Raw genomic sequence first — 71,475 nt, forward strand, 5'->3', positions numbered from 1 at the left:
CTTTGCCTCACACAGCAGCCTGGGATACATTTCATCCGGGCCTGGGGATTTATCCATTTTTAGGCCAGCTAAAACCGCCAATACCTCCTCCCTCTCGATGTTAATATGTTCGAGCATATCACAGTCCCCCTGCCCTATTTCTATGTCTACATCGTCCTTCTCCATAGTGAAAACAGATGCAAAAAATTCATTTAGAACCCTTCCTACATCTTCCGGCTCCACACACAGATTGCCACTTTTGTCCCTAATGGGCCCTATTTATTCCCTAGTTATCCTCTTACCCTTAATATACTTATAAAACATCTTAGGATTTTCCTTTATTTTGCTCGCCAGTGTTATTTCATGGCCCCTCCTTGATCTCCTAATTTCTGTTTTAAGTATCCCCCTGCACTTTTTGTACTCCTCTAGGGCTTCCTCCGTCTTTAGCCTTTTGTATCTGCCAAAAGCCCTCCTTTTTTTCCTAATCCATTCTTGTATATCCCCTGACATCCAAGGTTCCCTGTGGTTTTTGGAACCACCCTTGACCTTTACGGGAACATGTTGCCTAGCTCGGCCTCCCGCTCCTGTGGCAATCGTTGGCTCAGCTCGGCCTCCCGCTCCCGCAACTTCGGCCGCAACGGCCGGCTGCAGTGCCGGGTGCCAGGAGAACGCGATGACGTCATCGTGCCATTCACGTGACTGCCCAAGAGCGGGAAAACACGATGACGTCATCATGCAATCCACGGGACTGCCGAGTCAGTCCTTGTGGAGTCCCCACTGGGGAAAGACCTGTTCCCCAACTCTCCTGCATCGTTCTACGTTGTTTGCTGTATTTCATCTGATTCAACATTAAAATCCTGTTTGTTGTTCTTCCGAGTCAAGCACCGTTATTTGTTAGGAATACACCTATTCCTACATTGGTGACCCAACGACGTGAGTACGGGAATTCATCAAAACCTTCATTGGTGACCCCGTCTCCGTGAACGTTTTTCACGGACGACGCGCACAGCCTGAACCCCGTCTCTGTGAACGGTTTCACAGAAGCAGAGCCCGACGAACAACAACCGACGAACAACAACCGACGAACACCAATTCCTACATTGGCGACCCCGTCTTTGCGAACGTATTTGCAAAGGAAGCGCAGCCTGGAGGTGATCCCGTTTTTCACAAACGAAACGCAGCCGGACCCCGATTTTTGTGAACGATTTTCACAAAAGAAGCACGCCATGGAAGCACCAGCCATTTTTCTGTCGCTACCGCAATTCAGGGAGCATCAACCGCCCTCGTGCTTTCTTCAGGTAGAAGCCCCGTTCGTCAAGAACATCGATGTGGCGCAGACCAACGAGGTCTCCGTATTCAAAATTTCTACCGCCACACGGATCGTCCGCCTCCACGACATCTCCCAACGCAACAGCACGTATGCATTCCTCCAAGCGCGGGTTCCGCAGGTTTTCGGGCCCACAAGATCAGAGCGCGCCCCTGCGGAGATGCCACGAGGACTCACTCCTCACGAACCACGAGGATGCACTCCTCATGAACCAAGAGGACCCATCCCTCGCGAACCATGAGGACCCATCTCTCACAAACCATGAGGACCCATCCCTCGTGAAACACGAAGACTCATTCCCCGCCGATGATGCACCAGTCCGTCAGCCTGCTGGTTATGTTATCTACCATGCTTTTCGGCGCGAAAGCGAAGTGTTGCCGCCCTCCAGGCAGCTTTCCCCCTAAATCAACAATAATTAGAAGCATTGCCGCCCTCCCGGCAGTTTTCCCCCTAAACCAACAACTAGAAGCATTGCCGCCCTCTCTACAGTGTTGCCCTCAACAAACGCAAACATCTACTGATGCTGCAAACATCGAAGACGGGTCCAACGGGCATCCCGCGGCCGCGATCGGCCATGCGAAAGTTGCTGTCATCACCGATCACTGATCAACGCAGCAACGGTTCACTCACTTCTGTGTTACCGTAGTAGCACTACGGCACGCACCGTTCCGTGTGTTCCCGACTGCCGGAGAGTTCACCGACCTGCCAGGACCCACGTTATTTCCTCCTGGATCGCCCGTTCGGCGTTCCTGCAGATTTCATCAGACTGAGGACCTTCTTCCAACAATGACAGAGCCATGGTCCACGTTTGCCCAACTTGCCAGTCACTATGACGTGGCCAGCTGTTTCGCCCCGGCGCCCACTTTGAACCATGGGCTGCAGAGGTCACACGTCTCCACGGTCCTTCGCATGGCTGAATACGTTTTATTCACCATGACGCCATGGTCCTTCGCAAGGCTGGATACGTTTTATCCGCCACGACACACGCAAGGATCCGCTCACGACCAGCACCTTTAGACCTCGCCCGCCAAGTCGAGACAGCACGACCGTCGAGACCATCGGACACCCATCGTCATTACGGCAGACCAAGCACGATCGCCCACCAGACCGCCAGCCACCCAGCAGTCTCCGTCTCGAGACTGCAGGAGTTGTTTGGACAGGCTCGTCAGACTACCTCACCTTTTGTCGTTCGTTAAAGCGAATTCCGGGGGGGCGCATATAGCGGTATCACCGAGTGTCCCTTACTCATTATACATAATTCCCTTTAACTTTAACTATGTTTATATACAGTTTGCATGTATGGGGCGTTGCCCCTTTAAGAACGCGACCTAACGCAATGATGTCATGTCACGCATCACGTGACTCACCCAAATGCGGGCTAACGCGATGATGTCACCGCGCATCAAGTGACTCACCGAAACGCGAGCCGGCCCAGCTCGGCCTCCCGCTCCCGCGGCAATCGCCGGCTCAGCTCGGCCACCCGCTCCCGCGACTTCGGCCGCAATGGCCGGCTGCAGTGCCGGGAGAACGCGAGGACGTCATCGCGCCATTCACGTGACTGCCCAAGCGCGGGAAAATGCGGTGATTTCATCACGCAATCCACAGGACTGCCGAGTCAGTCCTTGTGGCGTTCCCACTGGGGAAAGACCTGTTCCACGACTCTCCTGCATCGTTCTACGTTGTTTGCTGTATTTCATCTGATTCAACATTAAAATCCTGTTTGTTGTTTTTCCGAGTCAAGCTCCGTTATTTGTTAGGAATACGCCTATTCCTACATTACAGTAATTTACTCCCTGCTGTTTGCTGGGGTGTGGGAGAGTCCCACTTTGATCGCACTCATTTCTGAGCAGATTAACTGGATGGGATCACTCAGCATGCTCACTTTGGAGTTGGGAATGACGGTTCTTGTCCTCTCGTTTGACAAGCAAGTGCCCTCCTGTTACTTTGTTGATCAAAAGTTGCTGAGTGGGTTTTTGTGAATTGTGTATTCTCTGACAATAGGGCCTTTCATTCACATTTTTGGGTTTTGATTTTGTTACAAGACTCGACCTGCAGTCAATCCCAGCAATACACGTTTCGCAATCATAATCGCACAGTTCGCTGCATTTATTTCAGCCTCCTATCTCACAGGGCAGATTCATGTTATGACACAAAAACCAGCAAAGCTGGAAATATTCAGGTGGTCAGGTAGCCTGTGTGGCAGATCAGGAATCGGGCGATGCTGTGTTGAATGCAGAGGGGGGAGAAAGGGCTAAAACACAGGAATGGGGAGGGACACTGCTGAGGGTCGAGTAGAGCATGGTGGGGAACCTTGCCCTGAGGAAAAAGGCATTTCACCGTAGACCTACCACTGATCTGCACCTCTACCCTTCCCCAGGACAGTCTGCGGGGCCTCCACTTCTGCCTTGTCAGTGGCCTAATCATTCCCCATCCACCCTCCTCCTCCACCCAGCTGAACTCAACACTTTTTCCTTTAACTCCACTCACTTCCTCCAGAGAAAAGGTGTTGCTATGGGAACCTGCAAGGATCCAAATTATGCCTATCCTTTTGCAGGATCTGTCAAACACTCAACCCGAGAGAGCAGATTAAACTAACTTTCAGCCGAGTTGTGACATGACTTCAGACTGATTGAATTTTTTTAAAAATTCGTTTATGGGATGTGGGCATCGCTGGCAAGGCCAGCATTTATTGCCCATCTCTAGTTGCCCTTGAGAAGGTGGTGGCGACCCACCTTCTTGAACCGCTGCAGTCCGTGTGGTGAAGGTGCTCCCACAGTGCTGTTCGGGAGGGAGTTCCAGAATTTTGACGTAGTGACGATGAAGGAACGGCGATATATTTCCAAATCAGGATGTTGTGTGACTTGGAGGGGAACTTGGAGATGGTGGTGTTCCCATGCGCCTGCTGCCCTTGTCCTTCTAGGTGGCAGAAGTCACGGGTTTGAAAGATGCTGCTGAAGAAGCCTTGGCGAGTTGCTGCAGTGCATCTTGTAGATGGTACACACTGCAGCCACGGTACGCCGGTGGTGGATGGGTTGCCAATCAAGTGGGCTGCTTTGTCCTGGATGGTGTCGAGCTTCTTGAGTGTTGTTGGAGCTGCACTCATCCAGGCAAGTGGAGAGTATTCCATCACACTCTTTACTTGTGCCTTGTAGATGGTGGATAGGCTCTGGGGAGTCAGGAGGTGAGACACTTTACTTGTGCCTTGTAGATGGTGGATAGGCTCTGGGGAGTCAGGAGGTGAGACACTTTACTTGTGCCTTGTAGATGGTGGATAGGCTCTGGGGAGTCAGGAGGTGAGACACTTTACTTGTGCCTTGTAGATGGTGGATAGGCTCAGGGGAGTCAGGAGGTGAGACACTCGCCACAGAATACCTAGCCTCTGACCTGCTCTTTTTGCCACAGTATTTATGTGGCTGGTCCAGTTAAGTTTCTGGTCAATGGTGACCCCCAGGATGTTGATGGAGGGGGATTCGGCGATGGTAATGCCGTTGAATGTCAAGGGGCGGTGGTTAGACTCTCGTTTGTTGGAGATAGTCATTGCCTGGCACTTAAAGGTTTGATTGTTTCTCCTACTTGTATAATCCTGGTTTTACAATCTGCTTTCAACACCCACAATTAATCCTCTTTTACTGCTGCATTTGAATAATCTGGTGTTGCATCTGATGCATTTTTCCAAATGAAGTCTGAATGGAATAATCAATGGTCAACAACTTCCTTCCAAATGTGGCCGGAGCAGCGCTCGCACCCTGTAAACATCCTTCCAGCTTCTACCTCAATGATGCCACTCTTGACTGCTCCCCTTCTACTTCTCTTTGTCTCCTCCTGATTTTACTTCCCTCCAGTGTTCCCAGTCACATTTCTATATCTCATGTGCCTTGTTTCACCTCTAGATCCCTCAAGTTCTACTTTCTAATTTCATTGGTCCCCTTCCACTCCCCTCAGCCACTCTCCCACAATGGCATATTTCACTGGTAGCTTCCAGTTACCTTCTCTGCCAGTACTGCTCGCTCCCGCTGGAGTCCCCTCACCCTTCTTTGCCGGATGACTGACCGGAATGTTGATGCCCCTTGGTGTTTTGGGATTCTTTTACAGGATAGCAGAAGTCATCCTGAGCAGGAACTCCCCCAAGAGTTATAGGATGAATAGATGTGGGGTACTAGGGTGGACAGATGTGGCAGCCGGAGCAGTGTGTAGCACTCTCGGCACTGGGTCAGTAGGCTGTGGGTTCAAGCCCACAGGGAAGTGCTGCACTGTCAGAGGTGCTGCCTTTCTGGGAAGCCTCTGCCTCTCAGCTGAATGTAAAAGATCCCATGACACTATTGGAAGAGCAGGGGAGTTCTCCCTCATAATATGGCCAATATTTAATCAGGTCATTATCACATTGCTGTTTGTGGGAGCTTGCTCTGTGAAAATTGGCTGCCACGTTTCCTACATTACAACAGTAACTACACTTCAAAAATAGTTCATTGGCTGTCAAGCACTTTGGGGCATCCTGAGGTCATGAAAGGCGCTAATGAAATGCAAGTGTTTCTTCCTCCAAAGGTACAATATTTTAATCTGCATCAGGCATCTGAGGCCTCCACTGGTGTACAGGTATTGCAATTTCTACACAATGGAAATTTCTGGAATTCTTTTTACCAACCCAACCCCTCTCGTATTCAGAGGTGATGTTCCTTGTTCATTAAGATGCAAAATGCCAAGGTTGAACAACAGAAGATTACAATCCCGAAAGGAGCCCTGTTTTAAACCGATCACGCAGTCTTCTGTGAAAATTCAAACTTCGCAGCACATCATTGACGAGTCTCTAGCTGACGGAGCTCCAGGTTCTCCTTCGCCCGTAACTCCTCGCAGTGCTTTGTTTTGTTAGCTTCCTTAGTGTATGCCCAGTTGGCTGACAGGCAGAGTAGGAAGTGGATCTATAAAGAGAGGTTTGGAGATGGTGGAGGAAGGACACACAGACACCCCCACCCAGACACAGACACCACATACCCACACCCAACACATGTAACGAGACTTCAAGCCCACATTCGCCTCTGCCCCAGGGCTGAAGTCACTGCTGCACTCTCTGTGGGTTTGGGATACTGAGTTCTGTGGGTGACTTTCTGTGCTCAGCAAGATGAGGGGGTATGGTAAACTTATCAAATTTGACATCAAGGAGAGGCCAGGTGCAGAGTGAATCTCCCTCCACTCAACATGATCTGCACCATAGGGGACCACTGGCACCAGAGCAAGGGCTGGGAGAGACCAGTCAGGACACAGTTTGTGCCGTCACTTAGTTCCACTATAAACTGGGACCAGGATGCCCAGCCTCGCTCTTTGAAGACCCTCATCGTTGTTTGAAAGAAACAATTTTTGTCCAGTCATCGAGTCGGGACTCAAACCCAGCACTGGGAACAGAGAGCACAGAGCCGTAACCCACTGAGCCATCCCATTCCCAACCAGCTGTACCCAAACATTCAACTCACAGTAAGGTTAGTAACAAGAATCCTGAGCAATTGTGTTTTCCACTGATCTATAGAGGCAGTGCCTTATACTGGAGATGGGTGTGGAAGTGCCTAATTGATTCACTGCACAAGACCATGAATACAGGCTGCCCAGACCAACACTGAGCAAAGTCTGGAAATGCCTCCATCACTTGTGATCAGATACAACGTGGGATGTGACAGAGGTGGGAAACATGGCTCAATACCAGCTACACTGTCCCATCAAACACTCCCAGGAAAGGTACAGCACAGGTTAGATACAGAGTAAAGAACCCTCTACACTGTCCCATCAAACACTCCCAGGGCAGGTACAGCACGGGTTAGATACAGAGTAAAGCTCCCTCTACACTGTCGCATCAAACACTCCCAGGGCAGGTACAGCACGGGTTAGATACAGAGTAAAGCTCCCTCTACACTTTCCCATCAAACACTCCCAGGGCAGCTACAGCACGGGCTAGATACAGAGTAAAGCTCCCTCTATACTGTCCCATCATACTAGATTTCACCCTCTCCAGACCAGGCTGTACCATCTCTTCCCCTATTCCTCATCGCCAGATGAATCTGCCCTGGCCCCCAGAGTTGGTGATTAGTGGAGGTTGACCATTGACTGCCTGCACTGTGGATGTTATCATTACAGGACAGGAACAGGAACCCACATCATCGATCAGCTCACAGACGGCAGCATTTTATTTTCACAAGTCTTTAACGTCACACGTGAAGCAGCTGTAAGCCGAGAAGGCACAATGCTGTACACACTACATGGTAGAAAAACTGAATCCAAACTACTTGCAAAAGGTTGCGTTTAAAAATTATTTCAAGCCCTGAGATTCTACAGACACATTTTTCTCCGTATCCAAAATGGGTTAGAATACACAAGCCTTTTTAATACCAAAACAAATAGTTAAAAAGTTTCCCTTGCGTTATAGTAATATGTCCTTTACGCTAAGTTACTGTCTGTTGCGGTTTACATGATGTTTACCCGATGAGCTCAGGGTCCGTGTGAGGCGAGGAGCAGCTGTTACTGAGGATTCGGAGGGTGTGAGGAACCACAGAAGAGTCCGTGAAGTTTCCCGGATTAAAGTTGTGCAAAAGAGGCGGAGGAAAGGAGAGAGAGAGAGAGAGAGAGAGAGAGAGAGAGAGAGAGCGCGCGAGAGAGAGGTGGGCGCAGTCTGTGCTTCAAGTTAGAATTTCGTGCAGCAGTCATCCCGACTCATAAACTTCAGAACAGCATAGTTATAGGTGGAGGACATCATGTAGGTTAGCTGTGAATGTGAGGGGAGAGGAGGGGGGAAAAGAGGTGAAGAAAAAACAACACATTAAACCATTACAGTCTGTGAAAGCCAAATGTGAATAATACAAAGACTATGATCAGCCACAATAACTAGGCCCATTCACCAGTGATGCAGCCACATTAACAGAGCCCATTCACCAGTGATGCAGCCACATTAACCAGTAATGCAGCCACATTAACCGGGCCCATTCACCAGTAATGCAGTCACATTAACAGAGCCCATTCACCAGTGATGCAGCCACATTAACCAGTAATGCAGCCACATTAACCGGGCCCATTCACCAGTAATGCAGCCACATTAACCGAGCCCATTCACCAGTAATGCAGTCACATTAACCGAGCCCATTCACCAGTAATGCAGCCACATTAACCAAGCCCATTCACCAGTAATGCAGTCACATTAACTGGGCCCATTCACCAGTCGTGCAGCCACATTCACCAGGCCCATTCACCAGTCGTGCAGCCACATTCACCGAGCCCATTCACCAGTCATGCAGCCACATTCACCAGGCCCATTCACCAGTCATGCAGCCACATTCACCAGGTCCATTCACCAGCAGTGCAGCCATATTAACCGAGCCCATTCACCAGTAATGCAGCCACATTAACTGAGCCCATTCACCAGTAATGTACCCTCTCCCAGCTCAGAACAGGATATCCAGCTTTGGTGCTGAGCTCTGAGCCCAGGCAGGTGTGCCCGCATCTACATATGCATGTATGTGCACCTGCCTGTGTATATATGTATACGTGTGTGTTACTGTTGTATTTTGTGCTCTATCCCTAACTGCTGTGGGAGCTGAAAGCTCCTCTCAAATTTATATTCGCATTCATCCTTTTCACACACACAGTAATACACACTCACTGCCCCCCATAAATCTCATTCTTATTTACTTACCAAAGCAATGACTGTGGCTGCAGCTCCAGCAAATGTCGCAATGAACAAATGGTAGGTCAGCTCGAACTGTACCCAAAACATAGAATTACAGGTGAAAGGAATTCAACCTTAAACACACCACCAATTAAACAGAAGGGTCACACCGCAAGTCAGCCGAATATCTAAAGGCTTCCCCTCCCTTCAGGGCTCTGAGGCCTTGGGACTGCTGTGTGTCCCGGCGAGGGATGTTTTTCTGCTCTTCAAGTTGGCATTCTTTGGGATCGACATGTATTGGTCGTCTCCTAGCACTTGAGCCCATTGGAAATTGAGGACTTGGGAGGATATCGAGTAGCATGAGGTCAATTGGTAATGATAGGGAAGATACAGAGTAAAGCTCCCTCTACACTGTCCCATCAAACACTCCCAGGGCAGGTACAGCATGGGTTAGATAAAGAGTAACACTCCCTCTACACTGTCCCATCAAACAATCCCAGGGCAGGTACAGCACAAGTTAGATACAGAGTAAAGCTCCCTCTACACTGTCCCATCAAACACTCCCAGGGCAGGCTCAGCACGGGTTAGATACAGAGTAAAGCTCACTCTGCATTGCCACATCAAACAATCCCAGGGCGGGTACAGCACAAGTTAGATACAGAGTAAAGCTCCCTTTACACTGTCCCATCAAACACTCCCAGGGCAGGTATAGCACGGGTTAGATACAGAGCGAAGATGACCCACTCATACACCAGCAGGATATTCTCACTGCCTCTGAGTTATGAGCCATTCCAAAAAGTGGACTCACAATACAATACAATACAAATCGCTTTATTGGCATGATAAGGTACATCTTATGTTGCCAAAGCATCAAAATACATTTATGGTTGAACACTTAAACGCGGTTCCATTCATACAGTGTATAAACAGGTATATCCCTGAGTTTATAAATATACATTCGCCTTGTTTATATATACTCTTGTCTTAGTTTACTGGTTGTCCCTCTGTTCATGGCAAGCTGTAACATAGTGTGCCGCCAGTGTTACACAGCTTCTCTCCTCCCCCAGTAGGAATGGGAGTTTTTGGTTGTCAGTCAGATTTCTGAATTCAGGGCATATTTGTGAGAATTTTTGGTAGAAATTCTCTCTGATGCCCTGATATTTTCCACAGGCTGTGAGGAAGTGCATCTCTGTCTCAACTACTCCCTGACTGCAGTGAGAGCATATCCTGTCTTCTCTTGGCAGCCTGGTCTGCCTGTGTCTGCCTTTTTCGATCGCTAGGCTATGTTCGCTAAGTCTGTACCTTGTCAAGGTTCTTCTCAGTTTGTTATCCTTTACCATGGTCAGGTAATCAGCTATGTTGTATTGTCTGTTTAGGGCCAAGTAGCAATTGAGTTTGCTTTGGGTTTTTGTTGTTTCTGCCCAATATGACAGATATTTTTCCTTTTGCTTAGCGACGATTGTGTTGGGTCGAATTCTTTGTGTTACCCTGTCACTGTCCTGGGACTGGTTATTGTTAGTATTGTTATTAGTTACTTTATTGAGTCCCAGGACTAGTTGACTGAGGGTATTCTTCTTTATGGTCAGCTCTTGGCATTTCAGGGCGTCGTAGTGATAGCATTGGGGGTTGCTCATTTGTAGGTGATTCCAAAATTTGGTGGCTCTTTTTTGGATAGTGATTATTAATGGGTATTGGCCTAGTTCCGCCCTGCATGCGTTGTTTACTGTTTTCCTTTGAGTCCGGAGGATACTTTTACAGAATTCCGCATGTAGGATCTCAATTGGGTGTTTGTCCCATTTTGCAAAATCTTGTTGTGTTAGTGGTCCCCAGACCTCACTGCCATAGAGTGCAATTGGTTCAATTACTGATTTGAAAATTTTGAGCCAAATGCTAATTGGGATTTCTATTTGAATTGATTTTTTGATGGCATAGAAAGCCCTTCTTGCTTTCTCTTTCAGTTCATTCACAGCCAGTTTGAAGTTTCCCGTAGAACTGATTTTTAAGCCCAAGTATGTGTAGTGAGTGGTTTGTTCAATTTTGGTTGTTCCTACTGTGAAATTTATTGTGGGTCCATGTTGTTTGGATCTTTGCTGGAACACAAGGACTTTGGTTTTTTGGGGATTTATTGTCAGGGCCCAAGTCTGGCAGTACGACTCCAGCAGGTCCAGGTTCTGCTGTAGACCCTCCTTAGTTGGTGACAGCAGAACCAGGTCGTCGGCATAGAGGAGGAATTTAACCTCGTGAGTGAGTGGGAGGGGTTAGTTCCCCTGCCGCAGGCTTGTGGTGCCAGCTTGCTGGATGAATGAGTGAAGACTGCGAGATGGTGTGGAGCAATCTGTTTAGAAGTACCACCTACCTCCGACGTGTTGCAAACAGCCGCTAAACTCAGGCCGCAGACCTTCCCTGGACTGGCATTCCACGGTAGGATCCCTGAAACAGCAGCAGGACAAGGAAGTGGGAAGAGCGTCAGCACAGTTACATTATATACAAGTTAATCGGTGTTGTATTTAGGTGTCAATACAAGCTGGTCGTTGAATTTCTTTCACACTTTTGAAGATTGGCTTTAGCACAAACCAGTTCACCACCAGAACCCAACTGGGCTCACCAACCAGAAAGTCACATGAACACAGGAACAGGACGAGGTCATTTAGTCCCTCGAGCCTGCTCCACCATTCAATCAGATCATGGCTGATCTGTACCTCAATTCCATTTACTCGCTTTTGTTCCATAATCCCTTGATATCCTTACCCAACAAATATCTATCAATCTCAGTCTTCAACGTTTCAATTGATCTCCAGACTTTTGGAGGAAGAGTGTCCCATAAGAAATAGGAGCAGGAGGAGATCCCTAAGTCTGCTTTACCATTCAATAAGATCATGGCTGATCTTCTACATCAACTTCACTTTCCTGCACTATCCTCATATCCCTCGATTCCCTTAGTGTCCAAAAATCTCTCTCAGCCTTGAATATACTCAACGACTGAGCCTCCACAGCCCTCTGGGGTAGAGAATTCCAAAGATTCACCACCCTCTGAGTGAAGAAATTCCTCCTCATCTCAGTCCTAAATGGCCGTCCCCTTATCCTGAGACTGACCCCTGGTTCTAGACTCCCCAGCCAGGGGAAACAGCCTCGCAGCATCTACCCAGTCATGCCCTCCAAGAATTTTATATGTTTCAACAAGATCACCTCTCATTCTTCCAAACTCCAGAGAAAATAGGCCTAGTCCACTCAATCTCTCCTCGTAGGACAGCCGTCCCATCTCAGGAATCAATCTAGTGAACCTTTGTTGCACAAATAAGACAAATATATCCTTCTTTAGATAAGGAGAACAGAACTGTGCACAATACTCCAGTTGTGGTCTCACCAAAGCCCTATATAAATGCAGCAAGACTTATTTACTCTTATACTCCATATCCCACTGGCTAATGAAAGGCCACTATACTGTCTCCTACTCAAACACATTCCTTCCCAGAACCACGATGTTACGCAACCCCTCACCTCCCCCAAACATTCCTCCTCCTACAATTATCAGGTTTTTAAAACCAAAGCTGTTCATCAACTGGCCACGACATAGAAACATAGAAGATAGGAGCAGGAGTAGGCCATTCGGCCCTTCGAGCCTGCTCCGCCATTCAATGAGATCATGGCTGATCATCCAAATTCAGTACCCTGTCCCTGCCTTCTCCCCATATCCCTTGATCCCTTTAGCCTCAAGAAATATATCCAACTCTTTCTTGAATATATTTAATGAACTGGCCTCCACCGCCCTCTGTGGCAGAGAATTCCACAGGTTCACCACTCTCTGGGTGAAGAAATTCCTCCTCATTTCAGTCCGAAATGGCTTACCCCTTATCCTTAGACTATGACCCCTGGTTCTGGACTCCCCGGCCATCAGAAACATCCTTTCTGCATCTAGTCTGTCCAGACCGGACAGAATTTTATAGGTTTCGATGAGATCCCCTCTCAATCTTCTAAACTCCAGTGAGTATAAACCCAATTGACACAATCTCTCCTCGTACGTCATTCCTGCCATCCCAGGTATCAGCCTGGTGAATCTTCGCTGCACTCCCTCCATGGCAAGAACGTCCTTCCTCAGGTAAGGTGACCAAAACTGCACACAATACTCAAGGTGCGGTCTCACCAAGGCCCTGTACAACTGCAGCAAGACATCCTTGTTCTTGTACTCGAATCCTCTCGCTACGAAGGCCAACATACCATTTGCCTTCATAACCGCCTGCTGCACCTGCATGCTTACCTTCAGCGACTGGTGCACAAGAACACCCAGGTCTCTTTGCACTTCCCCTTCTCCCAATCTATTGCCATTCAAATAATAATCTGCCTTCCTGTTTTTGGCCACCAAAGTGGATAACCTCACATTTATCCACATTATAGTGCATTTGCCATGTTTCTGCCCAATCACCCAACCTGTCCAAATCGTACTGGAGTTTCATGACATCCTGCTCACAGCATACCCTCCCACCCAGCTTTGTGTCATCTGCAAATTTGGAGATATTACATCCAATTCCCTCGTCCAGATCATTAATATATATTGTGAACAGCTGGGGTCCAAGGACCGATCCTTGCGGTACCCCACTAGTCACTGCCTGCCACTCGGAAAACGACCCGTTTATTCCAACTCTTTGCTTTCTGTCCGCCAACCAGTTCTCTATCCAAATCAATACCTTGCCCCCAATCCCATGTGCCTTAATTTTGCACGCTAACCTCTTATGTGGGACCTTATCGAAAGCCTTCTGAAAGTCCAAATACACCACATTCACTGGTTCTCCCTTATCTATTTTACCAGTTACATCCTCAAAAAATTCCAGTAGATTAGTCAAGCATGATTTACCTTTTGTAAATCCATGTTGACTTTGTCCGATCCTGTCACTGCTTTCCAAGTGCTCTGCTATTACATCTTTTATAATGGACTCTAGCATTTTCCCCACTACCGATGTCAGGCTTACCGGTTTATAATTCCCCGCTTTTTCTCTGCCACCTTTTTTGAACAGTGGGGTAACATTAGCTACCCTCCAATCCATGGGTACTGTTCCAGAGTCTATTTAGTTCTGGAAGATGACCAGCAATGGATCTACTACTTCCAGGGCCACTTCCTTAAGTACCCTGGGATGTAGATTATCAGGCCCTGGGGATTTATCAGCCTTCAGTCCCATCAATTTTCCTAACACCATTTCCCTACAAATACTGATTTCTTTCAGTTCCACCCTTTCATCAGACCCTATGTTCTGCGGTATTTCTGGGAGGTTATTTGTGTCCTCCTTTGTGAAGACAGAACCAAAATATGTATTTAGTTGGTCTGCCATTTCTTTGCTCCCCATTATAAATTCACCCGATTCTGACTGCAAGGGACCTACGCTTGACTTCACCAATCTTTTTCTCTTTACATATCTATAAAAGCTTGTACAGTCAGTTTTTATGTTCCCTGAAAGCTTACTCTCATATTCTATTTTCCCTTTCTTAATTAATCCCTTTGTCCTCCTTTGTTGAATCCTAAACTGCTCCCAATCCTCAGGATTATTGCTTTTTCTGGCCAATTTGTATGTCCTCTCCTTGGATCTTATGCTATCCCTAATTTCCCTTGTTAGCCACGGTTGAGTCACCTTTTTTGTTTTATTTTTATGCCAAACTGGGATGAACAACTTCTGTAGTTCATCCATTCGGTCTTTGAATGTTTGCCATTGCCTATCCACCGTCAACCCTTGGAGTGCCATTCCCCAATCAATCCTACCCAACTCACTCCTCAGACCATCGTAGTTTCCTCTATTTAAATTGAGGACCCTAGTTTCTGAGTCAACTACTTCATTCTCCATCTTAAATGAAGAATTCTATCATATTATGATCGCTCCGACCCAAGGGGCCGCGTACAACAAGACTGCTAATTAATCCTTTCTCGTTACATAATACCCAGTCTAAGATGGCCTGATCTCTGGTTGGTTCCTCGACATATTGGTCCAGGAAACCATCCCTTAAACACTCCAGGAATTCCTCCTCCACAGTATTGTTACTAATTTGGTTAGCCCTACTTCTGGATTGACCTGGTCATCTGTCCTACTGTGTTTGACACTGCTGATGCCCAACACCGTCCCTGGTACATCCCCTTAGTGATAACTTTGATTATAGGATGCAAGATCTTCCCCTTGGGGGTGACCTGCGCTGCGAGACCTTCACCTTTCCCGAGGGTGTCCTGTACTGTGGGACCCTGGCCCCTTTCCCCTGGGGGTGTCCTGTACTGTGGGACCCTGGCCCCTTTCCCCTGGGGATGTCCTGTACTGTGGGACCCTGGCCCCTTTCCCCTGGGGATGTCCTGTACTGTGGGACCCTGGCCCCTTTCCACTGGGGGTTGTCCTGTACTGTGGGACCCTGGCACCTTTCCCCTGGGGGTGTCCTGTACTGTGGGACCCTGGCCCCTTTCCCCTGAGGGTGTCCTGTATTGTGGGACCCTGGCCCCTTTCCCCTGGGGGTGTCCTGTACCGTGGGACCCTGGCCCTTTTCCCCTGGGGGTGTCCTGTACTGTGGGACCCTGGCCCCTTTCCCCTGGGGGTGTCCTGTACTGTGGGACCCTGGCCCCTTTCCCCTGGGGATGTCCTGTACTGTGGGACCCTGGCCCCTTTCCCCTGGGGGTGTCCTGTACTGTGGGACCCTGGCCCCTTTCCCCTGGGGATGTCCTGTACTGTGGGACCCTGGCCCCTTTCCCCTGGGGGTGTCCTGTACTGTGGGACGCTGGCCCCTTTCCCCTGGGGGTGTCCAGTACTGTGGGGCCCTGGCCCCTTTCCCGAGGGTGTCCTGTACTGTGGGGCCCTGGCCCCTTTCCCGAGGGTGCCCTGTACTGTGGGGCCCTGGCCTCTTTCCCCTGGGGGTGTCCTGTACTGTGGGACCCTGGCCCCTTTCCCCTGGGGGTGTCCTGTACTGTGGGGCCCTGGCCCCTTTCCCGAGGGTGTCCTGTACTGTGGGACCCTGGCCCCTTTCACCTGGGGGTGTCCTGTATTGTGGGACCCTGGCCCCTTTCACCTGGGGGTGTCCTGTATTGTGGGACCCTGGCCCCTTTCCCCTGGGGGTGTCCTGTACTGTGGGACCCTGCCCCTTTCCCCTGGGGATGTCCTGTACTGTGGGACCCTGGCCCCTTTCCCCCCCGAGGGTGTCCTGTACTGTGGGGCCCTGGCCCCTTTCCCCCCGAGGGTGTCCTGTATTGTGGGACCCTGGCCCCTTTCCCGAGCGTGTCCTGTACTGTGGGGCCCTGGCCCCTTTCCCCCGAGGGTGTCCTGTACTGTGGGACCCTGGCCCCTTTCCCCTGGGGGTGTCCTGTACTGTGGGACACTGGCCCCTTTCCCCTGAGGGTGTCCTGTACTGTGGGACCCTGGCCCCTTTCCCCTGGGGATGTCCTGTACTGTGGGACCCTGGCCCCTTTCCCCTGGGGGTGTCCTGTACTGTGGGACCCTGGCCCCTTTCCCCTGGGGGTGTCCTGTACTGTGGGACCCTGGCCCCTTTCCCCTGGGGGTGTCCTGTACTGTGGGACACTGGCCCCTTTCCCCTGGGGATGTCCTGTACTGTGGGACCCTGGCCCCTTTCCCCTGCCGGAGTCCTGTACTGTGGGACCCTGGCCCCTTTCCCCTGGGGGTGTCCTGTACTGTGGGACCATGGCCCCTTTCCCCTGGGGGTGTCCTGTACTGTGGGACCCTGGCCCCTTTCCCCTGGGGGTGTCCTGTACTGTGGGACCCTGGCCCCTTTCCCCCGAGGGTGCCCGGTACTGTGGGACCCTGGCCCCTTTCCCCCCCAAGGGTGTCCTGTACTGTGGGACCCTGGCCCCTTTCCCCCGGGGGTGTCCTGTACTGTGGGACCCTGGCCCCTTTCCCCCGAGGGTGTCCTGTACTGTGGGACCCTGGCCCCTTTCCCCTGGGGGTGTCCTGTATTGTGGGACCCTGGCCCCTTTCCCCCGGGGGTGTCCTGTACTGTGGGACCCTGGCCCCTTTCCCCGAGGGTGTCCTGTACTGTGAGACACTGGCCCCTTTCCCCCGAGGGTGTCCTGTACTGTGGGACCCTGGCCCCTTTCCCCTGGGGGTGTCCTGTACTGTGGGACCCTGGCTCCATTCCCCTGAGGGTGTCCTGTACTGTGGGACCCTGGCCCCTTTCCCCTGAGGGTGTCCTGTACTGTGGGACCCTGGCCCCTTTCCCCTGAGGGTGTCCTGTACTGTGGGACCCTGGCCCCTTTCCCCTGGGGGTGTCCTGTACTGTGGGACCCTGGCCCCTTTCCCCCGAGGGTGTCCTGTATTGTGGGACCCTGGCCCCTTTCCCCGAGGGTGTCCTGTATTGTGGGACCCTGGCCTCTTTCCCCTGGCGTGTCTTGTACTGTGGGTCTTGGCACAGCCTCTGGAAGTGTCCTGTACTGTGGGGCTACCAGTGTCAAGGTGTACATGGAAAAAAAATCAGATTATTTCAAAAACTGTATTTAACTTTTAAAAGTGGCCCAAATCCATACCGTACTGTCTGGCATCCACACAAATATCATCGAAGCCCGTGCCATTTTCTGTCACATATTTGACCATTTGGCATGTGGACCACATGGTGTAGTAAATGTAGACTGGCAACGCAGAGAAGGCGAAGACTCCCATCCAGGTCACGCCCAGGGCGTAGGTCAGGAAGATGAACTGCAAGTAGAGGAGAAGTCAGTGGGAAATGCAGCCAAGCTCAGCCCAGCACGTCATGTGTATGGGGGAAGAGAAACCGTGCTGGAAAAACCTCAACCCAGCCAGGAAATCTCTCAATAACCCAACGGTGCAGAACGGAAATGGACATTGAACTGGCGTCATGATCTAAAATGGGTCACAATCCACTTTAAATAGGTCAACTATTAGATGTAATCTTCACCCCTCCAGGACTCACCGTCAAACACTAGGATGAAGCCATTTACAATCTGCTCCAAGGTGCTCCAGTCCAACTTTCCAGTTTTCTCTTCATACTGCACAGGGAGCTTTATCAAGGAAGCTTTCTAAACAACACCCCACAGAACATGTAGGACAAAAGCTCCATCAGGTACATTATACTTAGGAATTGTTGGATGAAAAAAGACCAAGGTCCATCTCATGCATCTCCTACCATCCTGGGAGTCACATGATACAACGATAATGGAGTGTTGACCAATCACAGCATCAATCTCTATCAGTGAGTCTACAACAGACCCAGACATGAGGCGAGAGAAAGCCCAGTGGTGGAGAGCTTTGGGAACCCCAGGTCCAAAGTCGCCTCTTCCTCCCGAGCTCGCTACACTCACCATGTCATGTCTCAAATTACTCCAACTGGATCCCAAAATGTTATTTTCTGAAAGAAATCTATCTAATTTACATTTGAATGAATCAACACTAACTGCTTCCACCATCTCCCTAGGGAGCCTGTTCCACAGATTGACCACTCGCTCACTGAAATACGGTTACCAGATTAGTTTTGAATTTACTCCACTTCAAGCGCAGACCATGTCCTTTCGTTCTACTGTTCTGGACAAGGTGAAACAGCTCGTCGCGTTCGACATTAGCTAGTCCCTTTAGAATCCTAAACACAGCGATCACATCACCTCTCAACATTCTCTTCTCCAGTGGGAACATGCCCATTATAGGGCTATTTCAAAACATTTTTACAATTCATGGCCAGGTCTGATGGGAGGAAACTTTTGATCCAGCGCATGGACCTCAGATGCTTGGGCCAGGCAGCAACATCCATAGGGTATGCAGATAGTCAGAGGATGATGTAGCCAGAGGCTGGGCTCAGGTCCAAGGTTGCCCTGCACAGGGAAGGTTTCAATCAAAGAAGATTTAACTTTAAAACAATACCTCAGTTTCAATGTTCAGTTGGTAGGGGAAGCAGTGCCTGAAATTTCCAAACCAGGTCCCAGGGCCCATCCTTGATCTATGCTAAGGTCGTCTTCTTCTTCGGCAGTCCCTCGGAACCGAGGGTGACTTGCTTCCACATTAAAAATGAGTTCTCAGGTGACTGATGAGTCCAATGCGGGGCCTACAGTCTCTGTCACAGGTGGGGCAGACGGTGGTTGAAGGAGCGGGTGGGTGGGTGGGGTGCTTGGGTTGACGTGCGCTCCTTGCGCTGCCTGCGCTTGGCTTCCGCTTGCTCCCGAAGAGACGCGAGGTGTTCTGCGCCTTCCTGGATGCTTCTCCTCCACTTTGTGCGGTCTTGGGCCAGGGATTCCCAGGTGAAAGTTGGGATGTTACACTTTTTCCAAGGAGGTTTTGAGGGTGTCCTTGAAGCGTTTCCTCTGCCCACCTGGGGCTCTCTTGCCGTGCCGGAGCTCCGAATAGAACGCTTGTTTTGGGAGTCTCGTATCGGGCATGCGGACAGTGTGACCCGTCCATCGGAGCTGATTGAGCGTGGTCAAAGCTTCGATACTGGGGATGTTGGCCTGAGCAAGAACACGGACGTTGGTGCGCCTATCCTGCCAGTGGATTTGCAGGATCTTGCGGAGGCAGCGTTGGTGGTACCTCTCCAGTGCTTTGAGGTGCCTGCTGTACATGGTCCATATCTCTGAGGCATACAGCAGGGCAGGTATCACTGCTGCTCTGTAGACCATGAGCTTAGTGCCGGGTTTGAGGTCCTGGTCTTCAAACACTCTCTTCCTCAGGCGACCGAAGGCTGCACTGGCACACTGAAGGCAGTGTTGGACTTCGTCGTCGACGTCTGCCCTTGTTGACGGTAGGCTCCAGAGGTATGGAAAGTGGTCCACATTGTCCAAGGCCTTGTCGTGGATTTTGATAATCGGGGGGCAGCACTGTGTGGCGGGGGCAGGTTGGTAGAGGACCTTTGTCTTACGGATGTTTAGTGTAAGGCCTATGCTCTCGTATGCTTCGGTGAAGGTATTTACGATGGTTTGGAGTTCGACCTCCGTGTGAGCGCAGGCGCAAGCATCGTCGGGACCCCAAGCTGTTCCTAACTTTAGACACATAATACAAACTGGCCAAGTTGGCACAGAATACAGTCCGCACTGCTTACAGCGGGCGTGTTGGTGTCAGTGCGATTTGCCTGTGATAGCTAGTAGAACCCGACGGCCGAGATCTTGGAGGTGGCCAGCAACCTGGTGCATGCCAAGAGATTTAGTAGTAGATAGTAGGTAGATCTCAGCTGGGTCACTGCATTGGCCTCAGTGCCTGATGAACCTTGCTGGCTGTTTTTTTGACTAGGTGACATCCCAAGTGGATAGTGGCAAAAAACATATGATGTGATGTGCTAGATTTCCAAATGGCGTTTGCTAAAGGTCCTCATGAAAGGCTGCTAGCTGAATCCAGGAGCAGTGGGAGTTCAAGGCAAACTCTGGGCGCAGACAAAGAATTGTCCGGGTGGGGGAGGGGGAAGGAGGAGAGGAGTGCCCCAGTATTTGGTGATGGGACCCCAAGCTGTTCCTAACTTTAGACACATAATACAAACTAGCCAAGTTGGCACAGAATACAGTCGCACCGCTTACAGCGGGCGTGTTGGTAGCTTGTAGAACCCGACGGCCGAGATCTTGGAGGTGGCCAGCAACCTGGTGCGTGCCAAGAGATTTAGCTGCACTGAAGCACAGAGGGAATCTTCATTCTCCATCTCCCCATACCATTACTTAATGCCCCGCGTACCCAGACTCTACAGTCTCGACAAGCCCTGGGACCGTTCAAGAGATGATCAGGCTGTGACGGGGGCAGACAGAGGTGACTGGAGGAGGGCGAGTTGAAAAAGTCAAGTCCGCTCTCTCATCTTCGCCACTGGTAACAGAAAAGTTTGTAATGTGTTCATTTTAAAATGGAGCCAGTATGTGTCGTGTTATAGGATGGTGTGAATGATGCCCCCTGCTTGTCTACCAATACCCGCTCTCTAGGCCCCCCTGAGCAAGAGTGTTCGGCACCCACCAAACAGTGTCCCACCAAGAGCCAAGGCAACAGGGGGGAGAAAAATACCAAAAAATGACAAGAATGGAACTCGGCAACTTCCACACCGTGTCACTACATCCGCCCATGTTTTGGGAGGGCGACAAAGAGGATGGAGCATCAGGCCATAGAGAGTGGTATGTATCTGAGCCCAGCACCTTTACCCCTGGAGTACGATCCCACAATCCAACAACCCATTCACATTGCAAAATCCCCAATCCCAACAATTTATTTACGATTCAAACTTCCAATTCCGATGATTCCTTTACGTTGCAAGATCCACCTCCCTCCAACAATACCCGATGAGGGTTCACAGTTGAGCTGTGAACAGAGGTCAGAGTCTGGACGGTTTTACATGGTGCGAGCTTGGATCGACTTACCGTTGCGCTCACACATCTCCCACACACGGTGGTCCGGAATTCCCCGAAGAGGGCCTTGATGGCACTGGTTGTGTAGAACCCCTCCGCCAGCAGCAGCACCCCATACAAGAAGAAGAAGGAGGCAGTCCCATAGATAATGTACTGGAACACCTGGATTCTGGAGCAGCAGAGAGAACAGGCAATTTAAAAGGTTTAACAACTTCAACTCTCACTCACACACAAGAGGGCAGATCACACAACTAGAGCGAGACAACTTGAAACATTCAAACATTCTTTGCAAGGGGATTCTCCTCCTAAACTCTAGGGCAGGTACAACACGGGTTAGATACAGAGTAAAGTTTCCTCTACACTGTCCCATCAAACACTCCCAGGGCAGGTACAGCATGGGTTAGATACAGAGTAAAGCTCCCTCTACACTGTCCCATCAATCACTCCCAGGGCAGGTACAGCACGGGTTAGATACAGAGTAAAGCTCCCTCTACACTGTCCCATCAATCACTCCCAGGGCAGGTACAGCATGGGTTAGATACAGAGTAAAACTCCCTCTACACTGTCCCATCAATCACTCCCAGGGCAGGTACAGCACGAGTTAGATACAGAGTAAAGTTTCCTCTATACTGTCCCATCAAACACTCCCAGGGCAGGTACAGCACGGGTTAGATACAGAGTAAAGTTTCCTCTATACTGTCCCATCAATCACTCCCAGGGCAGGTACAGCACGGGTTAGATACAGAGTAAAGTTTCCTCTACACTGTCCCATCAATCACTCCCAGGGCAGGTACAGCACGAGTTAGATACAGAGTAAAGTTTCCTCTATACTGCCCCATCAATCACTCCCAGGGCAGGTACAGCACGGGTTAGATACAGAGTAAAGTTTCCTCTACACTGTCCCATCAAACACTCCCAGGGCAGGTACAACACGGGTTAGATACAGAGTAAAGTTTCCTCTATACTGTCCCATCAATCACTCCCAGGGCAGGTACAGCACGGGTTAGATACAGAGTAAAGCTCCCTCTACACTGTCCCATCAACACTCCCAGGGCAGGTACAGCATGGGTTAGATACAGAGTAAAACTCCCTCTACACTGTCCCATCAAACACTCCCAGGGCAGGTACAGCACGGGTTAGATACAGAGTAAAGCTCCCTCTACACTGTCCCATCAACACTCCCAGGGCAGGTACAGCACGGGTTAGATACTGAGTAAAGCTCCCTCTACACTGTCCCATCAATCACTCCCAGGGCAGGTACAACATGGGTTAGATACAGAGTAAGGTTTCCTCTATACTGTCCCATCAATCACTCCCAGGGCAGGTACAGCACGGGTTAGATACAGAGTAAAGCTCCCTCTACACTGTCCCATCAACACTCCCAGGGCAGGTACAGCATGGGTTAGATACAGAGTAAAACTCCCTCTACACTGTCCCATCAAACACTCCCAGGGCAGGTACAGCACGGGTTAGATACAGAGTAAAGCTCCCTCTACACTGTCCCATCAACACTCCCAGGGCAGGTACAGCACGGGTTAGATACTGAGTAAAGCTCCCTCTACACTGTCCCATCAATCACTCTCAGGGCAGGTACAGCACGGGTTAGATACAGAGTAAAGCTCCCTCTACACTGTCCCATCAAACACTCCCAGGGCAGGTACAGCACGGGTTAGATACAGAGTAAAGCTCCCTCTACACTGTCCCATCAAACACTCCCAGGGCAGGTACAGCACGGGTTAGATACAGAGTAAAGCTCCCTCTACACTGTCCCATCAAACACTCCCAGGGCAGGTACAGCACGAGTTAGATACAGAGTAAAGCTCCCTCTACACTGCCCCATCAAACACTCCCAGTGCAGGTACAGCACGGCTTAGATACTAAGTAAAGCTCCCTCTGCACTGCCCCATCAAACACTCCCAGGGCAGGTACAGCACGGGTTAGATACTGAGTAAAGCTCCCTCTACACTGCCCCATCAAACACTCCCAGGGCAGGTACAGTACGGGTTAGATACAGAGTAAAGCTCCCTCTACACTGTCCCATCAAACACTCCCAGGGCAGGTACAGCACGGGTTAGATACAGAGTAAAGCTCCCTCTACACTGTCCCATCAAACACTCCCAGGGCAGGTACAGCACGGGTTAGATACAGAGTAAAGCTCCCTCTACACTGCCTCATCAAACACTCCCAGGGCAGGTACAGCACGGGTTAGATACTGAGTAAAGCTCCCTCTACACTGTCCCCATCAAACACTCTCAGGGCAGGTACAGCACGGGTTAGATACAGAGTAAAACTCCCTCTACAGTGTCCCATCAAACACTCCCAGGGCAGGTACAGCACGGGTTAGATACTGAGTAAAGCTCCCTCTACACTGTCCCCATCAAACACTCCCAGGGCAGGTACAGCACAGGTTAGATACAGAGTAAAACTCCCTCTACACTGTCCCATCAAACACTCCCAGGGCAGGTACAGCACGGGATAGATACAGAGTAAAGCTCCCTCTGCACTGTCCCATCAAACACTCCCAGGGCAGGTACAGCACGGGTTAGATACAGAGTAAAGCTCCCTCTACACTGTCCCATCAAACACTCCCAGGGCAGGTACAGCACGGGTTAGATACAGAGTAAAGCTCCCTCTACACTGTCCCATCAAACACTCCCAGGGCAGGTACAGCAAACACACAGACAGGGACAGAGGTGGAGTGACAGGTGGCAAGAGGGGCATATAGGAACAGAAGGAGGCCATTCAGCCTCTCAAGCCTGCTTTGCCATTCTATTAGATCAGGGCTGATTTTTACCTCAACTCCATTTACCCGCCTTCACTCCATATACCTTGATACCCTTACCCAACAGCCTTTTTGGGGGGGGGGGGGGGGGGGGGTGGAAAAAGAGAGCTCCACATTTCTACAGCCCTTTGTGTTAAAAAGTCCTTCCTGATTTCACTCCTGAACGGCCTGGCTCTAATTTTAAGGCTATGGCCCATCTTTCTTAATTCTCCCGCCAGAGGAAATAGTTTCTCTCTATCAACTCTACTAAATCCTTTAAACACCTCGATCAGATCGCTCCTTAATCATCTACATTCAAGGGAATACAAGCTGAGTTTATGTAACCAATCCTCATAATTTAACCCTTTTAGCCCCGGTATCATTCTGGTGAATCTGGGCTGCTCCCCCTCCAAGGCCAATCTATCCTTCCTGAGGTGTGGGGCCCAGAACTGGACGCAGTGTCCAGATGGGCTCTGATCAGAGCTCGGTACACCTGAGCATAACTTCCTCCCCTTTGTATTCCAGCCCCTTTGAGAGAAAGGCCAACACGCCATTAGCCTTTTAAATTATTTTTGTACCTGCTCACTAGTTTTAGTGATTTCTGTGGTTGGACCCCTAAATCTCAGTTCCTCTACAGTTCCCAGCTTCTCACCATTTAGAAAAAACTCTGATTTATCTTTCTTGTGTCCAAAGTGGATGAGCTCACACTTCCCTGTAATGTACGTACCTTTAAGGGGGAGAGCTACTTTTTACAGCTCCTGTATACTGTAGTACCGGCAGTGACCACACCTGTATATAAACCCCGAGTAGTGATCTGTACAGTTAGTTCTAGCGTAACCCTCATTCAGTAAACACCTGTTGAATCATTCTCTGCAGTCTGTTGTCTGATTATTGAAGGACACATCATTAAGATACACGGATCTAACAGTGGCGACGAGCAAGTTCGAACCTACCAGCAACTTGGCCTCACCTCCCAGGGATTCGCTCCTGGAGAACAGTGGAAGAAGGTCGAGTCCAGAAGCACGGGCGTCGACCACGGGCAACCGCCCAGTCATCCAGCAGAGATTTGAGCATCGCAGGGGAGGCTGTCGAGAGTCAGGCTTGGCTTTCCAGTCACGGTGGTCCAGCAAAACAGGCTGGCAACAGGTACTGCGCAGACCCTTCCTGGACAGCGGCGGGCTAGAGCCCGACCGAGAGGCACAGAAAAAGGCCGAGCAGCGTCGACGGGAGAGACGAGAGAGAGCAGACCGCAGCCGGTGTTCAAGGGCCGAGCAGCGTCGATCGGGGAGAGAGAGAGGGCAGAGCGCACAGGGCGCAGCCGGTGTTCAAGGGCCAAGCAGCGTCAACGGGGGAAGAGAGGCGCGCAGGAAAACGCGAGGCGCTGCCATTGCCATGAGGACCGCACAGAGCGGCGTTGGCAGCAGCGCAGGAGCAGCGCACGAAACCCACAGGGCGTCGCCATTTGCCACGAGGACCGCCGAGAGCGGCGTTGGCAGCAGCGCGGGAGACGCCATTTTAAGCCACAGCGGGGAAGAAAGGAAAGCGCAGGAGACGCCATTTTAAACCAGTCTAACCACACCCAAAAATGCCGAAGAGTGGCAATATCACAGCATTCGACAATGAAGTCGAAGATTGGACGACATATGTCGAACGCATAGAAATATACTGCAAGGCGAATGAAGTGCCAGATGACAAGAAAGCGCTGGTATTGTTGAATTCAATGGGTGCAAAAACGTACGGCTTACTATGAAACCTAGTAACCCCAGAGAAGCCAGTAGAAAAGGATTTTGAAAACATAGTGTCAATCCTACAGGACCACTTAAACCCCACACCGCTGCTGATAGCAGAAAGATTTAAGTTTCACAAAAGGAACCAGCATAAAGATGAAAGTAATGCTGAGTATTTAACGGAACTGCGCAAGTTATTGAAACACTGCCAGTTTGGAACGGGACTAGCAGATACTTTAAGGGACAAGTTTGTGTGTGGGCTTCAAAGTGAAGGAACCCAGAAACGGCTTCTATCAGAAAAGGATCTTACGCTGGACAAGGCTTTCAGCATTGCAGTATCACATGAAGCAGCAGCACGGGGCGCTGCAGAGATACAACGGAGACCGCAAGAATATGGCACAAATGAAATGTCATACGGAACAGTGAAGTGCTATCGCTGCGGCAGAACAACACACGGCCATAATGATTGCTGGTTCAAGGACAAAGTGTGCAGACAGTGTGGAAAAATAGGACACATAGCAAGAGTCTGCAGGTCGGGAAAGGAAACCAGCAGCAAGAAATCTCCACAGGAGAAGTACAAGAAGGTACATAAGGTGACGGAGAGTAGTTCAGACGAACAGAAGAGTGATACAGACTCCGGAAGCAAGGAGCTGGGTTGTCTGAAACTACATAATGTGATCAAAACGGAGGATCACCAAACTATCTGGGTCACGCTCAAGATAGCAGGAGTCCAAGTGAAAATGGAATTGGACACAGGATCAGCCCTAACAGTCATAAACCGAAGGGACTACAAGCGGCTGTTCTCACATATACCCTTGAGAGATACAAAGATTGTCTTGAAGACGTACACGGGGCAAAAAGTCTACCCCAAAGGAAAAATAAGGGTGAACGTTATATATAATGGCAAGGAAACACCAAAAATTGACCTATATGTATTGCCAGATGGAGGACCACCACTACTAGGACGTGAATGGATCCGGAAGATACAGCTAGATTGGCATTCCATACAGGCACTGACTGTGGCTGACAAAAAGGATGACGACGTCACACCTGGGCGACTGTCAAAGACCCTAACTGACGCGAAATAAGTGTTCCAGCAAGGACTCGGAACACTAAAAGGCATGACAGCGATGATTAAAATTGAAGAAAACGCAAGCCCCAAATTTTTTTTAACGCCAGACCGGTACCTTATGCAATCCACCCAGCCGTCGAAGCAGAGCTGGAGAGTCTGGAACGTTCAGGTGTACTGTCCAAGGTAGGCTGGAGCGAGTGGGCTACACCCATCGTCCCTCTGATGAAAAAGTCGTTGAGCAGCACGCCTGGGGAACCATAGAAGGTTCACATCTGTGGGGACTTTAAGGTAACAGTGAACCCGGTCCTTCACACCGTACAATATCCACTTCTGCGGATTGAAGATATTTTCGCCTCGCTATCTGGAGGGAAACGCTTCACTAAGATTGATCTGGCCCAGGCGTATCTGCAAATGGAGGTAGAAGAAGCATCAAAAAATACCTCACAATCAACACCCATAAAGGTCTCTACCAATACAACCGGCTGGTATTCGGGGTAGCATCAGCTCCGGCTATTTGGCAGAGGGCAATGGAACAAGTCCTGCAAGGAATCCCAGGGTCCCAGTGTTATTTGGACGACATCCTGGTCATGGGCGAAAATGACAGTGATCACCTTGCCAGGTGCTCACTAGATTGTAGGAATATGGGCTCCGAGCTAACCGCCCCAAATGCGAGTTTATTAGAAAACAGATCTCGTATTGTGGCCATGTTATCGATAAAGAGGGGTTACATAAGTCCCCAGAGAAGATTGAGGCAGTAGTCAAGGTTCCAGCACCGGAAAATGTGTCACAACTGAGGTCGTTCCTCGGGCTGGTAAACTACTACCATAAGTTCTTGCCAAATTTGTCTACAATACTACACCCACTGAACACCCTACTACAAACTGGGGTGCCATGGAAGTGGAGTGACGAATGTAGACGAGCTTTCCAGAAGAGCAAAACACTAATCACATCGAAAGAGGTATTGGCCCATTACAGCCCGGCATTACCAATTCGGTTGGCATGTGATGAGTCACCCTACGGCATTGGAGCGGTGCTGTCGCACAAATTCTCGGACGGCTGGGAGAGGCCAATAGCCTTGGCGTCAGGATCACTAACCTCAGCCGAGCGTAACTACGCCCAGATTGACAGGGAGGCCCTCAGCCTAGTGTGTGGAGTGAAAAAATTCAACCACTATCTGCATGGGCCGAAGTTCACCTTGCTGACTGACCACCAACCACTTGTCTCCATCTTTAATCCAAAGAAGGGCGTTCCGTTGATGACTGCACAACGGCTACAAAGATGGTCCCTTTTTCTAGGGTCGCACCAATATGAAATCGAGTATAAGGGCACGAAACAGCATGGAAACGCTGATGGGCTATCACGCCTGCCACTGCCTACTGCGGAGGAAGCACCAGCAGTGGACCCTGTCGAAATATTTCATTCGACTATAATTGAACGCTTGCCAGTAACTAACGCTGGTATAGAGAAGGGGACCCCAAATGACCCGACACTGTCTCAGGTATATGATTTGACGGTGAAGGGATGGCCAGCACATGGCGACTCACTGTTGCCAGCATTCTCATTCAGAAGAGAACAGCTGTCAGTATGCCAGGGGACCTTGATGTGTGGATCCTGAGTGGTAATTCCACCCAAGTTAAGGGAGAGAGTGCTCAATGAGCTTCACGAAGGTTATCTGGGAGGGGTGAAAATGAAAAGCCTTGCTAGGGCTTATGTGTGGTGGCCGGGGATCGATCAGCAAATCGAGGACCTGACAAAGAGCTGCTCAGGATGCCAGAAGGTCCAAAATGTACCACCACATGCCCCTCTACACCCATGGGAGTGGCCCTCATCTCCATGGCAACAGGTGCATATTGATTTTGCTGGTCCATTCATGGACTCAATGTTTTTAATAGCCGTGGATGCGCACTCGAAATGGCCTGAGGTCATCAAAATGTCCTCCACCACCACGGAGAAAACTATTGCAGTCCTATGGACCATTTTTGCCAGGAATGGCTTGCCAGAACAGATTTGCTCCGACAACGGACCACAGTTTGTGTCCGAAGAGTTCCGGAGGTTCTTGAAAAAGAATGGGGTAAGGCATTACACATCCGCCCCGTATCATCTAGCCACAAATGGATTGGCTGAGAGGTTCGTACAAACCTTTAAGAAGGCAATAAAGGCTATGTACAATGACAACATTCCGCTGCAGCACAAGGTGGACAATTTCCTGTTCGCCTACCGGAATGCGACACATGCAGTCAACAACCAGGCCCCAGCCATGATATTCTTTAACCGAAGGTTAAGATCTCGCCTGGATTTGCTCAGACCAAACGTACGAAGAGATGTTGAGAGTAAGCAATTCCAGCACATCCATGAGAAGCCAACAAGGAGCTTCAATGTAGGGCAACCAGTCTTGGCCCGCGACTAACGAACAGAAAAATGGCAGCCAGGAACGATATGCACACGGCAGGGCTCACTAATGTACACAGTGGACGTTGGGGAGAGCATCGTGAGACGCCATGCTGACCAGATCCTAGAGTCACAGGAACAAGTCAACTCCATGCCTCGCCCATACGTACCTGGTGATGAACCCGACGTACAGGTAGCATCTACCCCAGAAACAGTAGCATCGGAAGCGGATGAACCAACCGACGACAGGGGGCCAGAATCGCCTCCGCACCAAGAGCAAGACACTCGGGAAAGGCGCTATCCAGAAAGGATCAGGAAGCCTCCCCAAAGACTGAATTTATAAATAGACTATTTTCAGCTAATGTTGCATGTTAAAAGTGTTAATTGTAATTAGTTTGATATTTAATTGTTAAATGAGTGTTATGGTACTGTTAATCTAAAAGGGGAGGAATTGTAATGTATGTACCTTTAAGGGAGAGAACTACTTTTTACAGCTCCTCTATACTGTAGTACCGGCAGTGACCACACCTGTATATAAACCCTGAGTAGTGATCTGTACACTTAGTTCTAGAGTAACCCTCATTCAGTAAACACCTGTTGAATCGTTCTCTGCAGTCTGTTGTCTGATTATTGAAGGACACAGCATTAAGATACACGGATCTAACATTCCCCACATTGAACTCCATCTGCCACAGTTTTTCCCACTCACTATCTGCCGATGTCCCTTGGTGACTTTCTGCTCCCATCTACACAACTTAGTGTCATCAGCAAGTGGGGGTGAGGCCGAGACCGAGGTAGCTGGACAGATGAGAAAGACGTCAAGATACTTACACATTCACCAGGAGAGCGTAGTCCATGAAGTCATTGGAGAAGTAAAGCTCGATGAGTTTCTCCGTCCCAGTCAGGGCCTCGTGGCCACAGCCACAGAAAAGGGCCACTCCCACAAAACACAGGATGGTAGCGATGAGAGAGGCATAGGGAACACCCCGGAGACATCTCACACAGCACTCCGAGCAACCTGTGGGTAAAGCCAAGAGTGAGAGAGATACTACAGGAACCGGCCCCCACCTCACCCCTCTCCCTTACCCCTCCCCCTCCCATCACCCGCCCCAACATGGGCAATGTAAATACCCAGTGATACAGAAACCAGCCTTGTCCTCTACCCCTCTACTCAACAGTGAAGGTTCCAGAAATAACAACAGAAAATGCTGGAAAAACTCAGCAGGTCAGGCAACATCCGTGGAGAGAAATTTGAGTTGACATTTCGGGTCGAACCCTTCTTCAAAACTGGAAAGAAAAGAAATTAGATCGAAGGCAGGGCTGCGATTGGACAAAAGAAGTGAAAGAAACAAAAGAGCTAGACGAGATGGTAATAGGCTGAGATTAGGTGTAAAGTGTACTGGCAGGGCAAGAGGTAACTGCCAGGTGTGAGAGAGAAACAAAAGGAAAGGGGGGGGGGGAAAGGAGTGGAAAAATTACGAGAAAAAAGTGTAATAGGGGCCGAGGTTATTATCTGAAATTGTTGAACTCGATATTGAGTCCGGAAGGCTGCAGGGTGCCTAACCGGAAGATGAGGTGCTGTTCCTCGAGTTTACGTTGAGCTTCCGTGGAACAATACAAGAGGCCAAGGACGGTGAGGTCCGAGTGGGAATGGAGCGGTGAATTAAAAGGACAGGCAAGCGGAAGCTCGGGGTCACCCTTACGGACTGAACGGAGGTGTTCCGCAAAGCAGTCACCCAATCTGCGTTTGGTCTCCCTAATGTAGAGGAGACTGCATCGTGAGCAGCGAATACAGTATACTAGATTGTGAGAAGTACAAGTAAATCGCTGTTTCACCTGGAAGGGGTGTTTGGGGCCCTGGACAGTGGGAAGGGGGGAGGTATAGGGGCAGGTGTTAAATCTCCTCCGCGGGAAGGTGCCAGGCGAAGGGGAAGGGCTGTTTGGGGTGATAGAGGAGTGGACTAGGGTGTCTCGGAGGGAGCGGCCCCTACGGAATGCTGAAAGGAGAGGGGAGGGGAAGATACGTTTGGTGGTGGGATCACTTTGGAGGTAGCGGAAATGCCAGAGGATGATCCGTTGAATGTGGAGGCTGGTGGGGTGAAAGGTGAGGACAAGGGGAACCCTATCATGGTTCCAGGAGGGAGGGGCAGGGGTGAGGGCAGAAGTGCGGGAGATGGAACTGACACGGTCGAGGGCAGTGTCAACCACGGTAGAGGGGAATCCTCGGTTGCGGAAAAAGCAAGACATGTCTGAAACACTGGTGTGGAAGGTGGCATCATCGGAGCAGATACGGCGGAGACGGAGAAACTGGGAGAATGGAATAGAGTCCTTACAGGAAGCGGGGTGGGAGGAAGTGTGGTCCAGGTAGCAGTGGGAGTCAGTGGGCTTGTAGTGAATATTGGTCGATAACCTATCCCCAGAGATGGAGATGGAGAAGTCAAGGAAGGGAAGGGAAGGGAAGAGTCAGAGATGGACCATGTGAAGGTGAGGGAAGGGTGGAAATTGGAGGCAAAGTGAATGAAATTGTCAAGTTCGGGGCGAGAGCAGGAAACGGCACCGATACAGTCATCAATGTATCGGAAAAAGAGGTGAGGGAGGGGACCCGAGTAGGACTGGAACAAAGATTGTTCCACATAGCCCACGAAAAGGCAGGCATAGCTAGGACCCATGCGGGTACCCATGGCAACACCTTTGATTTGGAGGAAATGAGTGGAGTTAAAGGAGAAGTTGTTCAATGTGAGAACAAGTTCAGCCAGGCGGAGGAGGAGTGGTGGTGGATGGGGACTGGTCGGGCCTCTGTTCAAGGAAGAAGCGGAGCGCCCTCAGGCCATCCGGGTGGGGGATGGAGGTGTAGACGGATTGTATGTCCATGGTGAAAAGGAAGTGGTTGGGGCCAGTCCGAAGAGTTGCGGATGTAGGTGGGAAGAGACTGGACAAGGGGAGAAAAGATAGTGTCAAGATAGGAAGAGATAAGTTCCGTGGGGCAAGTGAAGGTTCCAGAATCGGGCCCAGGTGAATTTTCTTTTGCCCAAAATGTTGAAGAGTATCCTCGGTCTGCAGAGAACGATCGGCTGGAGGTCTTGATCCAGCGACCCCTGTTGGAAACTTTGCGTGAGGGTGGGGACATGATCAGTATTTGTACCTTCCATGTTTAAACAGCTGTTGGATCTCACAAAGAGAGAGGGGTAGCAAAAGGAAGCAGTGCCTCTGGGGAAATGGGGTGGGGGGGTGGGAGAGAAGGGGAAAGGAGAGAGAAAACTGGATGGGGAAATTTCCTTGAGAATTACGAAAGTAAACACTCACACTCACTATTTGACCCCAGATGCAAGACTAACTTGGTGCCAAATTCAGGGAGTGAGGACAGCAGGTCAATAAACCAGAAGGAATGGGAGGTGGGCAGTGACACAGGTTTAGCAGATCCATCAATGGTGAAAACCACGATTCAACACCGGCCCCACCCATCGCCGGCTGGGTCAGCACCAGTCCACGCAGCAGCTTCAGTTGCCAAGGAAACACATGATTAAAGGGCGCCTTCATTAAAAGTGTTTGCCAAACCTTTCCTGACACAACAGGACGCGAGTCACATCCAAACATTTACACATCCGTGACAAAGAAATGGAACCATTAAGGCAGAGGCGCGTGCCCCTCTGGGTTTAGAGAGGACCTGTTACAGCCCCACAGTGACCAGTGACCAATGATTCATGTACTGAAGGGGCTTCGCTTGAATCACAATCCAAATAACCTTATGATATGCGCATAACCACTGCACCACCACCAGGTGGAGCTTGTGTGTTGCTATTAAAAACCAGCTTTCAAATTCGAAGTGTGGGAAATACAGACAGTCTGACTTGGCAAAGAGTACAGAAAATACCAAGACATTGACCCCGGGTCTACACCCCCTCATGGGCACCAAATCTTGGGCCTATACCCCCTCCTGGGCACCAGGCCTCGGGCCTACACCCCCTCCTGGGCACCAGGCCTCGGGCCTACACCCTCCCTCGTCACCAGGCCTCGGGCCTACACCCTCCCTCGTCAGCCCCAGACCCCAGGCCTACACCCTCCCTCATCAGCCCCAGACCCCAGGCCTACAACCCCCTCATGGGCGCCAAGCCTCAGGCCTACACCCCCCTCGTGGGCACCAGGCCTCGGACCTACAACCCCTTCGTGGGCACCAGGCCTCGGGTGTACAACCCCTCGTGGGCACCAGACCTCGGACCTACAACCCCCTCGTGGGCACCAGGCCTCGGGCCTACAACCCCCTCGTAGGCAACAGGCCTCGGGCCTACAGCCCCCTCGTGGGCAACAGGCCTCGGGCCTACAACCCCCTCGTGGGCACCAGGCCTTGGGGCTTCACCCCCCTCATGGGCACTAGGCCTTGGGGCTACACCCACCTCATGGGCACCAGATCCCAGGCCTACAACTTCCTCGTGGGCACCAGGGCTCGGACCTACACCCCCCTCATGGGCACCAGTCCTCGGGCCTACAACTTCCTCGTGGGCACCAGGCCACGGACCTACAACCCCCTCGTGGGCACCAGGCCTCTGACTACAACCCCGTCATGGGCACCAGGCCTCGGACTACAAACCCCTCATGGGCACCAGGCCTCAGATCTACACCCCCCTCGTGGGCACCAGGCCTCGGGCCTACAACTTCCTCGTGGGCACCAGGCCTCAGACCTACACCCCCCTCGTGGGCACCAGGCCTCGGGCCTACAACTTCCTCGTGGGCACCAGGCCTCAGACCTACACCCCCCTCGTGGGCACCAGGCCTCGGGCCTACACCCCCCTCATGGGCACAAGGCCTCGGGCCTACAACTTCCTCGTGGGCACCAGGCCTCAGACCTACACCCCCCTCGTGGGCACCAGGCCTCGGGCCTACACCCCCCTCATGGGCACAAGGCCTCGGGCCTACAAACTCCTCGTGGGCACCAGGCCTCAGACCTACACCCCCCTCGTGGGCACCAGGCCTACACCCCCCTCGTGGGCACCAGGCCTCGGGCCTACAACCTCCTCGTGGGCACCAGGCATCGGACCTACAGCCCCCTCGTGGGTACCAGGCCTCGGGCCTACAACCTCTTTCGGCTCCAGGCCTTGGGATATTAGGTAATGCAGTATGTAACGTGCAATGTATTTGAATACACTTTGAATGAGGATAGACAAAAGCAAGAGGTGCAAATTTGAACATCATTTCAACTCACAGAAGGGAACTAGCATTTATAAAGTGTCTTTCTTGACCTCAGGACATCCCAAAGCACTTCACAACTAATTAAGTAATTTTGAAGTGTAGTCACTATTTTAATGTAGGAAACACAGCAGCCAAATTGCGCACAGCAAGCTCCCACAAACAGCAATATGATAATGAATGCTGACCTGGCCAATATTTATCCCTCAGGTTGAAGGATAAATATTAGCCGGGACAGCAAGGAGAACTCCCTGCTGTTCTTTGGATACTGCCATGGGACCTTTTACACCCACCCGAGAGGGCAGACGGAGCCTCGGTTTAACATCTCATCTGAAAGACAGTACCTCCAACAACAACAACGACGTGTATTTATATAGCACTTTTAAGATAGTAAAATGTCCCAAAGCACTTCACAAGAACATTATAAAACAAAATTTGACACAAAGCCACATAAGGAAATATTAGGGCAGATGATCAAAAGCTTGGTCAAAGAGTTAGGTTTTAAAGGAGTGTCTTAAAGGAGGAAAGAGGTAGCGAGCAGGAGAGATTTAGGGAAGAGAATTCCAGAGTTTAGGGCTGAAGTCACTGCCACCAATGGCGGAGCGATTATAATCAGGGATGCTCAAGAGGCCAGAATTAGAGGAGTGCAGATATCTCTGGGTGTGAGAGGGGGGGCGGTTGTGGGGCTGGAGGAGATTACAGAGACAGGGAGGGACGAGGCCATAGAGGGATTTGAAAACAAGGATGAGATTTTTTTTTAATTTTTTTTTTTTTTTTTAATAAATCGGGGCGTTGCTTAAACGGGAGCCAATGCAGGTCAGCGAGCACAGGGGTGATGGGTGAACAGGACTTGGTGCGAGTTAGGACACGGGTAGCAGAGTTTTGGATGACCTCAAGTTTAGGGTAGAGCGTGGGAAGCTGGCCAGGAGTACGTTGGCATTGTCAAGTCTAGAGGTAACAAAGGCATGGATGAGGGTTTCAGCAGCGGATGAGCTGAGGCGGGGCGGAGACGTGCGATGTTAGAGGTGGAAATAGTTGGTCTTAGTAGTGGAGAAGATATGTGGTCGGAAGTTCATCTTGGGGTCAAATACGACACCAAGGTTGTGAACAGTCTGGGTCAGCCTCAGACAGTTGCCAGGGAGAGGGATGGAGTCGGTAGCTAGGGAATGGAGTTTGTGGCGGGGACCGAAGACAATGGCTTCGGTCTTCCCAATATTTAATTGGAGAAAATCTCTGCTCATCCAGTCCTGGATGTCAGACAAGCAGCCTGACAATTTAGAGACAGTGGAGTGGTTGAGAGAGAGAGATCGTGGTGAGGTAGAGCTGGGTGTCGTCAGCGTACATGTGGAAACTGACGCTATGCTTTCGGATGATGTCGCCGAGGGGCTGCATGCAAATGAGAAACAGGAGGGGGCCAAGGAAAGATCTTTGGGGGACATCAGAGGTAATGATGCGGGAGCGGGAAGAGAAGCCATTGCAGGTGATTCTCTGACTATGATTAGATAGGCAAGAATGGACCCAGGTGAGTGCAGTTCCACCCATCTGGACGGCAGTGGAGTAGGATGGAGTGGTCAATCTGAGAAGGATGAGGTGGGATAGTTTACCTTTGTCACAGTCACAAAGGATGTCATTTGTGACTTTGACGAGAGCTGTTTCGGTACTGTGGCAAGGGCGGAAACCTGATTGGAGGAATTTAAACATGGAGTTCCGGAAAAGATGGGCATGGATTTGGGAAGCGACGACACGTTCAAGGACTGGAGAGGAAAGGGACGGTAGTTTATAAGGACAGAGGGGTCAAGGGTGTTTTTTTGAGGAGAGGGGTGATGACATCAGATTTGAAGGAGAGGGTGGCAGTATCTGAGGAGAGAGAACCGTTAACAATATCAACTAGTATGGGAGTCAGGAAGGGAAGCTGGGTGGTCAGCAGTTTGGTAGGAATAGGGTCGAGGATGCAGGAAGTGGGTCTCATGGACAAGATGAGCTCGGCGAGGGCATAAGGGGAGATCGGAGAGAAACTGGAGAAAGATGAGAGTTCAGGGCACGGACAGGGGAGGAACCTTAGAGGAAGTTTGGCACAGTGGGCTAGGGGAAGGGAGGAAAGTGTCAGAGGCAGCTGATTGGATGGTCTCAATCGTAGAGACAAAGAAGTCCATGAGCTCCTCGCAATTGTTGGAGGCGAGGGTGGAGGAGACAGAGGAGAGGGGTTTAAGTCGGTTAGCAGTAGAGTAAAGTAGTCAGGAATTATCTTTGCTTTCCAGAATGATCCTGGAATAGCGAGCAGTTTTGGCAGACAACAGTAGTAATGGTTTTAATGGGGTCTAGGGCATCAAAGGTAGAGGAGAGGGTGTGGTTGAGAAGATCGGTAGCTGCAGAAATGTCATGATGAATGGAGGGCCAAAGGCTATGGTTCGGATTTTGAATGTTGTAAATGAATTGGGGGAGAATTTTTTCATGGGGCGGAGTCAGAAGGAAGTAGAGTTGGGGGGGGGGGGGGTGGAAGTGGGATATGAGTGGAGAGCGATACAAGGAAGTGATCAAAGCTGACCTCATCTGTGATTGACACAATGGGAGTAGCAAGGCCATGTGAGATGGCAAGGTCAAGGGGGTGGTTGTGAATATGGGCTGGGGAGTTTACATGCAGGGAGAGATTAAGGGAGGATAGCAGGCTAGTGAACTCAGAGGAGAGAGAGAGCATGATGAATTGAGATGGAGGTTGACTGAGGATGAGAAGTCACTCAGTGCAGAAGCGGAGGGAGGGAAGCAGAGAAATTTTTTATGGTGCTTGGGTGGGCGGTAGAGAACGAGGATTTTAAATGAGAGGTGAGGGGTGGAATAGGTTAAATGCTCAAAGGAGGAGAAAGTGCCAGAGGATATGGGGGACAGACCAAGGTGTGATTTGGTAATGAGAGCCACACTGCCACCACGGCGGTCTGAGCAGGGCAAGTGGTAGAAGGTATACAGTGGGGTGGCTTCATTAGGGGAAGGTGTCATCGCCCCTCAGCCAGGTTTCCATCAAGGCCATGATGTTGATCCACAATAAGCTCACAGATGGCAAGTGCCTTCTTCACAAGTGAACAGACATTCTGGATGGAGATGCGGAGAGGGGCAGTGATACCATTGGGAGGGATGATTTGGACAGGGAGGAGATTTGGCAAGATTAGCCCCTGGCGGACAAGCTGGAGGGAAGGTTGGCAAGAGAGTAGGGTGGGACAGTTGGGATTGTTGCTTGTAAGGAGCCAGCGACGAGTGCCTCGATGGGCTCTTCGGAAGATGCCAAGAGAGGCACAGAGGGAGGCTGTGGGCTTATCTAAGAGGGAGTCAAGCCTGGGACGATGGCAGGGGAGTAGGAAAGTCATGGAGTACTGAAGGGCTGGGGTAGGGACTTGGGAGGGCAGAGTACCTGAAAGGGGAGAAATGAAAGGAGGCATGACGACAGGAGAGAGGAGTCTAGGAGGGGGGGAGTCTAGGAGGGGTAAAGAGAAAAGAAGTAAAAGGGAAGAAAAAAGTGGAAATAGAAGTGATGGGCTCAGGTCAGAGTCCCAGTCAAAATGCACACGTGAATGGACACAGGGAAACTCAATTTACATAGGCCTGGTTACATAGCAATTACTAGCATACACATATCCTAGTAGTAACAGAGAATAGAGAGGAGACAATAGGAGGGAGTCCAGAGTTAAAGTCAGAGGTCCCGTTAGAGGACAGTGCAACACTCCCTCAGTACTGCACTGGGAGAGTCAGCCTGGATTACATGAGAAGGTTGTGGATTCAAGCCCCACTCCAGAGGCAAGAGTGTGACCACTGCACCACGCTGACACCAGTTAAAAATGTTAATACCTGAATGATTCATTAATACAAGAATACAAGCAGCAGAACAGTTGACTCTTCAAAGTGGTCAGACTGTGCACAATTAACAAAGAAAAAAGAGAGTCAAAGTGCATGAAGAAACAAAATGCAGCCGAATCATTTGCAAGTACGGAGTAAAACTGCCCAGCATATGAATATTCAGTGAGTTATAAAGTCAGACTAATGAGTGGGCAAAACTGTAAAATGGAGCTCAATGTGGGGAAGTATGAGGTCATCCACTTTGGATCCAGGAACGACAAATTAGAGTATTTTCTTCATGGTGAGAGACTGGCAGCTGTGGGGAAGCAAAGGGATTTGGGGGGTCAATGTACACAGATCACTAAAAGCTAATGCTCAGGCCTAACAAGGCTCATGGAATGTTAGCCTTTATCTTGAGTGTTAAGTCTGTGTGTTATAATGAGAATTACTACACAGACCACAAGAGTAACTTTTAACAGGTCTTTACTAGTCGAAGGTCAGGACGGAACTGCCCAATAAATCATTACACAGCACTTATATACCGGTGTGGTCACCACCGGTATTACAGTATACAGCAGCCAAGATAAAGTAGTGCAACCCTTAAAATAGTTCTCTTAAAGGTGGAACGGTTACATACACTACAATCCTCCCTTTTTAGCTTAACAGTATATGTTCCCCATTAAACATAACGGGCCAGAAATTCGTGACCAAATGCGTGAGTACGGTCTGGGCACTCACGCATCTGGCCGTTGGAAATGCCGGCGTTCAGCATGCACAGCGCATGCGGGGAACGCCGGCATTTCCAGTCCTCGGAACGAAGGGGTTCATAGGCACAGCGCGTGCGACTGCACAGGCAGCGCTTGCGCAGTGAACTTTGTAGATTTCATGCATGGATTCAGTGAGGGTAAGTCCTTACAAGTTACACTTGAAAAAAGCAGGTGTAAAGTTGTTCCAAGGCTGCGGAGGAAGATATATTTTATCGTGAAGCTTCTGAAAGGCAATATTTTTGTTTGGGAAAGGGAGGGAAGTTATTTTAAGAAATTTTAAGTAAGTTTTAAAGTTTAAGTTTTTTTTTTAAAAACAGGTTTTCAGAACGGTAGGTAGAAGGAGCAATTGTGGCTGTGTGAATGGAATGTGAAAATGAGTGTTCTAAAATGAGTAATGTAACATTTCCAGCACTTTTAAGAAAGAAACTTTTCATCAGTAATAAGTAATTATGTATGTATGTCCGCATATATTCCTTTACGTATATGTATGTATGTTTTATATTCCTTTACTTATGTGTATGAATGTATGTTTTTAATTATGATTTTCCAATAAGTTACTTTCTCTGAAAGTCATAATTAAATAATACATTCATACACATAAGTAAAGGAATATATACATAACACGCAAAGGAATATATACAGACATACATACTTTCAGAAGCTCCACGATAAGAAATATCTTCCTCCGCAGCCTCTGGAGCAACTGTACCCATGCTTTTTTCATGTGTAAGTTGTAAGGACTTGACCTCACTGAAAGCATGAATGAAAGCGGCGAATTTTACTGCGCACGCGTTCTGCCTCTGAACCCCTTCGTTCAGAGGACAGGAAATGCCGGTTTTCCCCGCATGCGCTGTGCATGCTGAAAACCGGCATTTCCTCCGGCCAGACGCGTAAGTACCCCGACCGTACTCGCGCATTTGGAAGGGAATTACTGGGCCAACATTTTACATGTCAATAAAATGAAAAATTTAACAATTGCACGATTTGCCCCCTCGCATCTGCGACTGAGGGTCCAAGGAGGTGCATTGCGCAAGAGGTCATCGTCGTACATATCCTCACACTGTTCCCTTTCGGGAACTGTATGAAGTGGTGGAAGGATTTATGGCCGTGATTAACGCTCATTCCGTGACCGTAACCATCTTTGAACCAGCCATTAGGGTGGTTAGTCCTATGGCGTGAGGGTTTTACGGGCTCCCACAACCCATCTGAGGGGGGGGGCCACCCACACCCATGGACGCAAGTATCCCGCTGGATGTCCACCCAGAATTTATAGTTGGAGCTCCGACTCCACTTGCCGGGACTGTCTGGAGTGGGGTTCAAAACCCTACTCCTTCTGGCCCAGCGGCGGGGATGCTTACTGCTACGCAAAAGGCCCACTCTGCACAAAAGGTGACACCCATACGTTTCCTGCGCCTTTTCCCTCCCCGTGACTGGAGCCCTATGCTGCCACTTGAAAGACCAAGCTATCATCTGCCTTTTTGACTTCTCATTACCAATGATGAGCAGGCGCTGCGCCTCCACCTCCTTGAGGAGATTGCTGAGGTCATCATCAGTTCAATTGTGAGTTCTTTTAATGCCGTGAATTGTGCTCATTCCAGCCATTTCACGTTGCTAATCGGATTGGGCCTTTGGCATAGCGGTAGGATCCCTGCCGCTGGGCCAGATCAGGGTAGGGTTTCGAACCGCGCTCCAGACAGTCCCGGCAAGTGGAGTCGGAGCTCCGGCTCTAAATTCTGGGTTGACATCCAGTGGGATATTTGCGTCCGTGGGTGTGGGTGGCCCCCCCTCCTTGTATAGCTTGTGGGAGCCCGTAAAACCCTCCCGCCATAGGACTAACCGCCCTAATGGCTGGTTCAAAGATGGTTACGGTCACGGAATGAGCGTTAATCACGGCCATAAATCCTTCCACCACTTCATACAGTTTCCCAAAGGGAACAGCGTGAAGACACGATGACGACGACATTGCTAAATAAATAAATGGAATTTAAAAAATTCTTTTAGGGCTCTTAAAAGTCTTTAAATTGCTTTAATTCTGTTTAAAACTACTTCAGATTCTTCAAAATAATGTAAACATTTTTAAAAGTTTATAAAAGTTACCAAAATCTTCAAAAAACTTCCAAAAACCTATTTAAACTGTTGCTTTGCATGTAAAAATGCTTAGCAGCTTGGCAGAAACATTGGGGGCGTGTCCTGTGAAACTGAGACCTCAAGGGGCGTGTCTCAGTTGCACAGCGCGCTACAGGCTTCGCGCTGGCTGCACTCCTGGGCGGCGTGACGTCATACGCTGCCCGGGATCCTTCTTTTTGAAACACGAATTCCAGGCGTCCCTGGAGGTGATCGGCAGGCGCGTCGGGCAAGTGCAAATCGGGACCTTGCACGCGCGGCAAGCCCCGTTCACGAATTTCTGGCCCAACATAACATATATACACAACTTCATGTAAAAACAGTTCACAGATTCAGTCTCTCTGGAGGCCTCTTGACTCGGTCCGGATAACGCCTCGGTGGTGTAGTAGTTTTCGGTGGTGTAGTAGGTTCTTGTTGCTGGGGTGACTCATCTAATAGTCCTTCACTGGGCTTAACAGCTTGAACTTTCGTAACTTCAGAACCAGCATTGCTGACTTCTAAAGGCTCGAGTACCTTGGGAAGTTTTTCTACTTCCTGACTGATTTGGCTCAGTTCGGAGGGACCACGTGCGTGACCTGGTAGGGGTGATAATGGTTCAGATGAGTCATCATCTTCTGCTTCTTCTCTATTGTCTTCTATTTCCTCCATCACTTCAGCTTTTGCCTCTGCCACCAATTCCCTGAGTGGCTTATTACTGCTGACACTGCTCACAAAAGGGTGCTCTTTCTTCTTAGCTTTCAACTGATCGATGAATTTGACATATTCCCTTTCTTGCTCAGCTTTGATTCGTTTGGCCTCATCGCACAGACGGTTTGTGTGTTCCTGTTCCATTTTCTCAATCAGCTGCTTCTGCTGTCTTCCCAGATTCTCCCACTCTGTGTCAAAGAATTTTTTCTTTGCATTCATCTCTTGCTCAAAACAGCGAATCATTTGTTCTAATTGCTGTTGTAGTTTGAGATTGAGTTGAGTTCGAGCCCGGTGTTCCTCAGAAATGTGCATGTCTGTAGACTGGACAGACTCAGAATTCTCTGTCAAACTATGTTGTTGCTGTTCAGTGGAATTCTGTTCTGATACTTTGTTCTCTTCTGAAGCATTTATGCACTCCTTCGTTTTTCCATCATTAGTCTGCAAGTCCATTTTAGACTTGTCTTTTGCACATGGGCTGGTCTTACCATCATCAGTTCCAGAGTCTGAGCTGATTGTCTTCACCGAGTTCTCACTCTCTGCTTTGTCCAATATTCTGGACAATCGTTCAGGTTTAACATCTTTTTTCCCGGAATCTACCGTTATTGCTTTTAGGGAGTGCCAGTCCATATTTATTTTCCTGATCCACTCCCGTCCCAGAAGTGGTGGACCTCCCTCAGGTAGTACATATATATCCATTCCTTGGTGTTCTTTGCCCTGGTGTACCACCTTGACTTTTATCTTTCCGATGGGGTATACTCTTTGCCCCGTGTATGTCTGCAATACTATCTCCGTATCCCGTAGGGGAATATGTGTGAATAACCTTTTGTAATCTTGCTTATTCATGACCGTCAACGCCGATCCGGTGTCCAATTCCATCTTCACTTGGACTCCTGCTATCTGCAGTGTGACCCAGATAGTTTGTCGGTCAGCTTCCTTACTCGCATTGTGAATTCTCAGACTACCCAGTTCCTTGCTGTTGAGAGTCTGAATCCGAATTCTGTTCATCCGAACTCTTCTCAGCCACCTTATGTACCTTTCTGCGGTGACTTTTTGTTGCTGGTCTTCTTTCCTGACCGGCATACTTTAGCTATGTGACCAAGCTTGCCACATTTTCTACATTCCTGGTTTTTAAACCAGCATTGGTTCTGATCGTGTGTTGTCTTTCCACAACGATAACATTTCGTTGTACCCAAAGCCATTTGATCCACGCTGAGTACCGCTGCCTTCAGCTGCATTTCCGCAGTGCCTCTCGCTGCGGCTTCGTGCGATGCTGCAATAGTGACAGCCTTATCAAGTGTAAGATCATGCTCTTCAAGCAACCGCTTTTGTGTTCCTTCTTTCGACAATCCACACACGAATTTGTCTCTCAGTGCCTCTGTCAGTCTTTCCCCAAACTGACAGTATTTCGCCAGCTTACGCAGTTCAATTAAATACTCCGCGTTGCTTTCCTCTTTTAGTTGCGTTCTCGCATAAAATTTAAATCGTTCCGCTAACATCAGCGGTGTGGGGTTCAAATGATTCTTCAGGACAGCAACAATATTAGCGAAAGTCTGATCCGCCGGTTTAGCTGGTGATAGAAGATGCTTCAATAGCCCGTATGTCTTCGCACCCATTGAGTTTAGTAAGGTTAGTGCTTTATCTTCATTTGATATTTTATTTGCCTTACGATAAATCTCTATGCGTTCTACATACGTGGCCCAATCTTCAACATCGGGATCGAAATCGTTGATGTTACCACGCTTAGGCATCCTCGCAATCTTCTTGAGAAACAAAGAAATTTTTCTTTTTTTTTCAAAATGGCGGTTTCCCGCGCTTGTCTTCTTCCCCCGCCTACGAAAATGGCGGCTTCCTGCGTTTGCCTTTCTCCCCCGCTGGCTGTAATGGCAATTGCCGTATTGCTGCGTTCGCCCTCCTCAGCGGTTTTCAAATCGTGCCTCCCAGCCCCTCTTGCAGTCCGGTCCTTTCCCCCCCCGGCTGCGGCTGAGTTCGCCGCGGTTTTTAAAATTTTCTCCCGCGCCTTACGCTGACCCGGTCGCTGCGCCTCGCGGCCTCGGTAGCTACCCGGCCTTTTTCCACCGGTCGCGGTCGAGCTCTCTCGCGACGCTGTTGCGTCTTCCAGCCCGCTTGCAGCCCGGTCTTTTACACCGGCTGCGTTTGCATTCACCGCAGCTCCCGTGCCTACGCTGCCCCAGTCTCAGCGCCTCTGGCCCCGACTTCTGTCCGGCTCTTTTCCCCGGCCGTGGTCGAGTTCTCCACCCTTATATCCTCCGATTTTTCCCTCCCCTACTTCACAGTCAACGTGACCGATTTGCTGCTCGTCGCTGATCGGCTTACCCACCACCGTGATAGAAGGAATGATCACTGCCTGTTGCTGATGGAAGGCTTCGTGTCAGAATTCTTCCTTTGCTCTTCAGACCCGAGTCTTTTCTCAGCAGGATGCTTGGATGTATCTCTGCCGCAGGGTAAGATCGTACTCGTCGCCACTGTTAAGTCTGTGTGTTATAATGAGAATTACTACACAGACCACAAGAGTAACTTTTAACAGGTCTTTACTAGTCGAAGGTCAGGGCGGAACTGCCCAATAAATCATTACACAGCACTTATATACCGGTGTGGTCACCACCGGTATTACAGTATACAGCAGCCAAGATAAAGTAGTGCAACCCTTAAAATAGTTCTCTTAAAGGTGGAACGGTTACATACACTACATTGAGGGGCTGGAAACAAAGGGGTGGATGTGATGCTTCAGCTGTACGGCGTTCTGGTCAGATCCCATCTGGACACTGTGTTCAGTTCTGGGCCCTGCACCTCAGGAAGGATATATTGGCCTCGGAGGGGGAGCAGCGCAGATTCACCAGAATGGTACCGGGTCTTAGAGGGTTGAATTATGAGGACAGGTTGCAGAGACGAGGCTTGTATTCCAGTAAGTTTAAAAGGTCGAGGGGCGATCTAATTGAGGTGTTTAAGATGATAAAAGGAGTTGATAGAGAGAAACTATTTCCTCTGGTGTGAGAGTCCAGAACAAGGGGGCAAAACCTTAAAATTAGAGCCAGGCCGTTCAGGAATGGAATCGGGAAGCACTTCTTCCACACAAAGGACAGTGCAAATCTGGGACTCAATTAAAATGTTCAAGGTGTGTTGGGCCCATTGGCTAATTTCTGTGCCATATGTACTGTGCCAGACAGATTGTTAGGTATTAGTTGGGTAATGGTACCAAGGGATATGGATCAATGGTGGGAAAATGGAATTGAGGTACAGATCAGCCATGATCTAATTGAATGGCAGAGCAGGCTCAAGGGGCTGAATGGCCTCCTCCTGTTCCTATGTTCCAGTCAAGCCCAACTTAAAGAAATTGCAGAGCATTGAAGAACACACCAATTCGGGAATAAAACTTTAGTGGATGTGGCCTATAAACTGCTGATGGGGACTGCAAGGTTGATCTCTGACTCTGTAATCCAACAGTCAGATTCAAACAAGTTGCTGGAAATCAACCATGATGCAAATTGGGATGGAAATGAATGACTCATGTAAATGCACATTCATCGAGTAGAATAGATTACAAAAGGAAATGGAGAGAGACTGCCTTCAGGGTCTTGTGCTTTAACTTTGCACTGGGGCTGGCAGTTACAAAGGGCCTTTCATGGGCTCAAGCCCTGGCCTAGGGCTCAGAGGCAGAGCTATTACTGGCCAGGGAGATCCCAGAAAAGACTGCAAAGGAATGAAAATGCAACGCAACTAACCTTTTGGTTGTAAAATTGGTTTTAAAATCCTCCTCATCCTTGTTTTCAAATCCCTCCCGTAGCTTCACTCTTGTAATCTCCTCCAGCCCCGCAACCCACCCCACCCACCCAGAGATATCTGTGCTCCTCTAATTCTGGCCTCTTGAGTAACCCTGATTTTAATCAGGGTACGGTAGCTTAGTAATAAAAACAGAAAATGCTGGATCGTTCTGATGAAGGGTCATCGGCCTGAAACGTTAACTCTGTTTCTCTCTCCACGGATGCTGCCTGACCTGCTGAGTATTTCCAGCATTCTCTGTTTTTATTTCAGATTTCCCGCATCCGCAGTATTTTGCTTTTGTACGGTAGCTTAGTGGTTATGTTACTGGACTAGTAATCCAGAGACAGGAGTTCAAATCCCACCAAGGCAGCTAGGGAATTGACATTCAGTTAATTAAATAAATTTGGAATAAAAAGCTGGCAATGGTGACCATGAAACTATCGGATTGTCATAAAAACCCATCTGGTTCACTAATGTCCTTTAGGGAAGGAAATCTGCCATCCTTACCTGGTCTGGTCTATATATGACTCAGACCCACAGCAATGTGATTGACTCTTAACTGCCCTCTGAAATGGCCTAGCAAGCCACACAGTTGCAACAAACCACCACGAGAAACAAGAAGAATAAAACCGGACAGACCACCCGGCATTGACCTCGGCACCGGATTCAGATACGACAACGGCACACCCAGCCCAGTTGACCCTGCAAAGTCCTCCTCACTAACATCTGAGAACTTGTGCCAAAATTGGGAGAGCTGTCCCATAGGCTAGTCAAGCAACAGCCTGACATATTCATGCCCACAGAATCAGACCTTTCACCCAATGTCCCAATCTCCTCCATCACCATCCCTGGGTATGTCCTGTCCCACTGGCAGGACAGACCCACCAGAGGTCGCAGCCGTGGTATACAGTCGGGAGGGAGTGGCCCTGGGAGTCCTCAACATTGACTCCGGACCTCATGATGTCTCATGGCTTCAGGTCAAGCATGGGCAAGGAAACCTCCTGCTGATTACCACCTACTGCCCTCCCTCAGCTGATGAATCAGTACTCCTCCATGTTGAACACCACTTGGAAGAAGCACTGAGAGTAGCAAGGGCAGAGAATGTACTCAGGGTGGGTTACTTCAATGTCCATCACCAAGAGTGGCTCAGTAGCACCACTACTGACCGAGCTGGCTGAGTCCTGAAGGACATAGCTGCCAAACTGGGCCTGCAACAGGTGGAGAGAGAACCAACACAAGGGAAAATCCTACTTGACCTCGTCCTCACCAATCTAGCTGTCGAAGATGCATCTGTTCATGACAACATTGGTAGCAGTGACCACCGCAAAGTCCTTGTGGAGACGAAGTCCCTACTTCACACTGAGGACACCCTCCATCGTGTTGTGTGACACTACCACTGTGCTAAATGGGATAGATTCAGAACAGATCTAGCAGCTCAAAACTGGGCATCCATGAGGTGCTGTGGGCCATCAGCAGAAGCAAAATTGTATTCCACCACAATCTGTAACTTCATGGCCTGATATATCCCTCAATCTACCATTACCATCAAGCCAGGTGACCAACCCTGGTTCAATGAGGAGTGCAGAAGAGAATGCCAGGAGCAGCACCAGGCATACCTAAAATGAGGTGCCAACCTGGGGAAGCTGCAACACAGGACTACATGCATGCTAAAAGGCAGAAGCAGCATGCTATAGACAGAGCTAAGCGATCCCAGAACCAATGGATCAGATCAAAGCTCTGCAGTCCTGCCACATCCGGTCATGAATGGTGGTGGACAATTAAACAAATAACGGGGGGAGGAGACTCCATGAACATCCCCATCCTCAATGATGGCGGAGCCCAGCATGCGTGTGCAAAAGACAAGGTTGAAGCATTTGCAACCATCTTCAGCCAAGTGGATGATCCATCTCGGCCTCCTCCTGAAGCCAGTTGTCAGCCAATTCGATTCACTCCATGTGACATCAAGAAATGGCTGAGTGTACTGGTTAGAGCAACGGCTGTGGGCCCCGACAATATCCCAGTTGTAGTGCTCCAGAACTAGCCACGCCTCTAGCCAAGCTGTTCCAGTACAGCTACAACACTGACATCTACCCAACAATGTGGAAAACTGCCCAGGTATGTCCGGTCCACAAAAAGCAGGACAAATCCATTCCAGCCAATTACCGCCCCATCAGTCTCCTCTCAATCATCAGCAAAGTGATGGAATGTTTTGTCGACAGTGCTATCAAGCGGCACTTACTCACCAATAAGCTGCTCACCGATGCTCAGTTTGGGTTCCGCCAGGACCACTCGGCTCCAGACCTCATTACAGTCTTGGTCCAAACATGGACAAAGGAGCTGAATTCCAGAGGTGATAGTGAGTGCCCTTGACATTAAGGCAGCATTTGACTGAGTGTGGCATCAAGGAGCCCTAGTAAAATTGAAGTCAATGGGAATCAGGGGGAAAACTCTCCACTGGCTGGAGTCATACCTAGCACAAAGGAAGATGCTTGTAGCAGTTGAAGGTCAATTATCACAGCCCCAGGACATCGCTGCAGGAGTTCCTCAGGGCAGTGTCCTAGGCCCAACCACCTTCAGCTGCTTCATCAATGACCTTCCCTCCAACATATGGTCAGAAGTGTGGATGTTCGCACAGTGTTCAGTTCCATTCGCAAATTCTCAGATAATAAAGCAATCTATGCCTGCATGCAGCAAGACCTGGCTGACATTCAGGCTTGGGCTGATAAGTGGCAAGTAACATTCGTGCCAGGCAATGACTACCTCCAACAAGAGTGTCTAACCCCCGCCCCTTGACACTCATCAACATCCTGGGGGGGTCACCATTGCCCAGAAACTTAACTGGACCAGCCACATAAATACTGTGGCTACAAGAGCAGGACGGAGGCTGGGTATTCTGCGGCGAGTGGCTCAACTCCTGACTCCCCAAAAGCCTTTCCACCATCTACAAGGCACAAGTTAGGAGTGTGATGTAATACTCTCCACTTGCCTGAATGAGTGCAGCTCCAACAACACTCAGGAAGCTTGACACCATCCAGGACAAAGCAACCCACTTGATTGGCACCCCATCCACCACCTTAAACAGTCACTCCCTCCACCACTGGCGCATCATGACTGCAGTGTGTACCATCTACAAGGTGCACTGCAGCAACTCACCAAGGCTTCTTTGGCAGCACCTCCCAAACCTGCAATCTCTACCACCTTGAAGGACATGGGCAGCAGGCACATGGGAACACCATCACCTCCAAGTTCCCATCCAAGTCACACACCACCCTGACTTGGAAATTTATCGCTGTTCCTTCATCGTCGCTGGGTCAAATTCCTGGAGCTCCCTCCCTAACAGCACTGTGGGAGTACCTTCACCACACGGACTGCAGCGGTTACTGAGGGCAGCTCACCACCACCTTCTCAAGGGCAATTAGGGATGCACAATAAATGTTGGCATTGCCAGCGATACCCACATCCCTGGAACGAATCGTAAAAAACCTCAACCATTGTTGGCCGTGCCTTCAGCTGCGAAGGCCCTAAGCTCTGGAATTTCCTCCCTAAAGCTCTCCGCCTCTCTAGCTCTCTTTCCTCCTTTATGACGCTCCTTAAAACTGAACTCTTTGACCAAGCCTTTCATCATCTGCCCCAATATCTCCTTCAGTGTCAAATATTGTTTTAGAACAGTCCTGTGAAGCGCCTTGGGACGTTTTACTATGTTAAAGGCGCTATATGAATATAATTTGTTGTTTTGGTTGTGAAATTGTGTTACCTTAGGAGCCAGAAACAGCTCCACCCCCTCCCTTCTCCCGTACTAAAAGGGGGCCGTTACTGGCGGAGGACATTGAGGTCAGGAGCCCTGCCCCCAACTGCAAATTAATTAACATTCTCCCTGCCGATGTCTCATCATTTCAAACTACAGCTCAGTGACTTGAGGGAGTTCCTGGTCATGTATTGTACCCAGACCGGGATCGAGGGGGACGGGTCCACATGCTGCTGTAGGGACAAGCACTGGCCTGGAGTGCATTTCCAGGGTCATGGATTAAGTACAGTTTAGAGAATGGTTAAATATATACTGTACAAATGGAGTACAGCATTCATCGTGTGGAGGGTCAAGACATTGCGTCAGTGGCTATTCAAGCATGGGGGCTGTCACAGCCGAAGGCAATACCGTCCTCACCTGCAGTCCACACAGGTGTCTGTTCAAACAGGGATCACTGAACAGTGACCATGAGCTGGTTTCCATTGGTCCCCTCAAAAGTCAACTGCAGACTGGCTCACACTGCCCGCAGCTAAGATCAGTTCACACAACACAGACCAAGGGTGGAGTCTGGGCTCTCCCGATGACAGAAAGATCCAGAGACACATTAGTTAGTTGTATTCCTCCTGGTCCCAGAGCTGCTCCTAATTGCACTACAAACAGGTCTTCAAGTCAGCCGTGGCTCAGTGGGTAGCACTCTCTCTCTCATCTCAGTCAGAAGGTCATGCATTCAAGTCCCACTCCAGAGACTTCAGCACATAATCCAGACTGACATCCCAGTGTGATACTGAGGGAGTGCTGCACTGTCGGAGGTGCCATCTTTCAGATGAGATGTTAAACTGAGGCCCGTCTGCCCACTCAGGTTGATGTAAAAGATCCCACGGCACAATTTCTCCCCAGTGTCCTGGCCAATATTTATCTCTGAACCAAGATTATCCAGTCATCATCACATTGCTGTGCACAAATTGGCTGCCACATTTCCTACTTTACAACACTTCAAAAAAGTACTTGATTGGCTGTGAAGTGCTTTGGGGCATCCTGAGGTCATAAAAGGCGATTTATAAATGCAAATTCAGTCAGCGCCAGCTGGTTGCATGAGCCAGCACAGCACTCAGGGCCCAGTGGGACCACCAAAGAGATGTGATGCTGAACTGCACAGAGTGAGTGATGGCTCAGGGGCTCAAGACTGACCCAGCCCACCTGTGAACTGTCCAGAACTGCTCACTTATCAAGATCTGGGAATGCACAAGGGACTAATCAGCATAGGAACAGGAGGAGGCCATTGAGCCCCTCGAGCCTGTTCCGCCATTCAATGAGATCATGGCAGATTTGCAACCTAACTTCATATACCCTCCTTTGGCCCATATCCCTTGATACCTTTGGTTAACAAAAAGCTATCAATCTCAGATTTAAAATTAACAATTGATCTAGCATCAATTGCCATTTGCGGAAGAGTGTTCTAAAATTCTATCAACCTTTGTGTGTAGAAGTGTTTCCAAATTTCAGTCCTGAAAGATCTGGCTCTTTAGACTATGCCCCCTAGTCCTAGAATCCCCAACCAGCGGAAACAGTTTCTCTCTATCTACCCTATCTTTTCCACTAGTCTTGAAAACTTCATTCAGATCACCCCTTAAACTTCTAAAGTAACATCCATAGACATTCCCCTGCCCACTACTTTAGTCAGCTCCTCAAAAAGTTCAATCAGGTTTAGAACATAAGAATTAGGAGGAGTCGGCCGTACGGTCCTTCGAGCCTGCCCCGCAATTACATAAGATCATGGCTGATCTTCGACCTCAACTCCAATTTCCCGCCCTATCCCCATGTCGCCCAATTCCTCTGGAGTCCAAAAATCTATCAATCTCAGCCTTGAATTAATTCAACAACTGAGTATCCACAGCACTTTGTGGCAGAGAATTCCAAAGATTCACAACCTTCTGAGTGAAGAAATTCCTCCTCATCTCAGTCTTAAATGGCCAACCCCTTATCCTGTGACTATGCCCCCTAGTTCTGGACTCTCCAGCCAGGAGAAACAATCTCTCAACATCTACCCATCTGGCCCTGGGGATTTGTCACTCTTTAGTGCCATTATTTTCTTCATTACTGTTATTTTACTTACGTTAATTTTATTGAGACCCTGTCCCGGATTCAATATTAGTTTCCCTGGAATTTCTGGCATGCTATTCTCTTCCTCTACTGTAAATACTGGTGCAAAGTAATTATTCTACATGTCTGCCATTTCCTGATAATCACTGACAATATCACTACTTTCTGTTTTTAAGGGGCCAACATTGCTCCTGACCACCCTCGTTTTCCTATTATAATTGTAAAAATTCTTCGTATTGATTTTGATATCCCTTGCAAGTTTCTTTTCATACTCCCTTTTTGTAGCTCTTACTATCTATTTTGTGACCCTTTGCTGTTCTTTGTATCTTTCCCATTCATCAGCACTATTTTTTTGCATTTTGTATGTTTTTTCTTTAGTTTTATGCTGTCCCTTACCTCTTTTAGTTTTATGCTGTCCCTTACCTCTTTAGTTTTATGCTGTCCCTTACCTCTTCTGTCTTCCATGGCTGTTTTTGGCAAGTAGAACTCTAGCCCCTCAGGGGTGTAAACTGGTTCCGTATCACCTTAAATTCTTCTTTGAACATTACCCGCTGATCTTCTGTCATTTTACCCATTAACGGATTTGCCCAATTTACTATGGACAGTCTCGGTCTCTTCCCATTGAAGTTGACCTTACCCAAATCTAGAATCTCAAATCTTCTGATGAAATCCCATTTTAAACATTAATCTGCTTGACCCGCTGGGTATTTCCAGCATTGTGCCCTTGTGTCAGGTGCCAATCGCAGACAGGACTCGACAAGAGAAGAATGGCTCACGGCACACTTGCTGTTAAAAGGCCCCAGGAGCCTACAGCGAGAACGGTACAATTTTAAAGAGGGTGCAGGAACAGAGAGACCTGGGGGTGAATGTATGCAAATCTTTGAAGGTGGCCGACAAGTTGAGAAGGCTGTTAAAAAACCATACGAGATTGAGGCATAGAGTGTAATGTATGTACCTTTAAGGGGAGAATTACTTTTTACAGCTCCTGTATACTGTAGTACCGGCAGTGACCACACCTGTATATAAACCCTCAGCAGGGATCTGTACAGTTAGTTCTAGAGTAACCCTCATTCAATAAACACCTGTTGATCGTTCCCTGCAGTCTCTTGTCTAATTATTGAAGGACACAACATCAAGATACACGGCAATGGGTGCAAAAACGTATGGCTTACTACGAAACCTAGTAACCCCAGAGAAGCCAGTAGAAAAGGATTTTGAAAACATAGTGTCAATCCTACAGGACCACTTAAACCCCACACCGCTGCTGATAGCAGAAAGATTTAAGTTTCACAAAAGGAACCAGCATAAAGATGAAAGTAATGCTGAGTATTTAACGGAACTGCGCAAGCTATCGAAACACTGCCAGTTTGGAACGGGACTAGCAGATACTTTAAGGGACAAGTTTGTGTGTGGGCTTCAAAGTGAAGGAAGCCAGAAACGGCTTCGATCAGAAAAGGATCTTACCGCAATGCTGAAAGCCTTGTCCAGCGTATCACACGAAGCAGCAGCACGGGGCGCGGCAGAGATGCAATGGAGACCGCAAGAATATGGCACAAATGAAATGTCATACGGAACAGTGAAGTGCTATCGCTGCGGCAGAACAACACACGACCATAAGGATTGCTGGTTCAAGGACAAAGTGCGCAGACAGTGTGGAAAAGTAGGACACATAGCAAGAGTCTGCAGGTCGGGAAAGGAAACCAGCAGCAAGAAATCGCCACAGGAGAAGTACAAGAAGGTACATAAGGTGACGGAGAGTAGTGCAGACGAACAGAAGAGTGATACAGACTCTGGAAGCAAGGAGCTGGGTTGTCTGAAACTACATAATGTGATCAAAACGGAGGATCACCAAACTATCTGGGTCACGCTCAAGATAGCAGGAGTCCAACTGAAAATGGAATTGGACACAGGATCAGCCCTAACGGTCATAAATCGAAGGGACTACAAGCGGCTATTCTCACATATACCCTTGAGAGATACAAAGATTGTCTTGAAGACGTACACGGGGCAAAAAGTCTACCCCAAAGGAAAAATAAGGGTGAACGTTATATATAATGGCAAGGAAACACCAAAAATGGACCTATATGTATTGCCAGATGGAGGACCACCACTACTAGGGCGTGAATGGATCCGGAAGATACAGCTAGACTGGCATTCCATACAAGCACTGATTGTAGATGCCAAAAAGGATGACGACGTCACACCTAGACGACTGTCAAAAATGCTAACTGATGCACAAGAAGTGTTCCAGCAGGGACTCAGAACACTAAAAGGCATAACAGCGACGATCAAAATAGAGGAAAATGCAAGCCCAAAGTTTTTTTTTCTCTATAAGGCCAGACCGGTACATTATGCGATCCGCCCAGCCGTCAAAGTAGAGCTGGAAGGTTTGGAATGTTCAGGAGTACTGTCCAAAATGGACTGGAGTGAGTGGGCTACACCCATCGTTCCTGTAATGAAGAGGTCATTGAGTAATACGCCTGGGGAACCAAAGGTGGTTCGCATCTGTGGGGACTTTAAGGTGACAGTGAACCCAGTCCTTCACACTGTACAATATCCGCTTCCGCGGATTGAAGATATTTTTGCCTCGCTATCTGGAGGGAAACGCTTCACTAAGATTGATCTGACCCAGGCGTACCTGCAAATGGAGGTAGAAGAAGCCTCGAAACAATACCTCACGATCAACACTCAAAGGTCTCTACCAATACAACCGGCTGGTGTTCGGGGTAGCATCAGCTCCGGCTGTTTGGCAAAGGGCAATGGAACAAGTCCTGCAAGGGATTCCAGGGATCCAGTGTTATTTGAACGACATCCTGGTCACGGGCGAAAATGAGAGTGATCACCTCGCCAACCTGGAGCAGGTGCTCACTAGATTGAAGGAATATGGGCTCCGCGCTAATCGCCACAAATGCGAGTTTTTCCAGAAGCAGATCTCGTATTGTGGCCACGTTATTGATAAAGAGGGGTTACATAAGTCCCCTGAAAAGATTGAGGCAGTAGTCAAGGCTCCAGCACCGGAAAATGTGTCACAACTGAGGTCATTCCTCGGGCTGGTGAACTACTACCATAAGTTCTTGCCGAATTTGTCTACCGTACTACACCCACTGAACACCCTACTGCAAACGGGGGTACCATGGAAGTGGAATGACGAATGTAAACGAGATTTCCAGAAGACCAAAGAATTGATCACATCAAAAGAGGTGTTGGCTCATTTCAACCCAGCACTACCAATTCGGTTGGCGTGTGATGCATCACCTTATGGCATTGGAGCGGTGCTGTCGCACAAATTCTCGGACGGCTCGGAGAGGCCAGAAGCCTTTGCATCTCGGTCACTAACCTCAGCCGAGCGTAACTACGCCCAGATTGACAGGGAGGCCCTCAGCCTAGTGTGGGGAGTGAAAAAGTTCAACCACTATCTGCACGGGCAGAAGTTCACCTTGCTGACTGACCACCAACCACTTGTCTCCATCTTTAATCCAAAGAAGGGTGTTCCGATGATGACTGCGCAACGGCTACAAAGATGGTCCCTTTTTCTAGGGGCGCACCAATATGAAATCGAGTATAAGGGCACGAAACAGCATGGAAACGCGGATGGGCTATCACGCCTGCCACTGCCTACTGTGGAGGAAGCACCAGCAGTGGATCCTGTCGAAATATTTCATTCGACTATAATTGAATGCTTGCCAGTAACTAAAGCTGGTATAGAGGAGACCCGAAATGACCCGACACTGTCTCGGGTATATGATTTGATGGTGAAGGGATGGCCAGCACATGGCGACTCACTGTTGCCAGCATTCTCATCCAGAAGAGAACAGCTGTCAGTATGCCAGGGGACCTTGATGTGTGGATCCCGAGTGGTAATTCCACCCAAGTTAAGGGAGAGAGTGCTCAATGAGCTTCACGAAGGTCATCTGGGAGGGGTGAAAATGAAAAGCCTTGCTAGGGCTTATGTGTGGTGGCCGGGGATCGATCAGCAAATCGAGGACCTGACAAAGAGCTGCTCAGGATGCCAGAAGGTCCAAAATGCACCACCACATGCCCCTCTACACCCATGGGAGTGGCCCTCATCTCCATGGAAACGGGTGCATATTGATTTTGCTGGTCCATTCATGGACTCAATGTTTTTAATAGCCGTGGATGCGCACTCGAAATGGCCTGAGGTGATCAAAATGTCCTCCACCACCACGGAGAAAACTATTGCAGTCCTACGGACCATTTTTGCCAGGAACGGCTTGCCAGAGCAGATTTGCTCTGATAACGGACCACAGTTTGTGTCCGAAGAGCTTCGAAGATTTATGAAAAGGAATGGGGTAAGGCATTACACATCCGCCCCATATCATCCAGCCACAAATGGATTGGCTGAGAGGTTTGTACAAACCTTTAAAAAAGCAGTAAAGGCCATGTGCGATGACGACATTTCACTGCAGCATAAGGTGGACAATTTCCTGTTAGCCTGCAGAAATGCGACACATGCAGTCACCAACCAGACCCCGGCCATGATGTTCTTTAACCGAAGGTTGAGATCTCGTATGGAATTGCTCAGACCAAATGTACGAAGAGATGTTGAGAATAAGCAATTCCAGCACATCAATGAGAAGCCGACAAGGAGCTTCAATGTAGGGCAACCAGTCTTGGCCCGCGACTACCGAACAGAGAAATGGCAACCAGGAACGATATGCACACAGCAGGGGCCACTAATGTACACAGTGGATGTTGGGGAGAACATTGTGAGATGCCATGTTGACCGGATCCTAGAGTCACAGGAACGAGTCAACCCCATGTCTCGCCTATACGTACCTGGTGATGAACCCGACGTACAGGTAGCATCTACTCCAGAAACAGTAGCATCGGAAGCGGATGAACCAACCGACGACAGGGGGCCAGAATCGCCTCTGCACCAAGAGCAAGACACTCGGGAAAGGCGCTATCTAGAAAGGATCAGGAAGCCTCCCCAAAGATTGAATTTATAAATAGACTATTTTCAGTTAATGTTGCATGTTAAAAGTGTTAATTGTAATTAGTTTGATATTTAATTGTTAAATGAGTGTTATGGTACTGTTAATCTAAAAGGGGAGGAATTGTAATGTATGTACCTTTAAGGGGGGAACTACTTTTTACAGCTCCTGTATACTGTAGTACCGGCAGTGACCACACCTGTATATAAACCCTGAGTAGTGATCTGTACAGTTAGTTCTAGAGTAACCCTCATTCAGTAAACACCTGTTGATCGTTCCCTGCAGTCTGTTGTCTAATTATTGAAGGACACAACATCAAGATACACGGATCTAACAGAGTACAAAAACAAGTAAGTTATGCTAAACCTTTTGAAATCATTGGTTAGGTGTCCAATTCTGGGCACCACACTTTAGGAAGGATGTCAAGGCCTTGGAGAGGGTGCAGAGGAGATTTACTAGAATGGTACCAGGGATGAGGGACTTGGTTATGTGGAGAGACTGGAGCAGAGAAGGTTATGGGGGGATTTAATAGAGGTGTTTTGATAGAGTAGATAGGGAGAAATAGGGAGATTCAATGTAATTGGCAAATGAACCAGAGGGGAAATGAGGAGATTTATTTTTTAATTCAGCGAGTTGTTACGATCTGGAATGTGCTGCCTGAAAGGATGGTGGAAGCAGATTCAATAACAAGGAAATTAGATAAATACTTGATATGGGAATATTTGCAGAGCTGTGGGGCAAGAGTGGACTAATTGGATTGCTCTTTCAAACAGCTGGTATAGGCACGATGGGCCGAATAGCCTCCTTCTTGTTCTTTACGATTCTATGAGAACGACCCCGGGCTGAATGGAACAAGTGAAGACTCAGGGAACAATAAGCGTTGTTGTGCGAGTCGAGATTCAGTGGAGCTCTGTGGAGAAGTGTAAACAATGCTCAGTGAGAGGAAGGCGGCTGATTCTGAAACCTGACCCTCGACAAAGGGATCATTCAGCACCAGCCGGGACGGCAGCTTCCACTCAACACTCAGCAAGAGAACGGACAGCAAGCGAGCAACATCACAGCACAGTACCAGTCACTGCCTCAGCCTCAGTCATCGGGCTCAGGGTACAACCGGGGGGGGGGGGGGAGAAGAGAAACGCTTGGAAATTATCTCTCTTTCCCGCACTGTGCAGCAGCTCTCAATCTCAGCTTCCCAGCACAACTGTATTTCATAGCTAACCCTCTGCAGGCTTACACCGGGTTCCTGCTGGAGGTGTGGTCTCTCGCCAGCAGACAGTCCCGTAGGGTCCAGGTGGCCCGCGATCTCTCATCAGTGCCTTCTTTCTGCGAGACCCTCGAAGTGTCCGAGAGCAACATGACCCTTGACCCACAAGCCCGACACAATCCTCACACAATATCACAGCAGTGGTCACCAGAGAGGCCCGGGGGGGAAGAGCAGTCAGCAGAGAGGGCGGGGGTCCTGGCTGGTTGCCCTCCTAATTGCAGCCACGATCATTTATACCCACGCATCTGCTGCCTGCCCGCGCACACCCCAACGCCCACCATTCTGATCAGTCCATTCAATGTAGGCTGGACATGGGACCCGAGTGCTTCCTGGTCTGAGTGGGTCAGTGCTACTGCAGTCAGCTGCTAGGGTCAGGAGCCCAACACTCTGGGTGCAGCTCTGGCCAAGGGTTCTGTACATGGAACCTTAACCCTTAGAGGTTAAAAGGGTTAAATTACGAGGACAGGTTGCATAAACTTGTCTTGTACTCCGTTGAGTTTGGAAGATTGAGGGACGATCTAATAGAAGTCTTTAAGGTGATAAAATGAATTTAAACTATTTCCTCTGAGGAGGGAATCAAAAACTAAAGGACATGATATTAAAATTAAAGCCAGGCCATTCAGGAGCGAAATCAGGAAACACTTTTTCACACAAAGGGTTGTGAAAATCTGAAATTCTCTCCCCCCACAAAAACGTTGTGGATGCTGGAGGTCAATTGGAGCTTTCAAGACAGGGGTCAATAGATTTTTGTTGGGTAAGCATTTTTTTTGTTTTTATTTATTCATGGGATGTGGGCGTCACTGGCAAGGCCAGCATTTATTGCCCATCCCTAACTGCCCTTGAGAAGGTGGTGGTGAGCCGCCTTCTTGAACCACTGCAGTCCATGTGGTGAAGGTGCTCCCACAGTGCTGTTAGGGAGGGAGTTCCAGGATTTTGACCCAGCAAAGATTAAGGAGCGGCAATATATTTCCAAGTCACGCTGGTGTATGACTTGGAGGGAAACTTGGAGGTGGTGGTGTTCCCATGTGCCTGCCGCCCTTGTCCTTCTAGGTAGAAGAGGTCGCGGGTTTGGGAGGTGCTGCTGAAGAAGCCTTGGCGAGTTGCTGCAGTGCATCTTGCAGATGGAAGACACTGCAGACATGGTACGCCGGTGGTGGAGGGAGTGAATGTTTAAGGTGGTGGATGGGGTGCCAATCAAGCAGGCTGCTTTATCCTGGATGGTGTCGAGCTTCTTGAGTGTTGTTGGAGCTGCACTCATCCAGGCAAGTGAAGAGTATTCCATCACACTCCAGACTTGTACCTTGTAGATGGTAGCAAGGCTTTGGGGAGTCAGGAGATGAGACACTCGTCACAGAATACCTAGCCTCTGACCTGTTCTTGTAGTCACAGTATTTATGTGGCTGGTCCAGTTACGTTTCTGGTCAATGGTGATATCCCACGATAAAAAAAGGAGCTATTCAGACTGATTGACTAAAAGCTTGGTCATAGAGGTGGGGTTTAAGGAGGGTCTTAAAGGAGATGTTCAGAAAGGATGAGGCCTACACTGCTAAAGGCACAGCCACCAATGGTGAGGTGAAGGTGGGGTGGGGGCATGGAGGTGGATGCACAATAGGCCAGAGTTGGAGGAAGTGGGACATGAGCCAATCATGATTTCAGAGACAGCTATCACCAATATTCCATCAGTTGTATTATAGGAAAAACTGAAGTACACAAAACAGCAATTTCTGCAATGGTGGATTTAGAAATTTGATGGGCAAAGTGGGCTTTAATGGTGAAAAATGTATTTCCTCAAGAGCTCAGGGTCTTGCATGCTCTCTCCCTCCATAACGACCCCCTCCCCACCCCACCAATATATTTTGCTTTTACATAGTACACTTCAAAATACTGGAATGAGGGGCGAGATCGACAGCTCAAGGACACAAAGGTACTGTCCCCCCCACCCCCAATTTCAAAATCTTTATAATCAACCCTTCTTCAAAAACCAACTCTTGACCCATCTGTCCTTGCAAACTACCGCCCCATCTCCAACCTCCCTTTCTTCTCCAAAGTCCTTGAATGTATTGTCGCCTCCCATATCCATGCCCATCTTTCCATGTTTGAATCCCTCCAATCAGGTTTCTGCCCCAGCCACAGCACTGAAACAGTCCTATATCAAAAATCACAAATGACATCCTATGTCACTGTGACCAGGATAAACTATCCTTCCTCATCGTTCTTGACCTGTCTGCAGCCTTTGACACGCTTGACCACATCATCCTCCTCCAACGCCTCTCCGCCGTCATCCAGCTGGGTGGGACTGCACTCAGTTCTGCTGGTTCCATTCTTATCTATCTAATCGCAGCCAGAGAATCTCCTGCAATGGCTTCTCTTCCCATTCCCGCACCATAAACTCTGGAGTCCCCAAGGATTTATCCTTAACCCCCTCCTATTCGCATCTACATGGTGCCCTCAGCAACGTCATCCGAAAACACAATGTTAGGTTCCACATGTATGCTGACAACACCAAGCTCTGCCTCACACCACCACTTTCAACCCTTCTACTGCCTCTAAATTGACACACTGCTTGTCAGACATACAGTCCTGGATGAGCAGAAATTTCTTCCAATTAAACATTGGGAAGACAGAAGCCATTGTCTTCAATCCCCGCCACAAACTCCGTTCCTGAGCCACCGACTCCATCCCTCTCTCTGGCCATTGTCTGAGGCTGAACCAGACCGTTCACAACCTCGACATCCTATTTGACCCCGAGCTGAGCTTCTGATCTCATATTCTCTCCCATCACCAAGACCGCCCTCCGTCCACCTCCAGAACATCACCCATCTCCACCCCTGCGTCAGCCCATCTGCTGCTGAAACCCTCATTCATGTCTTATTTATCTCTAGACTAGACTATTACAATACTCTCCAGGCCAGCCTCCATAAGCGTCAGCTCATCCAAAACTCTGCTGCCCATGTCCTGTTCACCTATCAGCCCTGTTGCATGCTGACCTACATTGGCTCCTAGTCCAGCAATGCCTCCAATATAAAATTCTCATCCTCGTGTTCAAATCACTCCACGGCCTTGCCCCTCCCTATCTCGGTGACCCCCTCCAGCCCTACAACCCTCCGAGATCTCTGCCCTCGTCCAATTCTGGCCTCTTGTCCATCCCCCCTACTCCACCATTGACGACCGTGCCTTCAGCTGCCTAAGCCTCAAGGTCTGAAATTCCGCCCCTGTCCCCCACCCCCCCCCCCCCTGCCCCAAATCTCTCACTCCTCCTTTAAGACACTTCTTAAAACCTCTCTTTGACCAAGCTTTTAGTTACTCCTCCAAATGTCTTTCTTTGGCTTGGTTTCAACTCTTGTCTGATTACGTTCGCATGAAGCCCCTCGGGACATTCTGTTGGCATTAAAGACAAGTTGTTGTTATTCTGCCAGGGACAAGCACGTGCTCTGAGTAAAGCAATCCTCCCGCCCTCCTTGAAGGACGCAAGCATTTTCTGGTACATGACTGGCCAACCCAGCCCTTCAATACTAAAAAGATACAATATCAAAAGATGCTCAGTCTGAGTGAAAGATGCGAGATAATCTAATTCTGGCCAAAAGTTCAAAAATGGAATCTTCTCAGCATGCTTAGAGTACAACAAGAGCTTAGATCCCTTTACCCTTCTGGGGAATGGTCACTTCAAAAGATCTTGCTTTGATAGATCATTAAAATGTAAACCAAAGCAAAACGCACAAGATTGTAAACTCATTACCTCTCATTCCGAGCTACCTCACCCCAAACTACAAACAAGCAGACAAATAAAGTGAAAATATACAGCATGTAAATTGCTCCCCCTTCTCACTCTCTCCTTCCCCAGGGTCTGGCATGAGGAAATATCCATTGCCCACGCCATGAACCAGAAACAAAGCGGATTCAGCAACAACCCTCATTGGTAGTGACAAGACACGCAAAGAAAAAAGCCCCGTTCACCCCGCTCGCAACCGCAGGAGGCGAGCGCTCCGCATCCAACAACTCACATTTATATAGCGCCTTGAACTGTAATCAGCCAAAATTGACAGTGAACCGAAGGAGGAGACATTAGGATGGGTGACCAAAAGCTTGGGCAAAGAGGTAGATTTTAAGGAGGGACTCAGAGGAGGAAAGAGAGGTGAGGAGACATCCAGCATCAAAGAAAGGCCAAGGGCCCTGCTATGGCAATACTGAAAGAGACACTAAACAATCAGAAGAACCATCTGACAACAAACTAAGGTAGAAAACTCAAATGGCCAAACTGATCATGACTGCCTTGATTTTTTTTTGGAGAGGGTTGGAGGGGAGTTAATAAAAGGGCCTGCTAAACTCTTCAGGGCAATTTTGCTGCAGGTGTGGGGAATTGTCGGGTTCCCCGAATGTCGAGGTTCCCACACGAATCTAAATGGGTCTGCCAGATTGATGCAATTTTCCCTCAATTGGCCAATTCATTTCCAGCGTGTGGGAACCCTTGCTAATTGACTATTTCCAGTCAGAAAGCCACACAGTATGATGTCATCATTCGTGGTGCTTTTAAGGTCCACAGCAAGCATTACTTCCTCTGCAGGCTTCCAAACGAACCATACAGGATGGCAGAGGAGCCTGCAGCAGCTGTGGCCAGTGCCAGACCCCGAGCTGCCTCCAAATTCGACGAGGCTTCACTGCAGGCATTATTGGATGGGGTTAGGGCCCACAGGGAGGTCCTCTTCCCTAGGTCAGGGAGGAAGAGGCCTCCCACTGAGACCAAAGCTGCATGGATGCAGGTGTCAGCAGATGTCAACTCACTGGGAGTCACCAGAAGAACCTGGATAGTGTGTCAGAAGCGATTCCATGACCTTCACCGTACAGGAAAAGTAAGTATGAAGTTTCCATCACCCTCAAACTGATCCCCATTGCCTTTCCCCACCAGCACTCAGCTTTAGCACTCTCTTCCTCCACATCCCACTTCACAGTCACATCCATGCACCCTTACCCATTCCCTCTCTCTCTATGCTCACATTCACATAACTATTCCACCATGCAGCCCTCACACTCTCTCTCACTCTGATGCTTTGAACACAAATGACAACACACAGGGAGGGCCCTTGGTCTTGCAGCCTCACACCATCTTTGTCTCCCTCTAAGTATCTATGCTATGCAATCTCTACACTCACTCCTTCAATCTCACTCAAACTCCACTTGTCTCCCTCATTGCAGGAAAAGAGAACTCACAACAACAGAGAGCGAGCCAGGACTGGAGGAGGCCCACCCTCAATAGCCCACCTGACCCCCTGGGGGGGAAGGAGTGCTGGAAATTGTCGGGGCTGATGTGGCTGCGGAAGTTGGGGAAGGAGAGACAGGGGCAGTCCCGCAAGCTAGTGACAGAATAGTTTTCCATCTCTCTCGTTGACATAGCATGAGTCGCTGTTATGAACATCTGCAAAATCCAATGTGCATGTAACCTTGGCATCACATCTCTAACTCTTTCCTTTACTCCCCCACAGGACCATCCAGAGCCCCCGTCCCCACTGTGGAGGAGGAAGAGGCTGAGCAGCCAGACTCCTCAGAGGAAGCTCCAACCTCTGAGGGTGCAGCGTCAGCAGAAGTAAGCGCACCCAGCACCAATGCAGACACTCACACTTCGGGGGGACCTTCGGGACATAGAGTAGCGTTGTCACCTGGTGTTTCACAGCTCACAAGTGAGCATCAGCAGATTGTGGAGACAGGGACAGCAGTGGAGAGTCCTCGTCGGAGGGCGCAGGACTCTGGCAGCTCAGCTCAGCTGCATGTCAATCCTCTGCCTCTGGGTCCATCCGCAAGAGAAGAGGTGATGGATCTCCAAGCACAGATGCAGGAGTCTCTGGCAGGTTTTGTCTCCAGGGTCGCTGCGAGTGTGGAGCGAACATGAGCAGAGCCTTAGTGGAGTCATTGGCGTATGAACGCATCACCATGGAAAGGATGGCTACCTCCGTGGTAAGGCTGGCTGCGGCCGAGGGGAGGGCGGCTGCGGCCGAGGGGAGGGCGGCTGCGGCCGAGGGGAGGGCGGCTGCGGCTGCGGCCATGGAGGAGCTTAGTCACCAGGCTATGGAAAACATGGTGAGTGTTCAGAATAGAATGACATCTCTTGAGGAGCGATGGGCATCTATTGAACACAGAAACCAGACCTTCATGGAAATCCTTCTGAGTAGGACTTCCAGTGCAGATACGGGTCCCCATGGCCCCCCTGATGTGCAGCAAGGTGCTCTCCAGCCACTTGCAGGCACTGAGGGGGACCTGACCCATGAGAAGGAGGTTGTTGGCACACCTCAAAGAAGTGGGGGGCTCCTCTCCACGCGCTCACACTTCCATGCCACTGCAGAGCCCTCGGTCAGAGCCCCGCCGGAGTCCACACCCAAGTGAGAGGGGCGTCTCAACCCCTGCACAGCCACAGGAGCAGCAGACTGCTGGTGAGCCCTCATAGGTTCACTACCCCAGAGGACGCCCGCCAAAAGGTGTCGAGACAGAAGCAGCAGGAAAGTCAGCAAGGGGCTTCCACATCTGCTGAAGCCACAGGGGAACCCCTACGTAGGAGCACGCGTAAGGGAAAAATAAAGCACCACTAGGCACTTGGGTGAAAAGTTTTGTATATAGTTATTATGTCATCAGTATCTTGTTTATAAAAAATCTGATGGCAACTGCTGCAGTTGTGGCGTGTGTCATTTGGCGAGTGGGGATTTCACGTTGGGGCCTTAGGATTACTTGCAGTTGTCAGGATGCTGGTCAAATAGGTAGGAATGCACAGGGTTTGGCCATTGTCCATGCTCAGGTAAGAAGCAGCGAGGCTACAGTGTTTGATGTACTAGGCTAAGCAAATCTGGACAGGATGAGTGCGTTCCTTGCATCCCGGGCAACAATGTTCTCGCATAATGGTGCCCTCCTCCTCCTCAGCATCATCTTCATCCGAGGTGGGTCTGTGAGGAGCCACTTGGTCCTGAGGAATCTGTAAGCCACGACGCTGTGCCATGTTGTGAAGTACACAGCAAACCACGACAATTTTGGAGACCCTGGCTGCTGAGTAGTGTAGAGGCATCTGAAGTGCATCTTCAGCAATCCGATGGTTTGCTCGATAATGCATCTGGTGGAAATGTGGCTGGAGTTGTAGCGCTCCTCATCTTCATTGGTTGGTCTCCTCAACGGCGTCATTAGCCAAATCTGCAGGGGATAGCCCTGGTCTCCAAGTAGCCATCACTGAAGTTTGTCTGGCGGCCTGAATAGCGGAGGCACAGTAGACTGGCACAGTATGAAGGAGTCATGGCAGCTGCCAGGGTACTTGGCACAAATATGCAAAATCTCCTTCTTGTGGTCACACACCAGCTGAACGTTAAGGGAGTGGAAGCCCTTGCGGTTGACAAAAACTCCTGGATTGCGATGGGGTGCAGTCAATGACGGCCTGCACCCTTGAAAAGTCTGCCAGATGAGCTAATCCAAGCGCTCGCACCCTCACACTTGCGCGATCCCTAGTGAAATGGATGTGATTGTGCGTGAGGTTACCTGCGTGATGCAAGTGCGTGCAGCCGCCTGGGAGATGCCGCTGATGTCTGCTGCTGATCCCTGGAAGGAGCCTGAGGCAAAAAAATTGAGTGCGGTGGTGACTTTGATGGCCACTGGTAAAGAGTGTTGACCTGGTGCTCTGGGCTCCAGGTCTTGCTGTAGCATTGCGCAGATGTCAGTCACTACCTCTCGCGAAAGTTGGAGCCGCCTTTGGCACTGCTGCTCAGTCATGTTGAGGTAGCTGACCCTGTGTCTGTAGACCCTGTTTGAGGTGGGGGGGTTATCTCCTGCGCCGACGGCCTTCCGTGCACTGGCCCCTTCTGGCCTGTGCTGCCTCAGGTGGCTGAGCCGCAGCCTGTCGCTCCTGCTGTTGTTGCTGGATCTGCTGCTGCCGCTTCTGCTGCTGGAGATCCTCTAATGCCAAGAAGGGAAGGGAAAAAAGGCCTCCCATGCTTCTGGTAGATGCCTCCTTTGAGGAAGCGCTGAGTGAGGGTGGCGAGAGGGGCTTCCCAGGAGCTCACATTGGAGAAGTGTGTGAGGCTCCAACCTTCCACAGCTGTGCCTAAGTCTGGAACAAGTTGCCCCAATCCTGAAACAACAAGGTCCTGCAACCTACAAATTATGTCTGATTAAATCTCTTCTTTCCTGATTGACCTGCAGCTGATAGTCAGCAATCCGATATTGTTCACGCCAGGTTTCAGCAGTGGGGTTCCCACCAAGCGTGTTTAACGTGGGAAAAGGTTGAAAATAGCAAGGGGCCCTTAAAATGGTATTATAGATGCCAATTATTGGTGATTAAGGTGTCTGAAGACCAGTCCCACCTGCTGCGGGCGGGACTGATTCGGGTCGGACAGAAACGCCTGGGTGAAAATCGGACGGGGCAGGGAATCAGGCGGGGGGGTCGTGACCCCCTATTTTTGCGATTTCCCCCCCCACCGCCCGCCCCACACGCCTGAAAGCCCGCCTGACGGCTCCAGGAAAATCACCCCCTTCTGGGCCAGCACTGCCAAATAGCACAGGGCATGTTGGTCTGATGTCATCCTGGAGGCACCCTCACCCTCCTTTCTTCTTCCCTGCCTGCATTCCATGGTGGGCCAAGTCTCCGGGGTCAGGGTTGATCCCAGTATCCATTGTACCCACAACACTAGTATGAAAAGAACTGTAAATTCTGGAATTTCTGTATCCGAGTGTGAAAGACAGGTTTATGTTTCAAGTGCGATCTTCCGGCAACAGACCTAGCCTGAAATATCAAACCCGCCTTTACTTCCAACTTCCAGCATTCCTGGCTCATCTCATCATCACCGAAACCCTTGTTGATCCAGCAGGAGAGGGGTTAATGCGACAGTAAAGGCACTCTTAATAGGAAGTCCGTTATTTTCTGAATACAATTACTTTATTCAGTTTGTTCAGCCAGTTTCACTCTACGTCATGGGAATAAAAAGGGAAGAGAGTCTGGAAAACAAAAGGGCACGTCTGAGACCAAACACTGCTGGGGGTCTGAGGAGATCGGAGCGAATCGGCAACAGGCTCCCAACTGCAGCTCGATAAACTACTTCTCACCGTTCAACATCTCCAACTAGGTCACTTACGGCCAAACAGCAACTGGATTTTAAATTTCACCAGCACAACACCCATTAAAACATCTCACTGCTCCAAAGCAACCAGCCATACAGCAGTCAGCTTTACCCCTCCTCACCACTAACCCACAACCCTGGAGAAATAAGAGCCTGGGGTGAAACACCAGAACTGTCAACGCCCATGGTCATGCAAGTGGGGGTGAGGGGAGGTGGGGGAAAGGAATTCAAAGGTAATAACTGAAAAAGAATATCCATAGCATGAATCATGCACCAGAGAGGGGGGGAAAAGGAGGGGAGGGGAGGGGGGGGGGGGGGGGGAGACGGAGAGAGGGAGAGAGGTGACGCAGGGGGGGGAGAAGGCCGGAGGGAGGGAGGGGGGAGGGAGGGAAGGGGGCGAGGGGGGAGGGGGGCGAGGGGGGAGGGGGGCGAGGGGGGGGCGAGGGGGGAGCGAGGCCGGAGGGAGGGAGGGGGGGGCGAGGCCGGAGGGAGGGAGGGGGGGGGCGAGGCCGGAGGGAGGGAGGGGGGGGGCGAGGCCGGAGGGAGGGAGGGGGGGGGCGAGGCCGGAGGGAGGGAGGGGGGGGGGCGAGGCCGGAGGGAGGGAGGGGGGGGGGCGAGGCCGGAGGGAGGGAGGGGGGGGGGCGAGGCCGGAGGGAGGGAGGGGGGGGGGCGAGGCCGGAGGGAGGGAGGGGGGGGGGCGAGGCCGGAGGGAGGGAGGGGGGGGGCGAGGCCGGAGGGAGGGAGGGGGGGGGGCGAGGCCGGAGGGAGGGGGGGGGGAGGGGGAGGCCGGAGAGAGGGAGGGGGGAGGGGGAGGCCGGAGAGAGGGAGGGGGAGGGGGAGGCCGGAGAGAGGGAGGGGGAGGCCGGAGAGAGGGAGGGAGGGAGGGGGGGGAGGGGGGGGGGGGAGGCCGGAGAGAGGGAGGGAGGGGGGGGGGGAGGCCGGAGAGAGGGAGGGAGGGGGGGGGGGGAGGCCGGAGAGAGGGAGGGAGGGGGGGGGGGGGGAGGCCGGAGAGAGGGAGGGGAGGGAGGGAGGGAGGGGGGGGGGGAGGCCGGAGAGAGGGAGGGAGGGGGGGGGGGGGAGGCCGGAGAGAGGGAGTGGAGGCGAGGGGGGGGGGGGGGGGGAGGCCGGAGAGAGGGAGGGGGGGGGGAGGCCGGAGAGAGGGAGGGGGGGGGGGGGGGGGGAGGCCGGAGAGAGGGAGGGGGGCGAGGGGGGAGGGAGGGGGGCGAGAGGGGAGGCCGGAGGGGGGCGAGAGGGGAGGCCGGAGGGGGGCGAGGGGGGGGGCGAGAGGGGGGAGGCCGGAGGGAGGGAGGGGGGCGAGGGGGGAGGGGGGGAAGGGGGCGAGGGGGGAGGCCGGAGGGAGGGAGGGGGGGCGAGGCCGGAGGGAGGGAGGGGGGCGAGGCCGGAGGGAGGGAGGGGGCGAGGCCGGAGGGAGGGAGGGAGGGAGGGGGGCGAGGCCGGAGGGAGGGAGGGAGGGAGGGGGGCGGCCGGAGGGAGGGAGGGAGGGGGGCGAGGCCGGAGGGAGGGAGGGGAGTGGGGGCGAGGCCGGAGGGAGGGAGGGAGGGGGGGGGGGGGAGGCCGGAGGGAGGGAGGGGGGCGGCCGGAGGGAGGGAGGGGGGCGAGGGGGGAGGCCGGAGGGAGGGAGGGAGGGGGGCGAGGCCGGAGGGAGGGAGGGGGCGAGGCCGGAGGCCGGAGGGAGGGAGGGGGGCGAGGCCGGAGGCCGGAGGGGAGGGAGGCGAGGCCGGAGAGAGGGAAGGGGGCGAGGGGGGAGGCCGGAGGGAGGGAGGCGAGGGGGGGAGGCCGGAGGGAGGGAGGGGGGGGAAGCCGGAGGTAGGGAGGGGGGCGAGGCCGGAGGGAGGGAGGGAGGGGGGCGAGGGGGGAGGCCGGAGGGAGGGAGGGGGGCGACCGGAGGGAGGGAGGGGGGCGAGGCCGGAGGGAGGGAGGGAGGGGGGCGAGGCCAGAGGGAGGGAGGGAGGGGGGGGGAGGACGGAGGGGGGAAGCCGGAGGGAGGGAGGGGGGGGGAAGCCGGAGGGAGGGAGGGGGGCGAGGCCAGAGGGAGGGAGGCCGGAGGGAGGGAGGGGGGCGATGCCGGAGGGGGGAGGCCGGAGGGAGGGAAGGGGGCGAGGCCGGAGGGAGGGAGGGGGGCGAGGCCAGAGCGGGGAGGCCGGAGGGGAGGGAGGGGGCGAGGCCGGAGGGAGGGAAGGGGGCGAGGCCGGAGGGAGGGAATGGGGCGAGGGGGGAGGCCGGAGGGAGGGAGGGGAGGCGAGGCCGGAGGGAGGGAGGGAGGGAGGGGGGGGCGAGGCCGGAGGGAGGGAGGGGGGGGCGAGGGGGGAGGCCGGAGGGCGAGGGGGGAGGCCGGAGGGAGGGAGGGGGGGAGGCCGGAGGGAGGGAGGGGGGGAGGCCGGAGGGAGGGAGGGGGGGCGAGGGGGGAGGCCGGAGGGAGGGAGGGGGGCGAGGCCGGAGGGAGGGAGGGAGGGGGGGCGAGGCCAGAGGGAGGGAGGGAGGGAGGGGGGCGAGGCCGGAGGGAGGGAGGGGGGGCGAGGCCGGAGGGAGGGAGGGGGTGAGGGAGGACGGGGGGGAGGGGGGAGGGGGGAGGGAGGGAGGGGGGCGAGGCCGGAGGGGGGAGGCCAGAGGGAGGGAGGGGGGCGAGGCCGGAGGGAGGGAAGGGGGCGAGGCCGGAGGGAGGGAAGGGGGGCGAGGCCGGAGCGGGGAGGCCGGAGGGAGGGAGGGGGGGCGAGGCCGGAGGGAGGGAAGGGGGCGAGGGGGGCGAGGCCGGAGGGAGGGAAGGGGGGCGAGGCCGGAGGGAGGGAGGGGGGGCGAGGCCGGAGGGAGGGAGGGGGGGCGAGGCCGGAGGCCGGAGGGAGGGAGGGGGGCGGCCGGAGGGAGGGAGGGGGGCGACCGGAGGGAGGGAGGGAGGGGGGGGGGGGGGGGGGAGGCCGGAGGGAGGGAGGGGGGTGAGGCCGGAGGAAGGGGGCGAGGGGGGAGGCCGGAGGGAGGGAAGGGGGCGAGGCCGGAGGGAGGGAAGGGGGCGAGGGGGGAGGCCAGAGGGAGGGAGGGGGGCGAGGGGGGAGGCCGGAGGGAGGGAAGGGGGCGAGGCCGGAGGGAGGGAGGGAGGGGGGCGAGGCCAGAGGGAGGGAGGGAGGGGGGAGGGAGGGAGGGGGGGGGGGGAAGGACGGAGGGAGGGAGGGGGGAAGCCGGAGGGAGGGAGGGAGGCCGGAGGGAGGGAGGGGGGCGATGCCGGAGGGGGGGAGGCCGGAGGGAGGGAGGAGGGAGGGGGCGAGGCCGGAGGGAGGGAAGGGGGCGAGGCCGGAGGGAGGGAAGGGGGCGAGGCCGGAGGGAGGGAAGGGGGCGAGGGGGGAGGCCGGAGGGAGGGAGGGGAGGCGAGGCCGGAGGGAGGGAGGGAGGGAGGGAGGGAGGGAGGGGGGGGGGGGGGGCGAGGCCGGAGGGAGGGAGGGGGGGGGCGAGGGGGGAGGCCGGAGGGCGAGGGGGGGAGGCCGGAGGGAGGGAGGGGGGCGAGGGGGGAGGCCGGAAGGAGGGAGGGGGGCGAGGGGGGAGGCCGGAGGGAGGGAGGGGGGGGGCGAGGCCGGAGGGAGGGAGGGAGGGAGGGAGGGGGGCGAGGCCGGAGGGAGGGAGGGAGGGGGGCGAGGCCGGAGGGAGGGAGGGAGGGGGGCGAGGCCGGAGGGAGGGAGGGAGGGGGGCGAGGCCGGAGGGAGGGAGGGAGGGGGGCGAGGCCGGAGGGAGGGAGGGGGGCGAGGCCGGAGGGAGGGAGGGGGTGAGGGAGGCCGGGGGGGAGGGGGGAGGGAGGGAGGGGGGCGAGGCCGGAGGGGGGAGGCCAGAGGGAGGGAAGGGGGCGAGGCCGGAGGGAGGGAAGGGGGCGAGGCCGGAGGGAGGGAAGGGGGGCGAGGCCGGAGCGGGGAGGCCGGAGGGAGGGAGGGAGGGGGGCGAGGCCGGAGGGAGGGAAGGGGGGCGAGGCCGGAGGGAGGGAGGGGGGGCGAGGCCGGAGGGAGGGAGGGGGGGAGGCCGGAGGGGCGAGGGGGGCGGCCGGAGGGAGGGAGGGAGGGGGGGGGGGGGAGGCCGGAGGGAGGGAGGGGGGTGAGGCCTGAGGAAGGGGGCGAGGGGGGAGGCCGGAGGGCGAGGGGGGAGGCCGGAGGGAGGGAAGGGGGCGAGGCCGGAGGGAGGGAAGGGGGCGAGGGGGGAGGCCAGAGGGAGGGAATGGGGCGAGGGGGGAGGCCGGAGGGAGGGAAGGGGGCGAGGGGCGAGGCCGGAGGGAGGGAGGGAGGGGGGCGAGGCCGGAGGGAGGCAGGGAGGGGGGCGAGGCCGGAGGGAGGCAGGGAGGGGGGGGGGCGAGGCCGGAGGGAGGGGGGGCGAGGCCGGAGGGAGGGAGGGGGGCGAGGCCGGAGGGAGGGACAGGGGCGAGGCCGGAGGGAGGGAAAGGGGCGAGGCCGGAGGGAGGGAAGGGGGCGAGGGGGGGAGGCCGGAGGAAGGGAGGGGGGGGCGAGGCCAGAGGGAGGGAGGGGGGGGCGAGGCCGCAGGGAGGGAGGGGGGGCGAGGGGGGAGGCCGGAGGGAGGGAGGGGGGCGGCTGGAGTGAGGGAGGGGGGGCGAGGCCGGAGGCCGGAGGAAGGGGGCGAGGGGGGAGGCCGGAGGGCGAGGGGGGAGGCCGGAGGGAGGGAAGGGGGCGAGGGGAGACGGAGGGGGGGGCGAGGGGAGACGGAGGGAGGGAGGGGGGGGCGAGGGGAGACGGAGGGAGGGAGGGGGGGCGAGGGGAGACCGCGGGAGGGAGGGGGGGGCGAGGGGAGACC

At 51.5% G+C, this 71,475-nt stretch overlaps 1 protein-coding gene across 2 annotated transcripts; it reads right to left on the reverse strand.

Moving 5' to 3' along the window:
• Nucleotides 1-5,833: 5,833 nt before the first annotated feature.
• Nucleotides 5,834-30,123, reverse strand: LOC147124889 (proteolipid protein DM alpha). Of its 2 annotated transcripts, none has more exons than XM_085994261.1 (6): nt 30,008-30,123; nt 21,241-21,397; nt 17,440-17,608; nt 11,305-11,378; nt 8,976-9,041; nt 5,834-6,222 (listed from the first exon to the last, which is right to left on the reverse strand). In XM_085994261.1, exons 1-6 carry the CDS (start codon nt 30,031-30,033, stop codon nt 6,097-6,099), a joined length of 618 nt encoding a protein of 205 aa, XP_085850387.1. In that variant the 5' UTR covers nt 30,034-30,123; the 3' UTR covers nt 5,834-6,096. The 2 variants fall into 2 exon arrangements, with proteins under 2 accessions (XP_085850387.1, XP_085850396.1); XM_085994270.1 differs by lacking the exon at nt 5,834-6,222 and adding an exon at nt 7,459-8,051.
• Between the last annotated feature and the right edge of the window lie 41,352 nt (nt 30,124-71,475).

Source organism: Somniosus microcephalus, chromosome 1 (assembly GCF_052327205.1).
Source record: "Somniosus microcephalus isolate GS21.2 chromosome 1, FLI_Smic_1.0, whole genome shotgun sequence".
Lineage (NCBI taxonomy): Eukaryota > Metazoa > Chordata > Chondrichthyes > Squaliformes > Somniosidae > Somniosus > Somniosus microcephalus.

What these genes read in the sequence shown, in the direction of transcription:
- LOC147124889 (XM_085994261.1), bottom strand. Translation starts at nt 30,033, where the DNA reads ATGGACTACGCTCTCCTGGTGAATGT. An exon ending in TACGCTCTCCTGGTGAATGT is followed by an intron (nt 21,398 to 30,007) that starts GTAAGTATCTTG and finishes CTGCTGCTCCAG; the next exon opens with AATCCAGGTGTTCCAGTACA. An exon ending in CTGTTTGCAACACGTCGGAG is followed by an intron (nt 9,042 to 11,304) that starts GTAGGTGGTACT and finishes TTTTGGGTACAG; the next exon opens with TTCGAGCTGACCTACCATTT.